The 72,089-nt window shown below is 31.8% G+C and overlaps 5 protein-coding genes across 5 annotated transcripts in view; 2 read left to right on the forward strand and 3 right to left on the reverse strand.

Annotated features, from left to right (window-relative positions):
• Positions 1-714: 714 nt before the first annotated feature.
• Positions 715-3,033, forward strand: LOTGIDRAFT_153114 (hypothetical protein; the record flags this gene model as incomplete). Its single annotated transcript, XM_009057051.1, has 3 exons — positions 715-1,658; positions 1,893-2,043; positions 2,272-3,033. 3 exons carry the CDS (start codon positions 715-717, stop codon positions 3,031-3,033), a joined length of 1,857 nt encoding a protein of 618 aa, XP_009055299.1.
• Positions 3,034-3,963: 930 nt separating this feature from the next.
• LOTGIDRAFT_209197 (hypothetical protein) lies at positions 3,964-40,049 on the reverse strand (the record flags this gene model as incomplete). The annotated part of the gene is made up of 76 exons (XM_009057052.1): positions 3,964-4,657; positions 5,407-5,605; positions 5,930-6,129; positions 6,347-6,562; positions 6,923-7,144; positions 7,450-7,643; positions 8,055-8,136; positions 8,300-8,455; positions 8,726-8,836; positions 9,027-9,152; positions 9,436-9,596; positions 9,777-9,981; positions 10,318-10,422; positions 10,560-10,715; positions 11,002-11,145; positions 11,403-11,537; positions 11,874-11,993; positions 12,285-12,448; positions 12,775-12,898; positions 13,130-13,228; positions 14,143-14,163; positions 14,376-14,627; positions 15,003-15,216; positions 15,433-15,554; positions 15,705-15,828; positions 16,025-16,299; positions 16,641-16,778; positions 17,020-17,259; positions 17,575-17,717; positions 17,908-18,130; positions 18,383-18,615; positions 18,877-19,026; positions 19,191-19,461; positions 19,707-19,851; positions 20,187-20,338; positions 20,802-21,048; positions 21,657-21,817; positions 22,931-23,029; positions 23,188-23,343; positions 23,704-23,833; positions 24,074-24,281; positions 24,516-24,603; positions 24,772-24,948; positions 25,231-25,439; positions 25,786-25,895; positions 26,236-26,459; positions 26,847-27,029; positions 27,236-27,354; positions 27,647-27,786; positions 28,086-28,360; positions 28,683-28,802; positions 29,077-29,307; positions 29,511-29,643; positions 29,811-30,034; positions 30,278-30,436; positions 30,634-30,804; positions 31,148-31,259; positions 31,432-31,587; positions 31,817-32,019; positions 32,244-32,393; positions 32,683-32,926; positions 33,243-33,370; positions 33,694-33,922; positions 34,272-34,411; positions 34,627-34,725; positions 34,969-35,113; positions 35,401-35,513; positions 35,692-35,887; positions 36,093-36,268; positions 36,669-36,825; positions 37,097-37,170; positions 37,340-37,588; positions 38,196-38,428; positions 38,694-38,957; positions 39,309-39,615; positions 39,855-40,049. The coding sequence occupies 76 exons, from the start codon at positions 40,047-40,049 to the stop codon at positions 4,499-4,501; spliced, it is 12,915 nt and encodes a 4,304-aa protein (XP_009055300.1). The 3' UTR covers positions 3,964-4,498.
• A 12,319-nt stretch (positions 40,050-52,368) lies between these two features.
• Positions 52,369-56,389, reverse strand: LOTGIDRAFT_182066 (hypothetical protein). Its single transcript, XM_009057053.1, has 6 exons — positions 56,184-56,389; positions 54,719-54,800; positions 53,655-53,748; positions 53,286-53,382; positions 53,049-53,134; positions 52,369-52,607 (listed from the first exon to the last, which is right to left on the reverse strand). The coding sequence occupies exons 1-6, from the start codon at positions 56,268-56,270 to the stop codon at positions 52,481-52,483; spliced, it is 573 nt and encodes a 190-aa protein (XP_009055301.1). The 5' UTR covers positions 56,271-56,389; the 3' UTR covers positions 52,369-52,480.
• A 5,064-nt stretch (positions 56,390-61,453) lies between these two features.
• On the reverse strand, positions 61,454-63,405 carry LOTGIDRAFT_104723 (hypothetical protein; the record flags this gene model as incomplete). The annotated part of the gene is made up of 6 exons (XM_009057054.1): positions 61,454-61,490; positions 61,789-61,899; positions 62,166-62,257; positions 62,540-62,644; positions 62,799-62,968; positions 63,219-63,405. 6 exons carry the CDS (start codon positions 63,403-63,405, stop codon positions 61,454-61,456), a joined length of 702 nt encoding a protein of 233 aa, XP_009055302.1.
• A 6,929-nt stretch (positions 63,406-70,334) lies between these two features.
• Positions 70,335-72,089, forward strand: part of LOTGIDRAFT_228487 (hypothetical protein) — a gene marked incomplete at both ends in the record, with an annotated part of 2,077 nt that continues 322 nt past the window's right edge. The window contains 2 exons of the mRNA XM_009057055.1: positions 70,335-70,427; positions 71,134-72,089. The exon at positions 71,134-72,089 is cut by the window's right edge and continues 322 nt beyond it. Of these exons, the coding sequence (XP_009055303.1) occupies positions 70,335-70,427; positions 71,134-72,089 (1,049 nt within the window). The remainder of the gene's footprint in view (positions 70,428-71,133) is intronic.

Raw genomic sequence — 72,089 nt, forward strand, 5'->3', positions numbered from 1 at the left:
TCAAAGGGAGCTAAATATTGATAAGAATAAAGGAAGTGATTGACTGAAACACAGGGCATTGTGGGACAGTTACTAATGTCAACAAAAGATGTAAGCAGGTATGAATGAAAAAATATTTTTTTGAAAGAATATTTACTTGGGAGTAGTTGAGCAATGATAATTTTGAATGTACAGCTTGGATTCAAAGTATCAATATTAGCAGATTATTTTGAGGTAGAGGAAATTGGAATTGCAATTATAGGCCTACAAAACAAAACAACTATATTTTACAAGGATACTTAAATTCACATTTATAAAGATCCTTTCTACCAGCAGGCTTAACCACTTGACAGTCATCTTCCCTAGAATAATGCAACTACAACTAGTCTTCCTTGAGATGAAGTTATTTTGGTGCAATAATATCTCTGTGTGACTATAATAAGTGCCTAAGTATAGAAACTTGGCAATGCTCAATTTAATGCACGATAAGAGTTACTTAGACCTAATTTATATGAATATGATAGTCCTTTGTCTTAAATGTACGTTTCTAGGGTAATCGTTATCAGATCCCAAAATCATAAGAAAGGATGAAATTTGAAATAAGCTTTGGCTGGTAGTTTCTATCAGTTTGTTACTGCATAAGCCTACCGGTATATTATATTATTTGAGTAGTTGTATCTAGGCTATACATATTTTTAAATACTTCAGATGCTTGAGTAAATTTGAATCACAAAGATGGAAGAAGGTGAAAGTTTACAAGATCATGGGAATGATACACAAGAAGAAATTTTGTCAAAATCAGAAGACAAAGTTACTACAGAAATTTCTAATGTGTCAGAAGAAGGTGTGGAAGCTATTGCTGAAAATGACAACCTAGAAAATAAAATAACAGCAAGAGATGCTGATCCTGAAATAGTTGAATCAAACAGACCAACTCAAGAAGCTGAAGACACTAGTGAAAGATCATGTGATTCAAGAGGTGACGTTGTTGAAAGACAAATCAGTTTATCATCCAGTGGTAACCAGTCACCACAGGAAACCAGATCAGAAACACAGGATCTTGAAACTTCAGCTGTGACAGATAGTGACCTTGTTAAATTAGGAGAAACAGAACAGAATTTAGAAACACAGAATTATGAAAACCTTGATAGTGACCTTGTTCAATCAGATAAAATCGAGCAGAATTTGGAAACCCAAAATAATGAAAATAGCCCAACAGTTGATGAGGTTGACCATGGCAGCATTCAGTTTGATGAAAACATACAAGATTCATCTGAGGTTCAAATTAGTGCTGAAGACATAGAAACTGTAGATCCCTCAAACAATCTAGAGCAGAACCATAATGAAAATGAGACTAAAAATGAAGATGTTATTTTACCAGCTAATGAAAGAAGTGACAATGTGGAGACTAATGAATTAAAAGATGAAGATTTAGGAGTATATATGGATGATGACATGGATTCAAATATCTCCGAAGAAAACTCTAAAAGACCTTTAAGCTCTATTAGAGGAAGACCTGTGTCTGCTAAAATTCAGAGTAGAACTTCTTCTAAGAGACCAGAGTCGAGAATTCAGTTTAAAGAACCAGAGAGAACAGAAATAGAAGATGTTGAGAATATTGCTGACCAGAGGGTTAAAGTTAACACTCCTGTTAGTCATGCTGCAGATTTAGACAACAGGTATGTTCAATGTCAATGAGCTTTCCCAGACTTCTTTTGACCAATGTACAGCTGGGTTCGAACACTAGTATAAATAGAATTAAGCCCCACTTCAATCTAAGACTTTTTCAAGATCATGTTAGGTTGGATTTCAAACAAATCTCAATTTGAAATATTCATATCTTGAAATAAAATATTCCTCCTCATGTTTTATTGTAAGACTTAATATTTGACATTTCTGTTGGAATATTTCAGACGTTTAGAATCAAGAGAAGCAACATATGAACAAGCTATGAACTTATTATCTAAGAGATGTACTAGTTCACAGCATGATATAAATAACCAATATTCACCAGAATATTTCTACATCCATCAAACTAAACCTACACCCATGCCTCCTTTAAAGGTGAGTTTTGGTTAGCTTTTACATGATTTTGCCATAATTTGACAGCAAGATTTTTAAGAATGTAAACGATACAGAATTTTTGCTGAGCAACAATACGCCATATGAAATCACACATGGAGCACCAGGTTAACAAGCTTTATCTAGAAGGGATTTTTGTTTAAAATTCCACAATGCATGGATTTTTGTAAGAAATTTTTAACTATTTGAAGGATTATGTACTTTTTCCAGGCATGGAGAGGTTACCATGGTAATGTATACTTTGAACCAATCACAATCAATAGTTTACAAAACCAACCTGTGTCCCCAACTTCACCAGTGGAAAGATGCCAGAATAAAAATCATCAATTACTGGTGTCCAGAAGTCGAATGGCATCACGCAATAGTTTGAAAAGCAGACTATCTAATAAAAGTATTGTTAAAAGTCGTCCAGTCACACAACAGGTGGTTATCTTGGACAAAAACACTGTTTTGAATAGACTGGATGAGATTTCACCACAAGAATTGGCGTGGTTGAATGGTCAAGACTCTACAGGGAGTTTATCATTACGACCTCAGACTGTTGGCAGTGTACGTAGACCAGCTTCATCAAGATATGACAGAATCTGTAAAGGCTCTGTATCAGGGAAGCTGAGACAATCAGCTCTTTTAAGAAATGAACCGCCAAAAATAAATGTTAATGGAGATAGATTTGTCCATCCAAGTGCCTTATCACCATTGCTCAGATCAACAACACAGTATTCATTAAGTAATCAACGAACATTAAACAGCAGTCCTGACCTCTATCACAGTCACCATGGTAACTTTGATCATCTACCTCCAATGGAACAAGTTCGTGTTAGTCTGCGTCATGTTGATAATTCATTAGACAATTATGGGAGAACATCGCCATATATAAGAGCAAGGAAATATACTGATGAACTGAAGCCATTCATTAAATACAGCCCAGAGATCAAGGCCAAATATAGTAGAAAATTAAATGGTGTTTTATAAAGCTTCTGAATGGGTAACTTTTTAATTTTTTAGCTCTTTTTAGTCTCATTTCCCCAATTTGCACTGATGGTACATGATAGATCTTTCGCTTTAGAATTGTTGTCTTAATGGAGGTATATACTCAGCACCTGTTTTAGTCCACTGTCACTTCCTATTTTTAACCATTATCGATAAAATTAGGTATGTGTAAAAATTAACATAAAATGTAGATACAATATATCTTTTAATAATTAAGGATTTCCATAAAACTTGCTAATAAGATATTGACTAATAAAACTAAGAACAAATGTTGTTTTCACAAACCACATTCTAAAGTGGGCTTTTTGGACAAGATCCATTATCTTTTGAATTTGTTTGCCAATATGAGTATTGTATAATCTGTGATATTTCTGCGCTTATTGAGGTTATCTTTATATGTCAAACTACCTCAAAAAGTGTTTGTTATATAGCCTCAAACGTGCATAATAATATAAATTTGACTCTAGATACATTTCATGTTTTGTTTTCAGAGAATTTAGTTTTTATTTATTGTTTATTTAGTGCTATGTTATTTATGTGCCTATCAATATATTTTTATTATATGTATTACCATGACATTGTGGTACAGAATGGCCTTTTTATTGAATAAATATTATATTTTACTCAAATCTTTCTTTTGTCATGTATTTTATATATTTCATTGATTACTCTTTCCAAAAAATTGAATGTGTCAGGAAGGAAAGGGCAATTACTCATTATAAACACGATAACCGGATTTGTAAAATTGGGGCCATACAATTATTTTCCAGCTCTCTGAGGTATTTATGATTGTTTTCAACATAACAATGGGGTTAATTGTAAAAGGCCACAGCCATACTATACACTTTTCACATATGGTGTAATAAACTACATGTACTTTAACATACAGAATAGATAAATCAACACAGTAGAAACAGCTAATAAATATTTTATCACAGAAATAAATAAATTATCAACATCAAAAATAATTTATAATAAAAGTATTGAAAAAAAATATTTCTTGGACGGATTAAATTCACAAGTTTGAAAAGTTGATTGGATTTCCAACATAGGATGGGACAAATGTGAGATATTGTATTTAAACTTAGCTAAAACTTCTAATTACAAAATTAGTTAGGGTTTTTGCCTAAAAGTGAAATTTATACTTGGCTTACAGTTGTATTTTAATTGATATGAGCAAGGGAATTCATATATATTACAGGCATAGACTCCTTGAGATTTGATTTAACCGAAGCATGAGCATATCCATATTACAATAGGTTTATTTATAACAAATAAGGGCATATGTGTATCCATAAGAATAGAAGTATATCCATTAGAGCATGGGTGTATCTATACAAATCAATGATAAAATAGTTAACATTTGAGAAAACATAAGAAAATTGAATAAACAAATCCACAATTACAAAAAAAGGATGAATCTAAACTAAACATTGAAGCTAATAAGTTATTGATTTTTAAGGAATAGAGCTGCTCCACACTGTAACCATGTTGATTGATTTCCACCACAAGGTAGATCTAATTTAGCTACTATATGATCTCTGGTACTACTGTAGTATATTGGTATTGACATGGTATCATCTACACTGTAGGGATCAGGTAATTCCTGCAAATAAAAACAGAGCCGGTTTGAAAGGATAATATCTCTAAAAATATATTGATATACTATTTCTAAGATTATTAATTCAATGTTTCACATGCACAGACAGAGAGAATATCACTGCAAGTTTAAATCATAAGCCTGGTTTTTTGTTGTTTATAAAAATGTTATGAAGAAAGATATTCATCAATTATTAGCATTCTGCATACACAATTGGAAGCAAATTTCTTTTTTAAGCAATTAATAGGGTTTAATCTAATTAAAATTTATGCACACAAAAATAAAATATGAATTTGAAGAAGTATTTTAATCAGATTTCAAGGGTTTAAAATATAAATTTCACAGCAAGATCCAAGATTCATTATAGATCACATCTTCATCACACATCAACCTATAACACTCTCACAACACACATCATCAAACTCTACAATTATTTCATAATAATTCAAGCATAAAGCGTTAAATTTTGCAAAAATTGGCTCTCTTAAATATTACCCGTTTTTTATCTGCTTCATGGTCATCCTTAATAAATATTATTAAAAAGGTATAAGATACTGTTTAAAATGTATATAAATATAGACTGGTTTCAAAACCTTTTTCTGATATTGATATGAATCAGATTCAACAGAAATATTATCCTATATGTCAAAATAGAATACTTTAATTCATTCATGAAATTCCAAGTATGACTGATCATTATTTGAACATGATTCATTAGCTTAGACAAAGATAAATTAAAAAAAAACTCTACTTACAGCTGGTATCCAAGCAACTTGACAAGATGGTATAGCTGATACACTAGGTGAATCACGTTGGTTCTCAGACATCCTTGATCCATCAAAACTACATCCCTCTAACTGTAATCCACCTAACTTGATAGAATAGTTAGCACCTTGTATACTTCCCTTCCAACTACAGGCAAACTTTAAACTATCCATAGAACATCCTATTTCTCTGTAATAAATATAATGACATTGAACTATAAGTCAATCTGCAATCTGTTTTCAAAACTTGTAAATAACTGTCAAGACCACAATAAGAAGAACTTATTGCACTGGCAATGTCAACCTTGCATTTAGTCCACAGTGTTAAAACCTTTTATGTTTCTGCAAGTAACGATTGAGAGGGAACTCCAAAATTTGATCCGTTGCATTAAATACAGGCTGGGTAAAAAAAATCCTAAAAAAAAAAATCTATATAAACTGAAAGCAGGGGAAATTTATTTGAATCATAATAGTTGTAATCTTAATTCAGAATCAACAAGTAAAAGATACTAACCGAGCTGTCTGTTGTCTTAGAGCATTAAGGAATGTATCAGGATGGAACAGTTCAGATAAATCTAAAGTATCACGTAATAATGAACCTCCCTCTGCACGCTCTACCCAGCTCTGCATGGACTGAGCTCGGTTTACCAGTCCTCTTAAATATTGTACAGGATCTTCAGGACCATCCCAACTCTTCAACCAACTTATTGGTGTCTATTAAAAAAAAACAGAAAAGACAAAATAATTCATTTATCCATCTGCTTTTCTGTTAATCCAAATGCCAGCCTTTAAGAAAAAAATCAGCAAGTTATTCTACAACAGAAACATCTAAGACTTAATCTTAGATGTCATTTGCAAGTAGAAGGCTTTGTGTGAACATAAACTTATACATATTCAATAAGCTTGTAGCTATATTTATAATATGATTTACCTCTTGATTAAGAAGAGCAGCAGCTAGATTCTGTGTGTCACTTGTTAGTAACTGAGAACCACGTATAACTTTACTCAATCCTGATAGTGAAGTATGAACAGTTTGTACTAGACGTATAGAATTATATCTTTCTAACAATATGAATGATACTATTGGTGACTGTTTACCAGTTTTATCACTAGGTGGCGTTAACTTCTGTTGAATTAAATTAGAACCCTGAAAATATTCAATAACATAGTTTAATAGTTCAAAAACAGGAGAAAATAGAAACAAAACAGCCTTTCATTCAACTGCATTTTTCAAACAAACAAATGAGATCTTTGCAAAACATGAGCTTAAATCACAAATCAGACACTTCCTAGTATAGATGTGATAATGCAGGTAGGATCACAAATCTAATGTCACTATTTATGAAATTGGACCCTACTTAACGCTATTTTTTAAAATTTTGTCACAAATTGGGTATTTTTTACATAGTTGACATTAAGACATCAGACAAGAGTTAAAGAACTCAATGTTGAAATGTTCCAAAACAAAAAGAATTCTTAGCAAAAAAAAAACTGATCACGGGAGTACCTGATTGAGTTTCTTCCACAGATTTAATATTGGTCCTAGTTCATTAGCCCAGACCTCTTTATCAAATTTACTAGCTTTAACATCAGCACGTTGTAATATACGTAGTTGTGAAATGACTGCTGAACTGATGATACGTTGAGCTGATCTTTCAATATTCTCAGGAAGTCCAAAATAAGATGGTTTATCAAATTCTGGTAGAGCTTCAATAGCTTCTATATAATCCTGTAATGGTAATTATTAATAATTTGAGAAAAGGATCCATAAAATATCAATTTCAAGAATATAAAATTCATGGTTACCAATTTTTCCAAGCCTCCTAACTTGTAACACTCTTGTACTGCTGATTTACATTGTGAAAAATCCAACAGAATACAACAGAATAACAAAACATTTTCAATCCTTGATATAAATGTTTCATCAATTTTTTCATGGGCTAGTGACATATTCATTTAGTATCCTTGAATCATTTCATAAAAAATGTCAGTCTGCATGACTACTCTCAATGAAATTTGAGAAGCTTGCCTTACCTTATAACTAGTAGAACTTGGAATCTTTAGTGGACCAACTCTCTTACTCTTTCCTTGTGAGGACAGAACTGAGGCATCAAAGAACTGTTTTAAATAAGATACCATAACTCTCATATCAAATGGATTATCAACACGACCACCATATATAGCAAACTCAAATAATCCATGAATAAACTGCCATTGGACATCGTGACCTGAAAGGGGAAACATGATTTATATGAATCACAGAAAATGGATAAAGAAGGCAAAACCAATAAATTCTTCTAAATATGAGCTTCTATCGCACAGTTGGTTAGAGCGTTGGTTCTGACGTCATTTCCTTGGTTACATTGAACAAATGGCAGTTGTAGGTTCCATTCTCCATTCTGCACTCAAACTTCTGTAAATGGGCACCGATAATCCAGAAAAGGTCAATACCAAGAGACTTGGTCAAGGACTAGATAGTAGAGAGGATCCTTAATCCTTTTAAACATAGTTGTTTGTTTCTTTGTTTCATCCAGTGTGTACCATAAAGGCATATTTGATCTTTCAGTCTAAAAATAAAATAACTAGATGGTGGCAATCTTTTTGCCATAATCAAAACATAATAATATTTTCTATCATACCTGCACCAGAACATAGTCTATCTATTATATTGGCACCAGCTCTCAAATCTGATAGAGAAAATTCATAAAACTTGGTCCAGCCCTAAAAATAATTAAATATATTGTTCAGGATCAAAAATGCACAGATCATTTAAAGCCAACTATTCTTGGAAATCTCTTTACATAGAATCAATGATATCAAAAATACAAAACTGAGAGGTACTTTTGGATGGACCCCACAAAGAAGAGATAAATTTCAAAATTACCTGTGGGATATACATTCTTCTCTCCTGTACCACAGCATGGAACCAAGTCAGAGCAAACAATGCCTGAGATCTAATGACACTACCTCCACGACTAATATATTCTGGTGTCCATGTTTCATAAGATCTCAATAGATTCTTCTTCACACCAGGTGGAGCCTACAAAATAATTTGACATCCTTTCAGTTACATAAAAATAATTTGTTTTTGACAAGCCAACTGATCGACACATCTCTCTAAGCCTACAAAACGCCATTTTATTTAACATATTTACAGACAGGATATAATTAACAGACAGAGTCTAATTGAAGCTCCAAGGCAGTCGTTTTTTGGATGATTTCTTCTTTGATTTGATAGTTTGTTGTTAATTCCCTGTTCCCCCTACTCTAAATCAGGTGACAACCCCATATTGGCATTTAATTTTCTTACCTCATAAGTTACTTTATGACTGGACTGTAGTAATATAGTAGGGAATCTAGGATGAACTTCTGTTGTTAACCACAATCGGAAATCATCATGTGGCTTCAGAGAGTTTAGTTCCTACAAAAAAAAAACAAATTTTGGTTAGTACTAACTAGTGGTTGTTTCCTTTTTTTGAGAGAGATATTACAGGAGAAAGTCAACAGAAGTGTAAACAAGTGTACAACTGAATCATGGTGGTTACTTCAATGTCTAACTCACTGAGCCACTGCAGCTTCTTTTTGAAATTCATGTATATGATATGACAAACCTTTTCCAGTGTTTGTAACCAGGCTGTTACAAGATGAATATTCTTCAAACACAGCCATTCCCCTTTTACAGCACATTCATGTAATAACTGCATAGCTACTTCACTCTGTCCTTGACCCATAGCAACCTATAATTATAGTAAATATAATCATCAACATCTTCTTTAATATCGATGAAAAAAATAATTTTACCAAAATTACCATGCAAAGTAAAATAATAAATAATTTTTTCAAAATATTAAATAGAATTTCTATCAAATTGAGTTCTTCTATTAATTCATAATTTTCACTATCAAAATTTACTATAGTCAGAAATCCAATCATTTCTTTCTCAAACAAAATGATTATGCTATCGGCATTGTGTATGACAAACAAATTGTTCCTGTACCATACTTAGTAAGGATTTATTACCTGATGATATCTATCCATACCAACTGTTTCTACTGCTAGTTCCTGTAATTCTTGTGAAGGATCTACACCAGGTGATATAATAACTAATATAGGTTCAGTTGATATTGATTCTTGATATAATTTCTTTAAATTAACTGTTGGTAGAGACAGTTCCTTCATTTCTACAAACACAAGCAATTTTTATTAATCATGTTTTTATCAGGACACTTGAGAAAAGTTTATAGTCAATGTCTAATATTATTATCTAATAAAAAAAAAAAATTCATTTAAAAAAAAGTTTATCTCTTAAAAATCTAATACAAATTCTTCCATTCTACCAGTTCTATGGTCTTCTAACTCACCCAATAAACTACAAGCAAAATGACTCATAGCTGTCTGTAATCTGTCAGGTCTTACTGCTTGTATTAATAAAACTTGTTGAAATGGTGTAATACGTTTCTCTATAGAGGATGGAAATTCTAATTCACATTGACTACTCCTAGCAAAATTAGACCATGTTGATCCGTCATCTAGATTCATCTGATTATATAACTGAGGGAAGTTAGTCTGAAATATAGCAAATTAATATCATTATATAAACATGAATTGCTTGAGTTTTTTTCAGAAAAAACATAATGTGGTTACAAAAAAAGACAAATTCAATAATGAACTACTTCTTTTTCAGATTTACAATGTCAAGGTACTTTAAACATGTATTTGTATTGAATGATATAGTATTGTTTACAGATTATTACTGACAAAAGATAGTCAGGAAGTCCTTAAAAACTTAATTGACAAAATTTACTGTGGCCATTCCTAACTCAACCACCTCAGCTACCAATTCAACAACAGCAATAAAATCAAGAACAAAATGCATTAATCCCATCTTTGTTCATTATTTACCTTAAAAGCTGCCACAGCCTGTCCTCTTTCTTCATCCACCCAATTAGGTCTACCTCCTTCGGCCTTCACATCTGCTACTAAAATTCCTGTAAATGCTTCCCATTCCTCAAATGCATAAACATAATATTAGAGGTCAAGCTGATACAAAATGGTGCAAGGAAAATCAAATCAATAGATGCCCCTAAAAATTCTTAATTAAATCATGACCAACCTAAACTATTTCAACAAAAACTTCAACTTACATTTTCAGCAAACATATTTGGTTTCATGCCATGTACCATGTGCATAGCAAACATCAATCTATCTGCTTTAAATAATGATTGACAAACATATTCATAGATCATAAGCTGTAGACGATAAGATAGATTCTTTATTCTCATTTCAGTTCCACTTCCATCCTGTAATAAACATATAATTAAACGGGTCAAACTAAAAATTGTAAGCGTCTTACAGAACAAGGGCATCAACTCATATAAAACTTTTTTTCGATTTTTGTTTTCAATAGAAAACATCCTTGGTGATAATAAACAATTTCACTATTAAATTTCATCCAAATCTGTCTACAATAGTGCTTTATAGTATTTACCAGCTAAAAATTAAACGTATTTTAAGGTGAGGTTTCTAAAAAGTGTGAACAAACTAAACAAATTTATCAAATATTTTTACCTGAGGAATATTACTTACATGTTGTGTATGTAGTGCTCTTTGAAAGATTCTAAGGAAAGAAGCTAGACTGAATCTATACATATTGTTTATCTTAGCTAAATCGGAAATAACAAAATACAAACAGCTACCATTCTCAGCTAGTGGCAGATACGTATTTCTTTCCTAAAATAACAAAACCATACTTATATATAAACAACTTACAAATGTAATGACTTGAAATCAAAAGTTCAAAGAATCAGAACCTAGTGAGCTGATGAAGACAGACTATAAGAACAATCTGTACAAGATAGATGTTCCCCTCTTTCAGATTAACTGGACACTTTTCTCCATATCAGCTGCTTTAACAGAAACAACTTCTCTAAGTGCAACATAAACACCCACCCCAAACCCCCTATCTTTTAGGGTCCAGGAAAGCTTACCTGATCTAATGAAGATTGAAGTCTGACTGATTCTGTTAAAGAGTCTGATATAGTGATACTACTAGCTTTAGTCATATTGAGAGAATCTAATAATTCTTTATTCTCTAGAATATTTCCTTTAGCATTGGCCAGTTCCTGAAAGTATAACAATGTCCATATTTTATAAAAATGACAGCCATCTAATATGTTGTGCTCAGGCAACTTGATCATGATCCAATATTACAGATATTCATAGTGACAGATATTCATAGTGACAGATATTCATAGTGACAGATATTCAAAGTGACAGATTTTCAAAGTGACAGATTTTCAAAGTGACACATCCTTATTCCATTCTTCTTATAATCATTATTTTGACTCTATGGGGCACTCATATTGGTATAAAAACAAATACAATTTCAATATGTGTATTTTAACACAGGGGTATAAATTTCAAAGTAAAATGAACCCAAAAAGTGTATGGAATCTTACCTCTAATAGAGAATCTTCAAGTTTGGCCAGTTTAATTTTCAAGTCCTCTTCTTGTTTCAATAAGTCTGTTTTCTTCACTTCTAATTCTGGTTTTTCATGTTGTATTGTTACAGCCAATAACTAAAATTTTCAAATATTCTATATAAATGAAAATGTATTTAGTTTAGAAGCCTTCAAAATCATTGGCAAATAGAGTTTAATCTATCACTATTCCAAACCTAAATGCAACATTAGTCTATTCTTTTTCTATTACCAACTGTTGAGGGATCTTTAACATGCATAGCCTATTACACGTCCATGCAGTTTTTTCAGTCAGCTTCACAAACCTGCATCACTGAAAGGGGGAAGGAACTCACTGAGGCATTACATTTTCAGCAGAAATAATAACAGAATATAAGAGAGAATGCTAACTTGACCAGTTAGACCAGCTCTAGTTGTAGTAAAATTAACTTCAGTTATAACAGATGCTGCATCTGGTGGGATTTCGGGACTTGGATTACGAGTTGTTAGAAATAATCGGAACTCTTCATTATAATCTATAGTCTTCTCTCCAATCTGTACAACAAATCTTGGACCTAGGAATAAATCATGAATTCAAACAATAGAGAAAAGATAGTATGAGATATTTCATTTCTATATATTATTTACTGTACATTACTAACTCATTATAGATCTGACAACCTTCTTCTTTAAATGAGGTTTATATGGTAAACTTGCCTTTTATCTAAATGTCTACACAATATTCACTAAAGTAAGCAAAGACAGCAATGCAAGACATCCATGCTGGACATGTTTAATTTTACAGCACATTCTACTTGTTGGGAAAGCTAAGGCTATTTCAGCATTTATATCTAATGAAGGTCTAAAATGTTTACCTAGTTCTTGTAAAATAGTTACCTACCTTGAGCAGTAAGATCACCTCTAAGTAAAGGATAAAGAACAGGTTCTATCTGATCTATTTCTTGTATTATCAATGTTTTACCAAATCTTACAGCTAATTCTAGAGCAGTGTTAAAATTAGCATCCTATAATATCAAATAACACATGCTCAACACATATTGAAATCTTTAATATCCTGTAATTGTACAGTAATTAGTAATAGTTTATTGTATAGTAATTCTTACAGAAATAGTTACAGCAAGATTCCAAATCTAAAACTGAAGATAATTCATGACATTATGCAAATGTTTGCGATAAAGATTCAAATCATAAACTTGAAACGTAAGTATAAGAACCATGCAGATCATTTATATTACCTGTTGATTGACAACTTCTAGTCGACTGTCTTTAAGATGATTTTTTAACCATTCTGTTGCTCTTGATGAAGGATCTACTAAAAATGGCCGTAATGAGCTCTAAAATATATCAAAAGAGGTTTCAACAAATTAATCATCATTCTTGAACTGGTCTATCTCAACTCAACACAAGTTTTCTTAGCTTTTGTATATATTCAAAATGTCTTGTTGTAACATTTATATTACATGAAAAGGAGTCCTAAATTTTCTGCACCTGTTTCAGCTAAAGAGGACTGGCCATGCTGTGTGCAATAAGAGAAGTTTTGACAAGACAATGGCCTACATCTACTCTTTTTCAATTTCCATCTTAGAGGGATCTTGCATATGCAAACTTTTTACCGGGTCAGTCATTTGCATCACTAGTAGTGGAAGACTAGGTTGAAATGTTTGAATGTTTTATCTTGACCTATGCCAAGATTAAACTTTGGGTCTTCAGGTTTAAGCTATAACTCACTGAGCCACTGTGGCTCCTCATATTTACATTTAAACACCTTTAATTGAAAAGGGCAATTTTGTGAAGTATAAAAAAATGTGTATGAATATTTTCAAAAATTAAAATTTCACATTATTGGCCTGCCCAGTGATAAGCTTCCATATTTTTACACTATTTGTGAAAAATAATAAAAGCTGAAAAATACAATATTGACATAAATAGTGAATAATCTGAGTGAGTACAGAGAGATGATAACAATAAAATAACAATATACAAAACAGATGACGACACAATCTGAAAAAAAATTCTCCTCAGTAAAACAAAACACTTCAAGTAACACCAAGGTGGGAGGTAAGGAGTTGGTAGGTGTTAAGAAATTGTGCTCTGTGGGTGGTCAGGAATGGTGGATTATAAAGGGTGGGTGGTAAGGAGTTGGTAGGTGGTTGGTTGAGTGTGGATTGTAGGAAAAGAGTCATTACAAATTAAAGGGTGATCAAACTGAAACTTGAGTTAAATTAACACCTGTAAAAAATGTTCTTACCCCAACTGGCAAATTATTAACCTGATATTTATAACAAAGTGTCTTTTTAATCTGGTATTAAAGCTATGGGGATGAGTATAAATATGTAAGTGAATCAAAAGATTTAATAATGATAAAAGGACTATTTCTATACAGGATTATGATAAGAGGTAGTCCTGGCTACATAATATATCATAAAAAATATAACAAGTTTTCTGATCTGAGATCGTATTTTGATAAAAGTATCACCATACCTGTAAGATGACTAGAGCATTCTCCATAGATAACTCATCTGATGGTAAGCCTTCACTCTTCCAGATCAACTGTTCACTTTCAGTACTCAAAAACCTTCTGATCTCAAATGATTCCACACCAATAGCATCCATCCATCCTTTTATAGTACTACGACGAACATCTTCTGGTGCAGAAGATAGGTAGGTTATAAAACCTGCAGCCAGTAAAGCTAGTTTTGGTAAAGCATTTAGTTCATTAGATAATTCTCCAACCTGAAACAAGAATTGAAGATTTAGATTGTAAATAATAAAATATTATTTGGCCACTGCTGGTGATCAATACATACAGAATACAATGAAGGATATTTATGTAAGTATTCAGCTCCATTCACAATTGGGATAGCATGTAGCCTTAAGCCTCTATTTTTCAACTAAACACTTTTTTCTATAATGACCATCATCAGTGACAAAAAAAAATAACATGAAAAATCTAGCATAACTCTTTCTATCACAAAAAAACAAATGGCCCCATTTCAAATAAAAATTTGGTGTGGCTTTGAGAAATAGCTCACTTTCAACAAGTAGGTAGTAAGATTTCTTGAGAAGGGGCAAGATCTCTCTGTTATTGAGCATGTGGCATAAACAAACCTGAGCATTCCATCTGTCATATTCTACATCTAATTTAGAAACCAGAGTTTCAGCTGCCTGTATAGTTTCATTTTCTTTATCTAATTTAATCTTCAATTCTGCAGCTTCTTTAGTAAAATTCTCAAATCTAGCTCGCAATTGAGCCACTTTATTATCAACTTCATCTAAATCTCTGCCTAATCTCTCCATTTTAGATTCAGCTTTCTCTAAATTCCTGATGGATAAAAGAAATCTTATCAGCAAAAATTATAGTCTAAGAATTCTTAAAATTGATTGGTCATTTCGGTAGGCACAGAAAGCTTATCTTTTCAAAGTTAATACAATTATTCATATAAATACAATCTTTAAGTCATTTTCAAATTATTACCAAGTATTACTATAAAAACTTACTATCATATCTTTGCTGGCTCGGTTTTAAAAACATACTTACTTTCGCAACATGGCTTGTTCTGATTCTAAGGGTTCTATTTTCTCCAAGACATAGGAATATTTAACATTAGCTCTAACCCAGGCTGCCAATGGTTCAGCTACCACTGATGCTCTTCTAGCATTCTGTAACACAATGTAATCAATTCAATTATAAAGCACTAAAGGTCAAGGTCATTTTTCAACTGTGAACTGTAAGTTAGGAGTCCATGACCAAAACCTAAAGCAGTTTCATACAATCATAGGTAGTTAATGATCTAAAATATCAAAACATACCTTGGGATCAAATGATGCACCATTTTTCCTCAGTAAATCTTCTACACTCTTTCTAATTTCAGAACTAATCTTCCTTGCATCAAAAGTCTGGATTTCTTCCTTTACTCCCCTCTTAGCCAAGAAACTGAAAAAATCAACAATTTTTGTTTCTTGATCTTGCCAATCTAAAAGCCAAAAGTATTTCAGACACAGTTTTGGAAATTTGAATGCTGAAAGTGTCCACAATGCACATAAAAGGCTTAATTTTCTCTACACATTCCCTTTTTAAAAAAAAGAGAATTGAATCCCCAAAGGCTAAGAAATAACAAGGAAAAACAAACCTTTTCATGCTGACCCACGATGTATCAAAGATGCCCATTAATCTTAAAACACCTTCTAGAATATCTCTAATAACATCAGGAGGAGCTCTTAGTGATCTGATTTCAGATAATGATTCTGTTTTAATATTTCCTACAGCTTTCCTAGTCTCCTGAACTAATGGTTCAATCTCTGATAGTTCTTGATCTATAGCCACTTTACGTTTTTCAAGTTTTTTATTCTCTTCTGCTGCTTGTTGTTTTAATACTTCCATTTCATTTTTCTGATCTCCAGCATTCTACAAAATTTGATAAGTTGTAATGGATACATAATGAATTGAAATGTGCTTTTGTCCACTTTTCTGTACCATAACATGTTAAATGAGAATAATTTTGCTAGGATAGTGCCGCCATCTTTTTATTTTCCATCTATTATTCATGCACAACCTGTGGTACATAGAGTTCTATCGTTTTCTCAGGTCCAACATGTAAAATCTGGTTGAAACTAACCACTAAGCTGACTAGCTACAGCATAAGGAGAAAGACTGAAGTTCCACATGATGACACTACAGAATCATTATTAACAGAACAAAATATAAAAGATGCATGCCCTGATTAACTATATATGTTAATCTCTTACCTGCATACTGACTGTTATCTCACTAAGAGCTTTATCAGCTTCACGTTGTTTCTCAGCTAGCTGTATACTTTGTTCTGCTGCTTTACTCTTTAACTCATCTACTAGATGTTTGGCATCATTTAATTTAGAGACACCAGCCTGTTAACCAAGAGAAATATGAGTCCAGAGCTTTTAAAATAGAGTATCTAAAATATTTATAGGAACTCAGCCTGCAGGTCATATGAAATTCTAGGAATAAAGGTTTGAAAGTGATTTTGAGTTTAAGAAATTCTATCCCTTAATTTGGTCCTAATAAAGTTTCAGTCCGATCTATGGGGTATGAGCAAATGACTTATTTCAATCATTCTTTTTTTTTGAACAATGGAAAAGAAAATGTTACCTGCAAATGATGTTGTCGTTTTTCGATACTAGATTTTTTCTCATTATATACTTGTTGATATGTATTTAAGAATACCATAAAGCGTCTGGGTGTTAAGTTGACAGGATCACATGATTCATGTACGTGAAGAAAAGATTTCAATAATTCTTCTCCACCAGAAAGTTTACGTTGACGTTGTTTCTGTTCACCAATTGAGCCACCTTCAATCTTAGGTGGTCGTGTCAACAGCATGTAAGGAACCTTTAAAAAAATCAAGGTATGGGGAACTTGCAAATAAAGTAAGAAAGTAAGGAAGAAATAAGATGTGAAATATTTATTTTATTTTCATAAAGTCTGATGTATAGTGACAGATTTTACGACTTTTCAGAACAAAAATAAAAATCTGAGAGGCAACAACCTTGACAGAATTCAAATTTGTTTTAATGGGAATGTTTCACGCCAGGAAAAGCTTTGTAACTATACCAGTATCTAAAGTATCTCACAGTTCAGAATTTAAAACAAGTGTATCATAATAATCTAATTTCATGTTCAAATTCAAGTTTAAAATTATCATACCTTCACCATACTCTCTCTACTCCATCCATCCATCCACTGTACAGAACATTGTTTATAGAAGGCAGGATTACTCTCACAGTTCAATGTAAACAATGTATTAGTATTATCCATTACTAGTACTATATGAAGATTGGACATGATTCCTAGAAAATACACCACATAAGAACAGATCTGGTTAACATTAAGATTTACAAGAAGTACAAGAAATATTAAGAAATAAATTGGACTACATTTCAGTTTTTCACATAACAAATAATATAAAAACTAACAGGCCATTGAGAAAGTGATTGGATGAGATTTGACCACAGAAACAGTAAAAAATTCAGGACTCACTTGAAGCAAAATAATTCACCATAGTTCCTCTGAATCCAACTTCGGAAGCCATGTCTCTCAATGGTGCTAATAATGGTTCTAATTCTTCAGGAGAATACAGTCCTGGAACTTCTCCTGCTGACAGTAGACTGTTTATCAACTCTAGAAACTGTGGTTCTACAAACTGATGATCTTCTAATACCATAACAACTTGATTCCCATCAATTCCACTGGACTGCATCACCTACACCAAAATGAAAGTAAGAAGTAATGTCAAGGAAAATACATCATCATTTATCACCCCAAAAAATTCTAAAGCAGTCAATGACACATCAGAAATCAACTTTCTTGCAACTTCATGACTACAAATAGAGAAACTTGCCTCAAAACCACTAGTCAAATGATCTGATATGTTATCTAATTACTGTGTTAGAACTAAATTGGGACCAAAAAACCTAGTTAATGCTAAAACTCAAACGTATATGAAGAGACTTACAGTTTTCAAATCATTTTTAAACTGTTTCAATCCATAACCTCTTGAAGTCTTAGGAGAGAAGAATTCCATCTGATGCATGTTGGCTACTACAGCTACAGCACTACGCCTACCAACACCACTACGTCCTGCCATTAATAATGATCCTCCTGGTTTCGTCAATACACGATCTACTCTAGCCATATTCTCTAACACTTCTTTAAATATCAACAGATCAAGTTCACGATTTTCACGACCTGAAATAAAGTAATAAATTAGATATAAATCTTCTCATGAAGTTAATTCTAAAAATTTAGAGACATTCAATTGAAGCATATGAAGATTTATACCAGTAATTGTTCACAAACAAGTTAATTTCATGATTTTCTTGATCATTGAAATATGTACTTATTGTGTTTCAATATAGGAGAATAAACGCAATCACCATGGTAACCTAATCATGGCCACCATTTATATCCTCCATTCAGCAAAACAAAAAAATGTCAACAATAACTCACCATATATCCTGATGCCTTTCTCAATGACTTGTTTCAGATCATCACTAGACAGTAGTCCTAATGGTTTACCAAATATAGGTAATGGTGCTCCAGCAGCCACAGCAGGTGCTCCACTGTCAGTTCTAGCTCCCCATGTCACATAGAAGGTACCTAAACAAGATATATTAAAGATACATAGTACTCTTTTTCCACAGATGGTAGAAATTCTGAACTTAAATCATGATAAATTGCCCATGGATATCAAAAAGCCATCAGTGCAAAAGTGTACCAAACCAGAATAGTCAATGAATAAGTGATATGAAACAAAGACTTACTTGCTAATTCATCAAAGATATTAGTTGACCAATCAGCTCTTACTGCTGACATTAACATATTATCAAACCTATTTCTTCCTTCTAGTCCCACAATTTTATCACGGAATAATCGCTGTGCTTCATAAGCCCAGATTCGTAACACTGTATCACATGTATTTTCATTGGCTCCTGAACTTAGATCATATCTCAAAAGATTTAACACCCAACTTGTTAAATCTCGAGGTGCAAATAAATAATGACCATAATCATCAACTGTAAATTTACTTCGGAGCTGAAAAAAAATAACATTTTGGAAGATTAATTATACAATTGGGGCAGAAAAATAAAAGAGTCAAGTGAAATACAACTCTTTAATCCCAAACAAGGCCTTTCAACTCCATTCATTATTCATATATAGATACAAAATATGATGGGAGTATGATGTCATAGCTGACTGTACAGTGTACAAAAGGAGATAAGTCAAACCTTTCCCCTCTACTGAATTCTAATTATAAAATATAAATAGAGATAGTATACCTGTTCATAAAATTGTACCATTGTACCAGCTAGTGTATTAATTTTAGAAGAACTACCCCATACAGGATGGTGTGCTAACTGTTTATGTAGAATAGGTTTTAAATAAGATGAATAGATAGTCTGTAACTGTTCATGATCTGGATAGCTGAAAACAGGAGTGATTGAAAACATTAATTTAATATTTCTGACATGCATGTTCCTGAACTGAGAATAGAAAAAGACAAAAAGACACAACCATTTTTTTACAAGGATAAGATTGGTTCACAAGGATCCTTTATACAAGCTGGTCCTTGGCCTAACCTCTTGGCATTAATCTTTCCTAGATAATCCATATCCATTACCAACTTGGTCAATGGAGTCATAAAAATAAAACACTCAAATCAACATGTTTGTCATCTTGCTGAACACCTAATGCCAGTCTGCTACTTGGTTTATCAACCTATTAGTAAATATATTTTGATATCTGTATAAATGACTTACCCTACAACACAGATTCTGACTATGGAAGTAAATCTAGTAGTTAATTTATGTCGACCTAGAGTAGTAACAGCATTCATACTAGCTACTATCTGTATATTCTCTAAACCAACCCATTCTAATGTAGAACTGTAGAATCCATTATAGATGATTACCTACAACATTAGATAATTTTGTTCAAAACTGAACGTTCAATAGTTCAAGAGGAAACTTTGTAGAAAATCAATTTATCAAATGTGACCTGTTCTTACTATTTAACATTCAATATACTAAGGAAATTTAAAAGACCTTGAGGTGGCAAAATTAAAACTTCAGCCTTTTACCAGAACAGCATTTCTTTTTTCTATTTGCATCTGCGAGAGGTCTTACACAACCAGTAGCACATACGTTTTTGGTTTATTGTACCACCAAAACATAAGATGTTTTTTTTTTCCATGGTTGTCTCTTTCGACCTGCATCAATGACAGTGAAGAGCTTGGCTGAATATTTAACTGAATCTCAACCTATGCTCAGATCAATCCGAAGCCTCACAAGCCTAACAAGCGTGTTAACAGCCTGTACCTCACTACATCAATGTGGCCTAATATATGAAAATTACATTACAAAGCAAATCCTTACCTGTTGCAAGAATGAAATCATCTGACAAGTTCCCCATTTATCAGGTTTTGGCAGATTAATATCTTTCAGATATAGAACTAAACGTTCACAGTCTTTAGGACGTAGTAAACGACCAGTATTAGAACTGATCTCCATACAAGTCTGACTAAGTTTCTGTAGAATATGGCTGGGGTTGGTTTGAGCACTACAATGTACAACTGCTATCTGTGTTGATCTTAGATGTTCAAAACTGTGACGTAATAATAATCTGTAAAAAAAATCCTAAAGTAAGAATCTAACGTTCATCTTAATGTATCAAATTTGAAATAATAACCCATACAACGTGAAAAACTGCCAAAGTCTGAAAAAAGATCTTACATAATAGTTAAGGCTCTGTCAGCAATTACCAAACTCAATAAGTAGAGCACCATCATGAAATACACACATATTTTGGTACATTTTGCATTGTGCAATACAAACAACTTTTGGTATCTATCTTATTACAGACAGCTGACACTACTAACCTCAATTTTTAAAAGATAGCTTGCCAGGCAAAGTAACATACGCCCACTGGCAGTCTTTAGTGACTACAAGGTTGCACAATATAGCTAATAGAGTGAAACGTCAAGTCAGACACGATATTTCGGTGAAATATTATCCGATCATCTCGAAAATCGATAGGGATCATCTTCATAATGACTTTGACATACAAAATAAAAATCAAAAGAATCTGTAAAGAACTGTAGCCTGTAGAGTGAGCACGAGCCAAATGTGAACGGACGGACGGACGGACGGACCGACGGGGTGATTACAATATACGCCCATCTTACGTGTGGGCGTATAATAACACATGGCTGAAAAATTAAAACCTCTTACCCTTTTCCACAGCCTTCAGGACCAACAAGTATAAAGGGTTGTTTATTATCAGGATCTAACCAGGGTGTAAAATAATCTAAACTTCTCTGGACATCTGATGTACGAATAACAGGTAGGTTTGAAGATATAGTGAAATGATCTGCTGTAAGGTTTTCAGGTACCTAAAAATGGTACATAGAGATTATTCACTTTTCAAATCAAATCTGAACAAATGCCCTTTTCATAACAACGCTCTATTTCAATTGTATGGAAAGCACTATTACTTACCAATATATAAACAAAACTAATGCCTATTACAAGATAGCCTGTTTATTGAGTTCAAGTCACAAATGTATATGTCCTACTAAAATTTTCTCTTTGTGCAAAAATAGCAGTTGAAGATAAAATTATGACTTCAATTTGCAACTAGATCTCACTGGTGCTTCATTAATAATTAACTTGTTTCATATCAACAAAACAGAATATTTTCAAAAGTTAAGCAGAAAAAATCATGGTCAAGATTGAGAAAATTTGCATCAAATCACTCAAAATCATGTGCAATTACATTTAAAACCATTCATCATTATCATAAACATTAAATATGATCAACAATCACACAATATTTTAAATTAGAAATAATCATAAAAATATCAGAACAATAAGTATGAATGACGTCTGTTTAAATATTAAAACAATGACTTATAAATGAAACATCTAATATCAAGCATTTTGAATATCAAACATTTATTATAACAAACATATTGAAATATCAACACAAAACACATTGACTTTACCCCTTTTACAAAAGCCATTTCCTTAAAATAAAAAGATAGAAAACAGTGCAAAAAGGGTGTTCAGGTTTAAAAGCTGAAAATGTAGAAATTGCACATAAGAAGAAAAGGTTGGATTGGAAGATAAATAGTACTTGAAATTTTAAAAGCAGGACAAAATTTGTATAAAGCAAATAATTTGAATAGAATTCCAAGTTTACATTGTAGAAATTTGCATTGAAATTTGAAATGAAATCATATCTATTGCAAAAACTTGAGGAATTGGAATTAAATGAATATTTACATTATTGAAAATTACATTGAAATAAAATTGTTGATAAATTGGAATAAAAATTTCACATCTGCAGCAAGTAAAATCAAGATAGAAGATCCTAAAGAGAAGAGAAAATGCACTTAGCCAGTAATAGAAAGCATATCACTAGGAAGGGCAATTCTATTACAGGGGATAAGAAGAAATCTTATGCAATCCAGATTTTTTAAAAGGAGAGGGAATTCAGAACCTACCTCTGTACTGTAAGTCATTAGGCGACCAACTGATTCATCATAATAAGCATCTAGTGGTCGCCTACTCTCTGGTGGTGCTTCACCTACCCAAGAAAATACCTTTAAAAACAAAGATTTTCTGATTAAATTAAAGATTGAAACTGAAGTAATACTTTCATCAAGAGGATATTAAAATAATATTACTTTGAACTGCACCTTAGTTTGGATTTACGTGGATAATTCTTTGTAAATGGTTTAATATTATAAAAATATGTCACCTCTTGAGCAAATTTCTCCCTGTGATGTTCTGATATATTAGATCCCAATCCATGTATTAAACAGATAGCAAAGTGGGCTTTATTTTTAATATTATGTAAGTGGGATAACCCATTTAATACACATCCAACCAGACTAGTTTCTACTACAAAATCATTCTGAAATAACAAAAAACGTCTTATTTTCATTTAGTTATGAAATAGCAAGAAATAGATGATTATGTCATACCAACATAACAACTGAAAATGCCCAATGGATCAGGTGTCAACTCTTTTGGTTATATTTCAAAGGGATCTTATTCTCATCAAAATACAATTAATTATTAATTCCCAGATAATGACAGTTGTAACAATATATGAGAAGCCAACTTAAACAGTTTCATTATGTTCATACGTCTAGACTTAAATTGACTTTCAAATTCTGTGATACTGAGATGAGAACTAGTTAAGCTATACCTCTACTAAGAAATACGGCTCATTTCATATTCATGGTTGAATAGAATTATCTAACAAAAATACCTGTTTTAAAACCCAATCTAGAGCTCTATAGAAATAGTCTTCAATCCATCCTGATATTAAATGTTGTTCTGATTCTGGCTGAGTACTTAACCAAGATTTAACTAGAGCTTTAACATCTACATCTTCATCACTACAAAATATCATATTCATAAATTACAAATTGCAAGACTTATGTTAATAGCTGTCATATTTCACAGAAATTTCACAGTCTCAATTTGGTATGTGCTATTAAATTTCTAAAGAAAAATCAATGACTGGGGTTAATATATAAATTTGACAAAATTAACAATAATGATTTCTGTCAAACTATGGACCTGCTAGTGTGCTTCTAAAAAATTGCTGGAGTAGCATGTATTTAACACTAACAAACCTCAAGAATATCATTCCCATTCTAGAAATAGTAGCTGGTGATGCACAACTTAAATCATGTGTTTCAAACAGGAAGTTAACATTGGGTCCAAACTGTATTCTTTCTCCAGATGGCATGGTTAATAATCTATTATCATCTAATACAGAGTTTAATGATTCAATCCATTCAGGGTCTATATCACCATCACATACAATCCATGACTGTACTTCTACAATATACATATATCACATGATGAAGGGATGGAGTACATTGGAGGTTCAAGTACATTTTCTCAAATGCGGGAAAATCTTTCTAAAAGATATTGGATATTGAATTTATAGAACCTATCTATGACTATATTAAGTTGTGGGTACTCATTAACATGTTTAATATTTCGAGTTCGTCAATTTCGAATCCATGTACTTGATAACCAAACAAGGATTGTGTCAGGCACATTCATTACCTTGTGGCTCTTTAATAACTTGTCTAGCACTGTATGTCAATACACCATCAGTCCATTCTCTAGTATCCATATCAATATGACCCAATAACTACAATAAATTTGATGAATTATTAAATTCCCAAACATTACAGGTGGAAAATTATCTTATTGAAGCATGTCAAAAGAATCCATAATCTATATAATCTCTGAAACAAACATATCATCATATGGTACTTCTTAGATTCTCTATAGTCTAATCAGAATTTCAAAGATATACCTGAGTTCTTGGCATAGCTTTAGGATTCATTACATATTGTTTAACAACTTGACCTCTCTTATTCAAAGCCTGACGTAACATTCTCCATAGAGTTGTCTTTCCTGATCCTGATGGTCCAACTACCACGACACCCATTCTCTGTCGTAACTGTTCATATAACTCTAGAGCTTTCTTTATCTATCATGGAAAGATCAAATTATTTCAACTTAAACAATTTATCAAGCATTATGATTTGTTTCTGTATGGTTCATTCATAGCGTTTTATTTATTGCTTTTCAAATCAATTAAATGGACAACTAACTATACACCTCTTTAAGAAATGTTGATACCCTTTTGATAGTATTACTTTGGAGAATTCTATTCAAAGAATTGACTCTAGAATTAAACAAGACTAATGTGTTAAGACAGGACAGAATAGCTATCTTTGAAAGTCTCTATCAAGAATATAAACATAAATACCTGTTTCTCATTGATACTAAGATTGGTCTCTTTACAAACTTCTCTCATAGCTTCTGCTAGATCTTCATATTCTATATCTTTAAATTCAATACCAGGAAACACATCACGTAATAATGAGTCAAACCTGATACCATCAGAGAATGTTAGTTTAGATAGTGTATTAATACGTAAAGCTTGTACCACTAACTTGGCTTCTGTCTTACCATCAACTTTACCTGAGAAAATATAAACATCAAAATAAATCAATTCAATGGTAAAATTATGTTTATTATATAATCATTTGACTATCAGAGAATTTGGATAATGTAATTCAGAGAACAATTTACTACAGATGTCATAAAACCAACTTTCATCTTTTCCCACAGAAATCAGTCACTATTTAACCTAGTGGCATTGTTATTGGACACATTTTTTCTGCCTGAATGGAACATTTCATTGCAGACTGGTGTAATATGGATGTATGATACAGATAAAGCCAATATATATAATTTGAGATATTCTGAAATGCAAATTACTCTCTTAATAATCTATAAAGCAATAATCCTAAATACTGACCTCCATTCAAAGCTTTCTTTGTAGTCTGTAAGAGATTACCACAGCCTCGAAGTACTGTTTTTAAAGCTCTCAAACCCCAATCATAATGTTGTTGAGGGGTCAGTAACTCTCTATATTAAAGTAAAAAAAAATCAAAAGACTGAATTTCCATAAAAATTCATAAAACTGCAGCAAATATAAATTAACTAGTCAAACCATAAGAAGCTTTAAAACAATGAGAGCATAGACAATAGACAGAGATAAACATGAACTAGAAAGAGATCTAATGACAGTAGTCTACTGGACTGTGGCTAAGAATAACATTTTCAAAAGAAAAAGGATACTCAGGAATTTCAATAAATATTAGACTATGATTGTGTCAAAAATAGATGATAAATCCATTATTGTTACAGCCATTTTCAAAATTAGAGCAAATGAACAAGATTGTTTATTATTGAATTTGAAACATACCTTGACAAGTTAAAGATAGCAACCAGTTTACTGCCAACACTTTTAGCTTGTTTAAAACCTTCTGAGAAGAGAATAACTTCAGCAATTTGTTCATTATCTGGTTTTGACATGGCCACAGGTCTAAATAGTTGTTTTAAATTATCAGGTAACTTCTGTCTTCCTCCATAGCCTTTACCAGCTGGATTCATTGTTATAAATATACCAGAGTTATGGTTGATATCAATCTAAAAATAGTACAGGTTCATTGAACAATTTATTCTTGCTATCAGAAAAAAGAGATACATTATTTCACAAAATCAGCCATGTAATTCGTAAATTAGACCTACCAAGTCTCACAGATTTATGGATTCAAGGCTTAGTTTCGATTTTAGATCAGTTTTAATCTGCATTTGTATATAACAGTTTCAAAGGAATAAGCTTGTCTTAAGACTACCAAAACATTCATACATTACTTATTTACAAGCAATAAACCTTAAAGTGATTCGCAAACTATTGTTCATTATTTCTTTCTTTAGTGTTTTTGTTTTGATAGTTCAAAAATGTTATGTTAAATGTGTTTTTTCTTCATTTTTTTATATGAGGTATCATGGTGTGAGAAATACATGACATACATTTTTTCCAAGGAGATCAATTCTGCTGACTTTATTTTTAATAGCATCTTGTATGACTTGAATCTGCATAGAAACAGCTGATAATACAGCTTCTTCAAGCCGATTAAATTCATCAAAACATCCCCAGGCTCCACATTTTACTAAACCAATAAATATTCGACCCATTGACTTCACATCAATTCCCTATAGATATCAAAAATTTTAATTGTTAGTAACATAGCAAGAAGATATAAACAAAATATTTTCTTCAAATATGGTGCCAATTCCATTTAAATCAAATATATGAATATTAATAACTAAAAGCATGAATCTTTTTTTATTTGTGATATATTCATGGCATCAACTGGTTTTAAATTGTAAAATATCTTGAGAAATCGTCAAACTCTTACCTCATCACAGTTAAAAACCAAAACTTGTCTTCCAAATAAACCACCCATAGCTTTAACTGATTCTGTTTTACCAGTACCAGCTGGTCCATAAGGATTACCTCCTAATCCCATATGCATACCTGGAAACAGACATGTAGTAAGATAATAGAGTTCCTTGAAAACCGTTTTCAACCAAAATTGAGTCGGTAACCTAATATACAGTCATACTCTGTTAGTGACAACACTGAGTTCATTCAGTTCTACCAAGGTATGGATTTTGACATATCTATCCATCCTTTGCTTGATGTTCGAAAGATCCTTGCCAGAAACAGACATTTGACTACCAGCAAAGTAAATAAATAGCCCTTATGGCCAGTGGTCTTGACTCATTTTCTATAACCAAAGATTAACCAAAGATTTCTATATGATTACCTTGAGTGAGTGTAAGGTAACATTTGTCTGTAAGTGGGGTGTGAACTAATTTCTGAGCATTGCCTTGATATTCATAGGTATACTCAAACTCAGCATCTACCATTCTTAATACACATACACCATCTTTTCTCATGTTAACTCTAAATAATTAAAAAATAATGATTATTTTCATAATTGGACAAAAGAATTTCTTAGCATACATATGTTTTATTTATATATAATTTGGTCAAAACCAGAGTAGACAAGCACTCATACAGCATCAATAGCCCGTATAGTGTCTAATATCAGAGCCTCAAATTTCAATTCAAAAATTTCAAATTTGCAGATAAAATCAAAAATTAATTGTTGTCAGACCTAAAATCCACAAATGAAGATAATAAACCCAAGACATCCAAGATAAAATAATCAGTAAAGTAAATCCTTCCTAGTTTAGACTTACCTCAATTGTTTCATCCACAGCCATTCTGAAGTTTTACGAATATTAGCTGTCATTAATTCTCTTACAACATCAATAGAATGTATAGTATCTAATATCAGAGCCTTGAGTTTTAATTCTAAAACTTTAGCCTCCACATCTTGTCCTGCAGACATGTCTACACTGGTATAGGATTCAAGTTGACCTTCTAGTTCTTGTAGATAAACACGTAGATTATTACTCTGTATGGCTTCTTCACAATTCTGGGTAAATCGGATTGCTTCAGCCAGACACAGAATCTGTAAGAGAAAGTTATTTTCTGAAATATCCAGAGTAAAGACTAACATTATATGAAAGAACCTGGCATAAACAGGAGAAATAAGTTCATGGTAATAATCCTTAGACAGTGAAATTTAAATAATATCATAAAATAAATATATATAGTTTGCCCATTGGATGGAATTTCTAGCCATCATTACCTCACAGAGATCAAACACTTCAGATCTTTCTTAACATTGAAAATTTCTTTCTCATGTTTCTCTATTTCTCCAAGTTTAAATTAGTATCAGTATCAGAAACAGATATTCTATGTCCGCTGGTATAGTAAGACAAGAACAATACCTGTGATGGATATTTGTTGGGATCCAGACCACCACGACTTGACTTGGCATCTTTCAGACAGTTCAAAAGTAATTCTTTTAATGTATCCTTCATCTCATCTGCAAGCTTGCTAAGCCAACTCTGTAATAAAAATTATCAAATGACATTCAATGAAAATCCTGTTAAATACTTAGCATAATTCTAACTAGTTTCCTCCTGTCAGTCATTGAAGGGGACAAAATGCCAAGGCAAACTAAAAATGATGCAATTGCTTATTTACTGTTTACTAGGGACTTCAACTCCACTTCCTGTCCTAACAGACTGAAGCATTTACCTATATTTCTATCAAACTTGTGTATTTTGTAGCTATTATTGATTTCAAAACACAGGAAACCTGAAAATGTTCCAAACTAACCTCGACTTCTGGCACAATTTTAATTTTTCTGATCAATGGTACAACCTCACCATCTAAGGATTTCATAGCTAGTATATGTTCAGAAGCTTCATCAAACTCTACACTATGTATCCCAGCAAATAATTTCTTCAGATGTGTTTGTATAACATTGGGGTTTGTTGACTGACCCAAAATCTCCAGTAAATCATCATCACCAATAAAATAAAATCGTGGAAATAATGATCGCTTTTCCTGAAATATGTTAAAGGTAAATTCATGACCCAATAATTGTAGAGTACAGTTACTTTATATGTGGAGGATAAAATTCCTCTGAAACATGTTGACACATGTTTGACCTCTATGATTTTTGCAATCAAACCATGTTTTTTCATGAACCAGCTTCTCTTATCCTGTTAGAAAAGTAGTTATTAGAGTATCAATTCAACATTGCTTACCTCTAAGAATTCATTAAGTGATTTTTGACATCTCTGTAGCTGATCTAACATGGTAGATAATAAATTACGTAGCCCTGACTGATTAACTAGAGATAGAACTCTAGTATCACGTCGGACATCTTGCATAATAGATCTAAAAAGATAACAAAATATGTTTAAACAAGTAAGATTTTTAGATCTAGCTAATTATTCAGAGATTCAATCAATTATTACTGACAAATAAGTCAAATAAAAATCTATGATAGACTTCAAAGTTCCTAAAGCAGACAACAGAATAAATCACCTTGAACCAAGACTTACCTAAAGTCATCATCAACACGTTTAAATCTTCCCTGTTCTTTAGGTAGAGCTCCACGTCCAAATATAGGTTCTAAATAAACCCATTTACGTTGAATTTGATTCAGGTTGTGAAGATATTCATCTAAATCAGCCAAACGTTGTTCCCAAACTGAGGCCTTATCTTCAAAACTTTTAAAATATGGTGAATCTTTCAATGACTGTAACAAACTTTGATTGTCTCCAACCTACAACACCAAATTATTCTGATGGCATAAAACATTCCAGCATGAAGGATGTCTTGTCTAACTTTCATTCAAAACCTAAGACATGTCCAGGCTACCTCTATTCAAAGCTGGAAAATAATGTTTAGTTCATATGGACTGTCCACTGTGAAACTAGGTTTGTTGGATACACAGACCTTTTTGTCAAACAAGTGGAAACACAATGCTTCAAATTGAAGATTCTATTGAAGATTCAATCATACACACCTGATTTACAAGGTCCTTCCAATCTTTAATCAACATGATGTTATTTTTATTGCTGTCTTCATATTCAGTGAGAGAGAATGTGGCGTCTGCTCCCCACAACTCCAATTCTCTTATAGCTTCTCTGATAGTTACTTCCCCTTGTGCTCTTTGATTCAATTCCTGAAACAAGAGTAGTAATAGTGTGTAGGGTATCGAACATCTTAAAACTTTTTTGTATCTAAAAGTACCCAAAAATGTTTGGCCACCTTGATTGCTTTGCTTCCAGATGAACTGTTCAGACGATAAATTTTATAATCAAAACATAGACGAAATCTGAATATAATTTAACCTTAGTACAAAAAAAACTTAAATGTTACCTTTAAAGCATCAGCATTAATAATAATTTGGTCACTGACTGCTATGATCTGTCCGAAATTCAATTTCTCTAACGTTGTACCTTTAGGCATGTGTAACAGACGGAACAATTCTAACCAATGATCTTGTGATAAAGGTTCACCTCGTACCCATTTTAATACTGGTAACACAGTCTACAATAATATACAATGGCAATAATTAAAAATAAGCTTGAAAAAAATGGTCTTACAAAAAATTACTTCAAAAGTTCTTAATGTGTAATATTGTATATTTGTGGTCTTTAAAATCAATTACATAGAAAGAGCTATTTCCCTTGGAAGAATAGACAAAGGCCTGGGAAATTCAACAGATAAAGATTTAAAACCATTTTAACGTTGTTCTTTATAAAATAAGTGAACAGCCACAATGAAAGTAAAAAGTTACAAAGCAAAAAATGTGAATTGCAACCTCTTAAATATATTTGCTGATTTGAAAGACCATCATTAAAAATCACAATTCAAAAACCACGATTCAGACCTTATATTTTTCAATATCTTTATGAAGTTTAACAGTCATTGTTGTTGTTTCTTCATTCTTCAATTTTTCATACCAGCCTCCTAGAAATTCTTCAAATAGATAGGCTTTAGATCTGAAAATAAATATCAAAATTCAAGTGGAATTACACCATATTTTCTGAAAGTTGGAAACTTCATCCTGACTCTTTATCTTTTATCATCTTCACCAAACATTGCAAATTAGCGGAAGTGAATGTACCCTTGTTAATACTGAGAATGCTAATATAAATTTAAAATATATCAAACCTAAAGGAGATCCAGTCTTCCTTTGCTAATTCTTGTAATCCATTATTGAAGTTTTCATACAGTCCCCACATAGATTCATAATTCTTAATATCATTTCTTAATTCTTCTACAGCACCAAAATCAGGCTCTTCTAGTCCAAAATGTTGACAGTCAGAACTAAAAAAAACAAGACATGAAATTAAACTTTCAACTATGCAATATTTGATCACAACAACATTTCTGGGACACCCTTCTTGGCAGTGATGTCTACTGAGAGGTTCACTCATTTACAGGTGAAATGAGAGAGAAAGGTGAATCATACAAGGTTTTAAAAACATTTAAAAAAATCTAGAAAATGACATAGCCAAGCGGTTTGTAACATAGGATTCACAAGACTTTTACTTACAGAAGTGTAGCTCTGGTTGCTTCCAATTCAGCAAATTCTTCACGTTTTTCTTTAATAACATTCATAGCATGATCACATTTAGCTTTGTCTCCATCTAGAGCATCATCTCCAGGTTTTAACTGATGCCAGCGAGCTGAAAACTTCTCTATGTCTTGATGATAAGTTTTAACTCTAGAGTCAACATTCTTCTTCATCACCTCAACCTACAGACAGCAGATCAAAACAAGTATTAGGTTTATTATCAATGAGATGATCATTTTGCAGATGTGAACAGAACCAAAGTTTTACAAAGTAACAAATGAAAATCGCAACTTTGTCTGATCAAGGTCAGCGTGTTTTCAGGCAGATTTTGTCAGCCACCCAAAAATAATTTGAAACCCAAATGTCATGTTTGAATATTTACTGAAAAAGTACAAAAGGATCAAACCTGTTCTTTCACCATAAGTTGATGTGATTCCATCATTAATTCAAATTTATCCCAGCGGCCCTGTAACTGACTGATAGTTTCAACACCTCCACCAGCTACAGATCGTAATAACTTATTCTTAGCTTCTGCTTTTTGAAATAATGGTTGGATCTACAACAAAAATGCACCAAATGAAGTAATAAATGTACAATAGTAGTACATTGAAAAAAAAAGAGCAATGGGCTGTCGAAAATTTCAAATTTGAGATAGAGATATGTAACCCACAACTTTGGACGTTTGCACTAAATGACTATATGCACCTTTCATTTCATTCACTCTCTAAATATGAAGCAAAAGACAATCATTTCAATTAAAAAACAGAAATAAATGTAAAACTTGATAACTCTGAAGAAATAATGAACAAAGAGGTAATGTATCATGACTCATGAGAAAAAGCTACCTCTTTTTTAGTGGCATTAAATTCAGCATGTTTAGCATTAGCTTCACCAATTTCTTCAACTGTCTGTGGTCGTTTAGACAGAGTTTCCATGGCTGTATTGAGGAAAGTATCAATACTACCAACTTCTGATACAATAGAACGACGTAGAGAGTTTAACAGAGCATCAAATAATCTCTGTATATGGTCATCAATAACAGCTTTAACTGGTGTTGTATTTACTGTTATACAATCTACTTTGATTTGACTGGAAAAAAGAAATTTCTAAATAAATTTAAGCACTTAGTATAATCAAATTACATTAAAATTTTCTTCTGTTAGAAAATACTATGTCTAAATATACAATATTTTTCTTGTTTTAATCTGGCAGTGCAGCAGGAATAGGACATGCATTACAACAACAAATCATGGATGACAACTGGAGTTAACTGCAGAAAAAAAAAAAAACAAAACACTGAGATCTGCATTTCAATCAGATTGTATGATGTCAAAATATATTGCACAATTTTCAGCCATTGATTTTAAAGGCAAGAACCCAAAAGAATGCAATCAATGCAATTTACCTTGGTAGTTTTTCAGCATCTCTTCCTCGTACTTTGAGAGCTTTAAAATTCTTTTCCCACTGATGGATATCAGTCAAATTATCTTCAACAAACTTATCTAGATCTAAAGATCCTAATATAATCCAGTCCTGAAAAAAATAATCAGTTTTATAAGAAAACATAACCTAAAGATTCTATGGTTCAATGCAATTGAATTCAAAACAGTATGATAGAACTATACAATATTTTTGAATGACAACAATGTAACAGTAACCACAACCTTGAACAATGCCAATCTAACTTTTTTTTTATTTTTAAGATATCATTTTCTCCAGGAGAAGGTCTATTATATCATATGACAGACTAAAATTACAGTTGAGTGCATCATACTGAATATTTCATAAATTATTGTTATAAAGACAATGTCATGAGGATATCCTGTATATCTGTGTACCAATAATATTCAACAAACCTTGAATTGATGTATAACAGAACCAAGTCTATCAAATAGTTGATTTCCCTTCTTATAACAAGTAATAAAACCTTCAGCATTCCTATCTATAATAGCTGTGTAGATCACACTACCTGTGGTTTCTGTTACACCACGAAAATTATTAGGTATAGATATAAACTTCTTCATTTCACGATAATATTTAGCTTTAATTTCTTCAAATGGTGGACGGAATTGTAGTCTCTGTTGTCTGTCAATGAAAGAGAATGAATTCATCAAGTTGAAATGAGGTAAGCTCAAATGCATACATCATTATACTTATTACATCAAAGAAGATGTTATAACGGAAAATTATGTTGACAGCATGAGATGATTTCTTATCAAAGAGGTAAATCTCATTTATCATCAATTACACATTAAATGCCATTATTAGACAATGTAAAAACATTCTTAATTTTAGCCTGAACAATTCTTCGGTCTATCCTGTCAAAAATAAATATTGTTTAAACTAGTGATCAAAAATTCTTGTTGAACAATGTTTCAATTATAAATACCACTATCAAGATTCCTGTAAGTGATCATGAATTATTAATGTTTACCTGTATGTAAGTTCCACTCTGATCTCAGGTAGATTTTCATTAAGAGCTTCTAATCCCATCTGATATTGATGTTCTAGGGCTTTATACAACTGATGATCCCAATGTAGTTTCCATGGTCTCATATTATCAGCTGAAAATCCCTATAAACAAATCATCAAGTTAAATGAACCGTTTCGAAAGGAAAAAAATGTTCTGAAATGTAAAGCAATTGTAGAGAGATTTTTGTTGTTCATTTTCAGGACCATTAAATACAAAATTTATATACATTTTAATGGATTTATTCCTTTTGCAATTATGTCTTTTGTACTAGATTTTCATACACAGCAAAACCAAAACAAAACCCAGAAAATCTTACTTGTTGAACAAGATTAGCCATCAGTTGTCTGATTTCCATTAAACCATCTTTCCATTTAGACTGATGTCTCAGTAGATCAATACCCATCAGTTGTTGAACCTACAAAATAAATAAATACCAGCCTGTCAAGTGTGATTGGTGTGCGTTGCTTCGGAATCAACACTTGACAATAGCTCTCTTTAAATCAACCAACTTGACCAGTCTATTTGAGAATAGAAATCAAACATCTTGAACAGATTTTCGATCAAACACATCAAAACTGTACATTGTATTAGATTTTAATATATGTTTAACTTAAACTAAATCTTTCAGATCTTTCTATTTAAAAATTTCAGATCAAACCTTATCAGAAACAACAAAATGAGATTTTCTAAGACGTCTGTTTTCAGTTGTAAGTCTGTCGGCTGCAGCTTGTAACTTTTTAATATAACTTTCTAATTCTTCTGGATTATCCCATGTAACTTGTACATCATCACCTTTGGCTTTACTTCCTACAACATAGATTTCATATTTCAAAAATAACAAATTATGAGATGGTCAAACTCAGAAATCAATACCTCTCAAATTGTCATGTATCATCCACCAATCATCTCAGCCATACTAGTATCATGCAACAAAAGCAAATGATTTCAATAATAATGAGATAAAACAATCAAAAAAGTCCAGTTAAGCCGCTACGGTTTCTCAAATAAAAAAATTGAATTGATGTACCAACAGATAATGATTTGATTATAGCAATGTGACCTTTCTTTAATACAGTTTTAAAATCTGCACTTACCAGATTTTGGATTTTTCACCAGTTTTTCAAAAGCCATGGCTGAATCCAGCATCATAGCTTGTTGGCTAGCTATCATCTGATTATCTATAGTGTTATAGAAATGGGCCACCTATCAATATATAAAACAGCATAATGTAGGAATGAGAGAATAGAATTCAACTTTATCAAGAAAGTTAGAGATATATACAACATGAACCATCAAAACTAAAGTAAAATATGCCACTTTGTTTCATGAGTTCACCAATCTCAGCTATTCCAGCAAAACAAATATTAAAACAAATTTTTACCTGTTTAAGAACCACCCCATGTCGATAAAATTTCTGACCGACATTAGCTACATGTTGTATTTTAGCTGAAACAGCAAATCCTATAGCTGAGAGTTGTCTAACTTCCCTTAACAACGTAACTAGTCTTTCACTATAGTTGACTCGTAGTTTACCATCTTTATGATTTAGTTCCATTAGTCTACCATTTGTCTCTAAGCTACAATAACAAATAACATGTTTAGGGGAAAATCATTAGCTTGGACAAAGTTTTTTAATGTAACAAGGCTTGTTTTCCTATCATGCTGTAAGATAGTTGATCTGATCTTATCAGACTCCATATCTAATCTTTTCCTTCCTTGTTTGAGTTTGATATAATTTCTAATTTTTTTTTTCACAGATGCAGGCACGAAAAGTTAAATTACCTGATAGGTTGTTTAGGGTCATCAATCATGGATTGCATATCACGGGACCATTCATCAAACTGATCACGTCTCCAGGATTGTAACTCTTCTGACAGGTCTGAGGCACTCTTTCTAAACTTCTGGAATCCTGTTAAATCTCCTAATAACATTTCAGCTACTAAGTTAGTTTCTTCAATCTATCAAAAGACAGACAAAATTTCAATAATTCTAAAAGGGCAACAGTTAGTATTTTAGAGAGTGGATTTGGACCTAGAACATGTGTTAATAATCTCCAGGAGTACAGGAAAACTCAACAAAAAGGAAATAATCCCTTCAAATAAACCTCAAAGTAGAAATTTCACTTTCCACTGGATTATACCCTGCCTTAATATTGCATGTCCAGGAAATAAGAAATATGGTGCAAAAATGCTCTAATAGAAGTTTTCAAAAAAATCAATGTGGTGTGAGGTACATCCAACCCTAACCTCCAGATAAGACAACAAAATGTAATACAAAAAATTTGTTGATGAACTTAATTGCTTAGAAAATGGCAGAGTCAGAGAAAAGACAATTTGTCAATGTAATTTTCAAATTAACCTTGGCTTCAAGTTGTCTAACATATATTATGTTATTAACAATATCTGGCAGATTTTTGCCTTTTGGTATAGATTTCCCACCACGTCCTCCAATACGAGCATTAAAATCCTCACTAATCTGTCTAACATAGACTGTCAGTTGTCCTAACAGAGTTTCTCTGAAAAGATAAATAACTTTTTTACAAATCATGTCAAAACATAGGAAAATAGCATGACATACATGTATATGCAAAAAATAGAACAAATAAGATATCATTTGTTGAATTGAAATCAGAATCTCAAACAAACTTGACTAGGTTTATAGTTCTATGGATAGCTAAATTGAGCTTTTATATCATTTAGGAAAACAAAATATCCATTTACAAAAAACATAAATATACACCACATTGAATCTTTAAATATTCTCACAGGAAAACATTAACTCCTTACCTCTCTGAAGCCATCTCTCTTCTAATTGTGGGTCTTTTAATCAAAGCTTTATATCTCTGGAACTCTCTCAGTAGCTGAAAATGAGAACATAAATATTCAATATTTGCGAAACTAAAGACATCTGCACAATACAGAAAAGTCACTTCTAAATCTTTGCAAGAATTCATTTAAATTTATGTGAATCAAAAGTATAAAAACTGTAAAAGATTAACCAAAACTCTTAAGTTGTTTAGATAAGATTACCTGTTGAGGATAACCATCTAGTCCTCTAAACTGTCCTCTTAATTTAGCTGCTATTTTCTGTTCGGCAGGACCCATGGCTCTTTCATATTGAGCTACAGCAGCATCCCATAATGGTTTGGTATATGGATTGTACTGTAAGGGATTTAGACCCAGGAAGGGTGTAAAAGCATCAGTTACTTGAAGATCTTTCTGTTCAGATGATGATAATAATCTTAGAATATGCTCATGAACAGTCCTCAATGATAGTATCTAGAAAATATAAATTTCATACATTAATTTGGATTAACTGAGAAATTTTACATTTGACCCCAAGTAGCCATTACATTATAATCATTATAAATAGTTATAATCTTACTTTATGACAACTTATGTCTTTAAAGATTTTATCTACAAGCTAGTCCTTATCCAAATCCATTCAATACTGGATTGACTGGAAAACATATTCAAGGTTTTCAGATTGACTAGGATTTAAACCAATTAAACAACAATTATATCATTATATGCTTTAAAGAACTGGGGTTAAAGACCATCCTCAAAAAATCAAACCATTACTGATTCACCAATAAATAAAGTCTAGTATGTAACAAAAGATCATCCATTATGAACAACACAGGTATTTTTAATATCTTTTGTCTCCATTGTAATCTATTATGTTCTCTATGTTTCTCATTCTAATGACATTATTTTCAACCAATCATGTCATGAAGGACCACTTAATAACAACGACCAATTTTTGGATGGTGAAACCCAAAGTGGACAAATATGACAGCCTATTTGGTTTTGCTATCTCATAATTCCTCTTAAAATCATAATCTAATTCTAATTATATTGACTTGTAACCATAATCAATTCTTACCTCTTCCAATCTCTCACCAAGTTTTTTGATATTTTCAGGCACAAACTTCTCGCCCTTCCATGAATGAGGAGCATAACGCCTCCAGAACTGAAGAGTAAGAGTCTCACAAACTGATACCCAACGTTCACAGATAGTTAAACCAGATCTCAAGGCTTCTCTTATTGGACTAAATACTCCATTCCATAAATCTTCTTCTGACAGTTTCTTCTGACAATATCTAGCCAATGAACCACCTGAAGTAAAAACCATGCAGGTCAGAACTATTACTCACCAATGATTTTAGAGTTTTTAAAGATAAAAAGCAAGACAGTTCCACTGTTCTGATTTTAATTTCATTACAAGAACAGCTAGAAATGGAGAGAAAAATTCTAAATAATTGATGTTACAAAACTGACTACAAGGATTTTTCAAGTATCAATTTATAGCAATCATTCTGCTGAGTTACATATAATATATAATTTCATGGATTGTTAAAATAAATCCATAAATGATACAAACCTATAACATCCATCAAATGTTTCATTCTATTTTCAGGGTAGGATGGGTCATAATCTCCCTGCTTCCAGATATCATCTAATGTATCTTGAGTTATCTCCACCAATTCCATCACATCTTGAAATGGCATGGTCTCCAATCCACCATAATCTTTAGAGATTGGTTTAAAGAGATCCAGAAAACACTGAGCTCTATCTTTACTTTCACCTCTTCCACTGTGAGCCACATCAGACCAATAGTTGAACTCATCCATAGGAGATAGAATATCTAAAAGAAAATGTTAAATATATCATTTCTAAAAAATCTTTTAATTCCTAAATTCCTTCACAGACATTGTCAAATTAGATATCAAAAGTTGGATTGCAAGATGTTATAAAAACATGCACCTACACTGACTACCCTACTTCTTGGAACAACATTCAAACTACTTCTCCAAATCTGGGCTTCATTTCTCGCAAATAAATTGCAATCAGTTTAATTTTTTTCAAATATTTCATTGAAAGAATTTTGATGTATAGGAAACCAAATGTTCTGATGAATAGTTATCTGAACTGCATGCACTTTTTGATGATTGGGTCAAGTAATACTCTGAAAGCAATATCAAAAGTGAGTACTCACTTCCAAGATTGTCTTCGGATCCATCTTTTCCACGGAATGAAGGATCAGTTCTTCGGATAGTACTTCCTAATCCTGCTTCCAATTCACTTAACAAACTCTGTAATTTTGGGTCTAGTCCTCGACTCCATCTACCATCTTCTAATAAAATAGGAGCGTAGACTTTCTGAACCGCATGGTAGAGGGTACTCAAAGGACTGTCTACCATGGATGATACAATGACATTTTTATGAATATTGTCAGGATTCAGTACGTCTGGTTTAGTTTTAAAGAAAACTATCACATTATCTTTACTTTCTCCTGATTCAACCTGTAACAAAAGAATCATCATTTAAACAGAAATATGATCAAAAAATTGTAACCCATAATCAATGATCTAATAGCTGATTTGAATCAAAATTTCCCTTTTAGTCCAAGGCTATTGTGAAAAATCAACACGAATAAGAAATATTGGTCTTGTATCAGCTTTGAGCTAATTAATATAATTAGCAAACAACACTAGTCTCAATCATTTTCAAAATACGTCATTTTAATTTAAACACATTATACCTTGTTAGAAAGTTGGAAACTCTGTCCAGATTTATTATCTTTAGAAGCCGATAAAACCGAACAGTTGCCATCATCAAGGAAGCTATTGAGTGCTGATGAATTCTGTAGACTTCCTAATACATTATCATTTATTGGCAAACTGAAATAATTTGCAGCAGTTGCAAGGAGAAATTGTTTTCTCGAATCACCAGGCATCTTGTTCAATGACCAAATGTCTACTTCATATCATCTGAAAGTGAAAGGAAATATAAAGAATGAAGCAAGTTATGCACCTTACAAACATTTGTAGGGCTGTTGGTCAGTGGCAGTGAGTTGCCTATTTAGGCTAAATTTTAGCTATTAGATTAGTATCCTGTCATGATTTTATTAACTATCCATTGACATTTGCACAATTACATTTACCACTTCAAAGATGACTATTAGGGCATATTAAGCATCGTTTTTCACAAGATCAATTCAAAGGCCTTTAATGTTAGTTATGTTGATTAGCCTAAGTCCTTACTAAGTTACTGATCATTTTCTTAATCTTCCTGTCTCAGGAATTTGCCTGCAACTACAACAACTTTGTGTCATGGTATTTGATTAGCTGAAATAAAAACCAATCAGGTAGGTCAATATCAGTAGCACTGTTTTACAGGACTGCTCATGCAAGAATCAATATCTGTGTAGTATTCTTCAGTCAACTTAAAGTCATTGTATAAAGAGTACCAATCTTGAATGATATTTGATATAAACCACATTTAATTCACAAATTCGTCACTTTCTGTGAAAATGTAGTGATATTCAATTTCATTACAATTGATATCATGATGATCGAGACTTTAGAAGCAGACCAATGGGAAAGGCTGATATATCGAGAAATAACATCCGGTTGTCTAATTTTCTACTTTCAATTTAACTTGTTTTAACGTTGATGAAAATGTTCCTAACATGTATGTCTGATATTTATAATAAATTAAACCTATTTAAAGGCTGCTCATTGCTCAGGGCGTGGTATTATTGTGAAATGTGAAGTAAATTATCTCGTAATCTTTTAAGATTTATTTTCGGATTAATGAATATGAACTGTTCAAAAGTAGAATGTTTCGGACTATGTGTCAAAGGTAGGTGCGCAAGGGCGACATCCGGTTCTTCACGTTTCTAAGGTTTGCTGACAATGAATTCAATAATCTTTTCTTCGTAATTATCTGGTCATTCATTCGAAATTCATCATATATACAATAACGTAACGAGAATGTCCTTTTATAATTACCAAACCATTTAAGAAGGTCATTTGCTCAACCTGTTATGATTAAATTTCAATACTGTTGACAACTTCTTGAACCTGCCATTTTTTGTCTATTCGACTATTGACTCAATCATTGAATCAGTCAAAGTTATCGGCATGGCTTCGGTTTCATTTTTTCATTATTGTGATGTCTCATTCCATGTATTTTGAAGGATTTTTGTATTTTTTTTCTGATTGATAAAGTAGCATCTGTAATGGGGGACTTTTTTTAAATATCTGTGCTTTGAAATGTTCTTCAACTTCATCGTTGTCTTGTCAGAGTCAGGACTCATAGTCACTGACAGTAGTGACAGTTTCCAGGGCAATTAGTTGCTACTTTCTCAACTCTCATATGATAATTCAATGCACTATTATTATTGACGAAGAACTTACTGAAATGACAAAGTCTTCATATGTTTTCAATTTTCAATAGTTCTATAATAATTTACAGTTGAATGGTAACATTAACTTTTCCTGGTTCTGTACAAAATACTGCTTAGTACTTCTTAGCAAGTGATATTATTTTTCACATGTGATGTTATCAATTGGCACCATTACTTTATAGAGTTGCTCAATTTTATGCAATTATAATATATTAATGGAAGTTTTTTTTCTCAATTCATTTTTATACGCACACAATATAATTTGCCTATGAACTCAATAGAGGCTACAGTTTTAAACTGATTTTATTGAAATTTCATGTGAACATTTGTATTGGAGAGGATTTGGTCAAGTTTGAATTTGACGATTTTTCAGTGAATGTTTTTTTGAGTCATTGCCCTTGACGTAGTAAAAACACATCAAACTTTTGTGGCTTGAGAAGGCGACAGGAGTGACAGCTATGTCAAAATTTTATTAAATTTTGTGTGTTTGATTAAATCAACAATATCTTTGACGAATTAGATTTTTGGTATGATTTGACATAGACTGGTGACTGCTCTTGATACACTAAAAATACATGATGGAAGTGGTTGTATGCTAGGCAACCACTTGTTCTGGATACAATACAAAGTATCAAGACAATACAATATGAATATTGTGTCATGTCATATAGCAATGTATAGACTTTATTTGTACCTGAACCCTTTTAAATGTATTTTCATTTCCCTTTAGACTTGACATTGACTTTTATCATTTGGCTGATTGGCAATGAAGAAGTAAAGGCTGTACACTGGATCAAGAAAAGTTATCTGGTTTTCTGCATGATAGGTTCAATACATTGGTAAGTTTCCTTCACATGCAATGTAACATAGCAATGAGCAAAAACATTTAATAGATCCAAAAAATAATTTATTTTCCCCAATGTCATCTATGAAACAGAGCTTCAGACTTCTCAATGTGTGGTGTTTTGTACAATATAATGAAACATTTAGTTGCTTTTCATTTAGTTGCTATAATGTTCATTTCAAAAACATTTTAATATTTGTAAGCAAATATTAATAAGCATTCGTTTTCTCTTTCAGACCTTAGGTGAAGGTCATTTTGACTCAAGTTATAGAGCGGATGAAAATTATTGTGTAACCATGCCAACCAGACGACGACCAAGATCCCCTTCAACAGATGATACCAGAGCAAAAAGAGCCAGAGTAACAAATTGGTCAGTAAATATTTATTAACCATTGAGTATTAGTTCATTGAAGCTTCTAGTTAGTTTGATATAGGTGTTATTTATTTTGGAGAAATGACATATAGATGTAGGACTGTACAAATGACAAACTACTATCTACTCATGCAGGTAGACGACATGTTAACCTTTGCTTTTAGCAGATGCTGATATCACAAATGAGGTATTAGTTGGTAGTTGGATTGGTTCAGATTAAATGATTCTGTGTTGTTGGTTTGGTAGTTGATAATTCTGGATAGAGATCCTGTGTGGTTAAATAACATGGCAGACTAGATCAGATCTCATGATTTATTAACTACCAAACTAACAGTACAGTTTGAATTAATCCTTGACTATTAAGTGAATGAGATATGTCTATTCACTCTATTGTAAACATAGTTGATACTTTTGGTTACATTTGAAACTTTTTCAACAATTAATTATGAATGGATATAACATCATACTCCACATATTTTGGGGCCAAATGTTCAGTCACGATTTTCTGTATGTACGGGGTGAATGACGTCAATTTCAGTTGTTGATCACCTCACTCTTCAACAAACCACGTTTCTTAGTGAGTACATAATAAACCTTGTTGAACACACACTCCACCAAATGTGTGGTGCACTAGTCTAATAGCTTTCATCAAAATTAGATAAAATTTACATGCATTATCATAATGATAATATAAACATACTAAACATAGAGTTCTTATTTGAATGATTTTGCCCATCTTAAACAGTTATTACCAGTTAAAAGTTGTATCTATTCATCATAAAAATGAAGGTGGGATATTAATGACATATGATGTGGTCATCTGTCTTGAAAAAAATATCCAAAATTATTAGCCTTATCGAAACTAGAAAAATAAGATTTAAATCACCATTTCGTTTCTCATTTATAATGATCAATGTATGGTTGTGTAACCTGTAAATTTCTTACTGCAAGAACTATGATCATAATTCATACACTTACTAGGTTATATTTAATTAACCAACATATTTAATCATGAGTTTCATGAGAATCAAGATTATGTTGGTTTATGCACTTATTTGACCTTGATCTCTTAGCTGATATTCTTGATGCTTAAGGCTCACAAAGACACGATTCTTACAAACTTGGTACCAGCGTTTTTTGTTTTTTTTCTCTATTTGAACTATTTGAATTAGTGCTCACACGAATAGTGATTTATACCATTCAACTATTTGACAGTATCATTCGATTTCCCTTCGAATAATCGACGATATTTTCAATTGTAAAATTGCTTGAAAAATCAGCCATTTATTTACTGGTTTGAAACGTCTCAATTATCCAGCTCTGGTAAATGAAACAAGTAGCATGGTAAAACCCGATTCGAATATTCTCAAAAATGGATTCGGATTTAACTATTCAACTATCTGTGTGAGCACTAATTTGAACCCTTTTGAATACCAGAAAAACCAAAAATATTTAATTCCACTACTCTAGAAGACACAATTCTTGATGGAATTAAACAAAATTTAGTGAAATTGTTTATTATCATATAAGGTAAAAAACCCAAATATCGTAAAATAATTCACATTGCCCTTGTTCTTCAAAACCAGATCAATTTTTAGTCCATAAACACCTTATAAGGCGCAATTTTAGCTGCATATTGATTAAAATATTGTTCATTATCACAGAAACAAGTTCAAAAGAATTGTATCACGTATATCATTAAAGGTGTAATATTTTATTCTAGTGATTGTTTCCGCACTGCCAAATATTCTTCAAAACTGCCAGTGGGTGTTTATTACCTTGCCAGTCAAGCTATCTTTTATTCATTTCGGCATGAGGCCGGGGAGCCGCGCTGGCTCAGTGAGTAAGACGCTTGGTTGCTAACCCGAAGGTCTACGGTTAAATCCTGGCATAAGTCAAGATTTTTCAACTGATTTTTTCAATTTTTCAGTGATGTAGGTAAGATGAGTTGACTTGAAAAAAGCGTCAAGTCATTGGGATGGGACAATAAACTGAGGCGTTGTGTGTTGGAAATTGAGAAAGAGCAGGCTAATGCCTTTGTCCTGGCAAAATTTTCCTCATTGTACCCTGCATGGCTGTCTTTATTAGCCCACATTGTGCAGAAAAGTAGATTGTTCATTTCATTTTCAATTTGGCATGAGGCATTTGCCTCATTTGTATGTAAGGTTTTGTTGTTACTGCACTGGTAATCTCTTTAAAGTTAACAGTTTGCTGTATTAACACCTGTACCATTTGACCTCTTAACCTTCTACTTTCACTTCCACATTTATTAAGATAACATATTTATATCTGCTCTCTAGCTTCCATTTGACATAGAATGCCAAAATATCTAGATGTAGGTCAAAGAGATTTCACTGAGTATTCTGTAAATGTGTTCCATTTTTCTTGGTTCTTGTATTTCTTAAGCACTTGTATGTGCAGAAAATGTCATGTTGTCTTTGAAAGTTTTTTTGAAAAGTGTTTACCTTTGAAAGTTGTGAAAGTAATAGGTTTCTTCCATGGATTTTGTGAGGTAATTGAGACAACAAAGGAATCTATTTCTGTATATTGTGATATACCTGTAACATTGTAATCAGTATTCCAACATTACAGGCAGAACTTTGCATCAAGAGGGTCTGTCGATATAGTGACTAATGTAAGTAAATAAAATTTTGTGAAATAAAGACTTATAAATTTTTTTATCAGGCTTTATTTCATTTATCCTTTCTATAATATAAAATTATATTATAAAATATAATTGCATGTAATTGATCTTACCAGTTTTTACATTTCTGTGGATAACACAGGTCTCACTTGACCAGAGAGTTGTCTTCAGATAAATTTCATTCTGCATTGCCAATTAGGTCATATAAGATATTAGTGTAAATTGCTGAAGGGGATGATAATGGTTTTATCTATACTTCCATACCATAATTTATTACCTTATTTGTTTTTTTTTTTCATTTATATATGAAATATTTGTCCAATGTTTGAACTGAAGTGAACTGTTCAATTACTAGTGTTTAAGCCTTAGGGGATATTATTAAATTATTTACAGAAATATAATCGTTAAAGGGATATACCTAAATTTCGTTTAATGACAAGATTGGTCACTTTCAGGGTAAACAAATCTGTAGATAGGTGTATTTTGAGAAGATTTTGGGAGTAAAACTGAGATCCATGAATGTTAAACCACAATACTAAAAGGACCTCTTAAAGCTACAACCTGTTTGATTCTATGTGTCTTTGGCATAAAATGTGCAAGGGTAAACAAGTTATTGTGTACCAGTTATAAATGTGAGGAAGTGTGTTTTGATGCCATGTTTATTGTATACTATTGGCATAATTCCATATGATAGAGCTTGATACCTTTATAGATATGTTCTTACTTTGTACTTGATATACTCTAATAATAGTAGTTAATAGTTTAGTATTCCACTTGTGTAACACTTTAATGGTCTTCAATTGGTAACGTTATGCTTATAATAACTGGTGGGTATCTCTGACTAACAAGATAAGCAATATGATTGATGGAGGCTTTGTAGATTTTCCCTTTTTGGCTTTCAAATTTTTTTTGGAAAATATTGTAAATGTAAAGTTATTGAAGTTCACTAATAGCTCAGAGTCACAGGGGCAGAACAAAAATTTTTCCCTTTTAAAGGGACAGATGCGCCATTTTCACCAATCATGCCTTAGACTTAGCCAATCTGTAATAGTGTTCACAGCTTACCATTGGAATTTGAGCCTTCAAATCCATGTGTTTCCAGAATTATCTAGTTCGATAGTTAACGATACAAGTCGTCTTTTTATGAGGCACTGCCATATACAGAAAAGACATCTATAGAAATTCCTAGTTTGATATGTTTGAAGGAATTTTGCGATTTTCATACATTTCTAGTACATCTGAAGACTATTTATATATATTCAAGACTCAAACCAACTCCCCATAATGGTGCAAGTGTCCCTTTACTTTGCTGTTCCCACAATAGAAATTTACTGCTGATGCCCTACTTGCCATTTGCTTGGTTACAGCAAACAAATTGTGGTTGCAGGTTCTAATCAAGGTGAGTGACTGTGAATAAATCATCTTCACTCATCTTCCACCCAACTAAAAGGTTTGGCCAAGGATCAGCTTGTAGAAAGGATCCTTTGTGAACTTAAGTTGTTTTACTTGTAAAATGTATTTTCTTGTTTCTTTCTTTCATATTATTTGAATATTTCCCTTTAATTTAAGTTGATATAATACTTTGACCTGGTCTAGAAGAAATGAATGATGTCACAATAGTTGGTAGTATTATGATGTCATAAACAATTTTTCCTGCTGTCATAAAGACTAGTGAAGTGCTATATAGCTATCTGGAATATTTTGATATACTATACTGTTGATGTAATATATGAATAAAAAACGAAGTAGTTTATCATTAACCTCATGGTTTTCCACTTTATGGATTAATGTAAACCAGATTATTATGTAAGAATTATTGTAATAAATTTTAGATGGTTTGAAACATTATACTGGTTTAAGAAGATTTTGTTAAGTTATTTTGATGATGGCATGGCCATCAGTGAGTGAGACACTAGCTCGTTGGCCTGATGGTCCAGGGTTCAATTTGAGCATAGGTTGAAATGATACCAGTGGATTCTTTATCAGGGGGCTGACATAGAAAAAGCCTCCAGTCATTTGGAATGGACAATAAACTGATTCTGAGGCTGAGCACATGAAATATTCTTTGGCGTAAATTTAAAAAAGAGTAGCCTTATAATGCTGTCTCGTAAAAAATTCCATCATTGCACACTGGTGTTGTCTGTCTGTTGTAGTAAAACTTTTAACACTATTTCATTTCTGATCCATATAGGATTTATGTCTCCAAATATTAAAGATGGGTTTCCTAATGTTTTTAGTTTCAAATTAAGCACACTGTTTGATTAATTGGTGTTTCGAATGAATTATCATGTATTCTTAATCATATCATTTAGTTCTTATTGCATATAATGATCTTAATCAGTCACTCCTTGGAATTCTGCTGGTAAATCTCTTCTAATTTAGGTAATTATGAGCTAATAATGGACATGTGAGACAAACAGGTATTTTCCTGTACTTTCTATTCATATAAGTATTAGTATTTTCATTTTCATAAATAAAAATTAAAGGGACCCATCTTTAACATGGCCAGACATTTAATGTCAATTTTTATGGAAGTTTATCCCGACCTAGAATGTGGATGACATGATTGCGGTCACAGTGGTCATGTGTTACCACAGATGTTGATGTTGTTGTTATTATTTGTAGATAGGTGAGTCAGGTTAAACTCCCATGAAAATCAATATTATAAGGTAAAAACAATTTTGAGAGTGAAATGAATCTTTCTTAAGAAGTAAAGTATACATGTATATATTCTGTACTTATTTATATGGAATATATTTCAGGTCTAACAAGAAAGATTCTTCCAGTTCCTTTAGTACCAAAAGATGTGAAGCCTGGTTTCGAGAATACACATGTAAGTATTTTATCATGGATGTAGTTATCGCTTCAGTTCATATGGTGAAACCATCTCTGAAATCACCTAAAATGCGACCACAATAATGTCCCTTTTAATGTAGAAACCATATCTAAATTTTGCTGTCACACCATTGGCCTTTTAAGTCTGGGCTTATGCTGGAATAGTATTGAATGCCTTTGATATATAAAATCTTAATCTAAAAGTACATGATTTAATAATATGTTTTTAAGATATGTTTTTTTTTTTTTGTATTCTAGGTCCAGATGAAGAAGAAATCAGTCCAGAAGGAATGGAGAAATTCTGTGAAGATATTGGTGTAGAACCGGAAAATGTAAGTAGTTTTTTAAAACTCTGTTCATACCATGTATATTCATAAAAGAAACTTTATCTGAATCACCACAATGGACTGTGATGTTTGGGTTTTAGCCATGTCAACTCAACTTTGTTGTTTGTTTCAGATTGTTATGTTGTCATTGGCATGGAAATTAAAAGCTAATAGAATGGGGTATTTTACAGCAGATGAATGGGCTGCTGGTATGAAAGACATTCAGTAAGTTTTAAAATGAAAATTAGATATATAATCATAATGCATAATCAAATGAATTGAGTTCTAATTGAAACCCAATTATCTAATATTTATTTCATGTATGATGCTATATTTGATCACATTCCAAGCTATTTAGTTCTATTATATTGATTTGTAAATTTGTACAATATTTTATTTCAGATGTGATAGTACAGAGAAATTAATACAAAAATTAGACTACCTCAAATCTTTATTAGATAATCCTGTTCATTTTAAAAATATTTACAGATTTGCTTTTGACTTTGCTCGGGTAAGTAACTTTAAAATACTAGTAAGCTTAGTAATAAGTAATAATTATAAGTAAACAACAGAGTAATTAAGCAAGGAAGCTTGGAGAGAAAATGTTATAGTAATAAATATGAATTAAATGTCAACATTTTCACCAATTTAAACGGAAACTTTAACTATGATCATTTCAGGAAAAAGATCAACGTAGTATGGATATAGATACAGCTAAAGCTATGTTATCTTTAGCATTGGGTAAACATTGGTCTTTATATCCTTCATTTCACCAGTTTTTAGAGGTAATTTCATGTTGTTATTTTGTTATATTGCATTATGTTTTGTTTGTTGAATCAGTGGTTGATCTACCATAGCATTCTTATCCTCTTATACATTTTACTTGCAAATAGTACCTTTATGACATCAGTTCTTCAATGATAACTTGATTTTACTTGAATTGCTTAGGTTTGAATTTGCATTATTTTTTAACCAGATGGATAAATATAGAAATATCATTTTTTCTGCACCATTTTTAGAGAATTTGAAGTCGTATGAGGATATATGATTCGTATATATTGACATGTGTAATTTTATGTTTTGTTTCTTGCAGCAATCTAAATATAAAGTGATCAATAAAGATCAATGGTGTAATATTTTAGAATTTAGTCGTTCTGTATCAAATGATCTTTCCAATTATGATGAGGATGGTGCTTGTAAGTTGCTTATTTACTAAATATCAAAATGTAAAGAAAATCTTATAAATTCAAAATCCTTTTTTTAAGGGTTCAGTGCAAAAACAAAAAACATTAGCTGATAAATAACATTTCTAGAAAGTTCAAATAATGGTTCTACCAATATTAAAAGTATATTGCTTTCAGAAAATCTTAAAAATTATTTTAAAATATGTTTGTAGGGCCTGTTATATTAGATGAATTTGTTGATTGGTTAAAAGAACAGAATAAAATGACCAGCTGAATTCTTATGAAGTTGATTCTGTTTCCATACTTTATGTTGATAATTTTATTAGTTCTCTGTTAATAGTTAATTCAGGTATTTTAACATAGGGCGGTAGAGTTATTGCCCTTGGGTACAGACAGTCCCTTTCTATTCTAAGTGAAAACTAACACTTAACATCATGCTAGTAATAGGGAACTATTGATGTCTAAATTTCTTTAAAATCCCTTTCTAAATTCCTTATTTTCAACTAAGAGGTAACTTATTTTGATAAAAAAAAAATGGCAGAAATTTATTTAAAATGCCTTTTATACCATATTTTTAACTTGATATTTTACCTCTCCAGCCAGACATGACTGGCAATTATATTTAAATCAACAGTCCCTTATGTGAGGGGTAACATTCTTTATAATAACAAATTGAATAATAATTACAAATATAGTACGTTCTTTATTTTAAATGGCCAGTGAATTGAGTACTGTACAACCTAAGAAATGCTCTGTTTTTAGAAAACATTAGTACCTTCTACTTTGCTCAGTGTATTTAGAAATGGCAATACAAATAAAATACTAACTCTGAAATGAGCAAGCTTAGTTCCTTAAGGTCTCAATAATGTCAAGTGTAGTTATATTATAATTTATGTTAAATTTTAATGAATTGAAAGATAAAGGTGTATTATAAAAAGGAGATGTAATATTTATGTATATAAGCTGTATTAAATGTGTAAGAGTGGAGAAGACTGAAATATTTTAAGGTTTGTAAATATTATTACATCATGGCCTGTTTACCTTGATCTTCCAGCCTTTAACCTTTTGAACATACTGATTTCTGGAACACCATGATAATGGATCCCTCCCTCATATTATAAGGAAGGAAGTAGCTTATCTCTACAAAATGATCTCCAAGACCAACATTTTTGGTAGACATTTCAGCATCAAATCAATTACAGTCCAATCAACTCTGTGCAAAATGGCTTTCTGGGTAGACTTGTTCAAAGGGTTAAAGACATGTACTCCTGTAAACCTTAAAATTTCTGAAATTAGCCAAAGCATTGTTCTGTTAGCCATAATGTGTATTATGATGTTTGAGTTATTTACAAATAGCTATCGATCTTTTTCAAACAGTATTCCAGTAATTTGTAAATGGGTTTAGGTTGATGGCTTAACAAATATTGTGTCTAAAATCCTTGTATAAGCATTTGTTCATTCACTTATGTAAAAATTATAACAAAATGAAATTACATGTACACCAAAGTTGTTTTGTTTAGATGATGTTTTACTATGTATAAAATGTATAACCTAAAACTTCTTGTGCTAAATTGTGAGTGTACTTTGTTCAATGTCAGTTGTCATGATTGAGAACAGTTGAAGAAGAATCTTTCATTATGGTGTTGATAAAAAATATATTCAGGGTGGGCTCTTAGACCCTTGTTATGTTGTCAGAAAACTGTACCTCTTTATACTACTATACACATTACTTGTTTATTTTAATTTTCTTGTTATTGTTTATCATTTAAGCTTTTGTTTTGTATCCAATAGTCTATTTACCTGGTATAAAATGATAGAGATCAACCCATTACAAGCAAATGTTATTCCAAAAGAGGAATTTATGGAAATTCTCACTGAAATTACTGGAAATTGATTATTTGTGTCTAAGGGGGTTTAAATTTACGGTCTAATGTATAAATATTAATATTTGTCATTATTTGTTGTTAAACAATTAGGGAGATTCAACAAAATCTTTCATTCCAAATAGAATTACTTGTATGGCAAATTCTGTGGACATGACACGTAGTTTCAATTATAATTTGAAAGAAGTAAAAGAAAAAGAATAGTGCAAATTAATTTGTAAATGCTAGCCATTGTAATCCATCATGAAAGAACGTCTAGTTGTTAATATTGCTAATATTGCATTCTTGTGTTAGTGGACTCATTTGCTTTTTATTTCCAACTGCCTTGGTTTAAATGTTATGATTGCAGTAACCACTTATACTCTAAATAAGACAGATTTCTTGATATCCCAAACCAAGTTGTCTGTTTATTTTAATTAGTTGTTAGCATACTTAAAGTTTGCTTTATCAGATGATGAAGTACCTAATCCATGTAAAATTAAAATCTGCAGTCTGTATTTGTTAAGAATTGACTGATGTAAATTAATGTATATTCTATAGTAAGTATGTGTTTTTAGGATGATTGCTAACTAAAACTATGCAGAAAGAGATATTGTTTTATGTGGTTAAATGTCAATAAAGTGTCATAATATTGCCCGAAGATTCATTTTTTGAAGCTCGTCAGATTGGATGAAATATTCTGTAACAAACCAGTAAAAGAATGTGATTTGTCCCAGATTCAGCTTGTAGATGTATTAAACAGTAATGTTTTGATCTTTCACATAAATACATTTGAGACATTTATAACTTTTAATGATGATGACCATGAAGTGATTACAAAAAATGTTGATTGAATTCACAATAACTAAAATATTTTGTGTAGTCTTCGGATGCATTTCACATCACAATTACATATTCACAAAATCATATTCTCTCTTCATTGTTAAAGTCACTTTTAAAATTTCCAACTTTTTATCCCACTCTGCCTTGCCAGATTTATCATCTACAGGATGGGGAAGATGTAATCCTAATTTACTGAAATATACAACATTGATATAAGTTTATTGTATACTTAAAGTGTGGCATTTCTTTTATGGCACCCAATACAAAAAAAAAACAAATGTAAGGTAACTTACTAGAAACATGATTGCCTTGACAGAAGGAAATTATTACAGATGATGAATTTATCTCAACATATGACTAACAAGAAATCAATCTTATTTGTGTATCAGAAGTGGTTTTGAAAAACTCTAGGCCTATTCTAGAAACAATCTTGGCGGTAGGCATCCTAAAAACATTGTTAGATCTGCCCTAGGACGTCCTAGCACTAAGATCGTTTCGAGAATACGGGGCCTTGATCTCAAAAACACAATATTATTGCAACTTAATATATATCACAACCATAGCAGACCATGGATTATTAAGTGTACCAAGAGAAAAGTGTAAGAACATATGAACATTAAATGTAAGACTTACTATTTGGGAGATCTACAGTCTAAATATTTAGGTTTGACGTCTAAATCTACATCTGCCATTTTAGTACCAGGAAGTTGAATTTTTATCTGGAAAATAAATTACCCATATATTATTCAACTTATATAACTTTATGTTTTTAACATGGGAATATAAAAAACAAAGTGAAAAATATAAGAAAAGTAAAATATTTTTACTTGTGAATTACAGATACATAAAAAATGAATGTAGCCTACTTACTACCATTGCTTCACAAGATGATGTAGCATTCGTTTTATTTCCCATTTGTAAAAATATATCTTCAGATGTCACTGCTTGTTTATACATAATATCAAATCTGAAAATTCCCCCAAAAATGTGCAACAGTTTAGTATAAGGTTATATGATTTTATTTGTTACATCAAAGGTACATGATGATAAATTGAAATTATTTAATTATTGAATTGAACATAGATACTATTTACTTAAAGATTTCAAACATTAACACAGTTTACTCGATTATTGGCACATGACAAACCATTCCAATGTTAAGAGCAACTCAACGGATAGCACAGATACTATTGCACCGATGTCTATGTGGTATATGAAATGGTTTGAAAAGAGACATACTCTGGCTGTGGGCAAGGATCAAAAGTTGATTCAAACTCCGAACCTTCTGGAATTTCTTCTTCATCCCAAATATTTTTACTGTCAGGATTTGTTGCTTTTAGAAAAGAAATAATAAGTTAGATATATGATTAAGATCTATAAATTTTCTCAATTGAACATCACATAAGAAGATATTTATTTTTCTCTGTATGTCAAACCTAAACAGCAGAGTTAATAAAGATAGCTTGCCAGGCAAAGTAACATACGCCCCCTGGCAGCTGTCAGAGATGATAACTAAATCTTTATGGACCAAAAATATATTAAAGATCTTCATAATTATTGAATAATCACACTCCTCTTGTGTGTGAAATTTTCAAAGATATATAATGAGGTATCATCAAAAAACGTCAAATTCGAACTTGACCGCTGTCTTATCAATCCCAATGCTCACACCAAGTTTCATCAAAATCCATTGAAAATTGTAGCTTCTATTGTGCCCACAACAAAATTTTGACGCGATTTTACTTAGTCAAAGGCAATAACTCAAAAATGTTCTTCGAACTTGAATGCTGTCTTATCAATCCCAATGCTCACATCAAGTTTCATTACAATCAAATGAAAACCTAATGCTCACATCAAGTTTCATTACAATCAACTGTAGTCTATATTGTGCCCACAAGAAATGTTGACGGACAGACAAGGGCAACTACAATATATGACCACATATTCATGTGGGCGTATAAAAATTGTCTTGTAACAGGAAGCAAATAGATTGTTCTATATTGTCGAGTCCAATGGCTGATATAAATACAACACATCAAGTCAGCAACATCAATGACTACGCTATCTGCACTGGAGTGTTGTTTTCCATCTTTTCCATACCACTATTGTGAGCAACCAGGGGAGAGCTTCATTCATGTTGAACATGGGCAATGGATTGTTTCTCTGTGTCTGCACTGGTTATTTTCTAGAGAGTGAAGCCATTTCAATTGTCTTAAGTGAATTTTAAGGTTTAGTTAGGGATGGTCATATGATGTCCCATTACAGTGTGAATAGCCATGGCCTAAATATTAATACAAAAATACCTTTTTTTTTGTCTGTAGTTGAAGGTGGTTTTGTTAATTCACCAATGTGACCTGGTCCTAATTTTCCTAAAGTTGTTGATGGCTTGAAAAAGAATAGATCAGTAATTATTTTGTGGTCAATCTTCAACCAATTTCAAACACTACAAATTTATAAATATGTATTTTTCTAATCTAAGACTAAAACTTAAAGGCCATTGTTGCATTTTGCGGGGTTGATTTGGGTCTTGAATATATATGTTAATAGTCTTCAGATTTCTAGAACTGCACAAAAATTACATAATCCTTTAAAATAAGCTTATACTTCAAACAAGAAAGATTATACGAGGATAATTCTATACACACTTGCAATTGAGGTTCAAGTTTAGCTGATAAGGCTTAGCTGAACAATTCCCTTTTCTGAGACTAAGGCCACATAAAAAAGATAGCTTGCCAGGCAAGGTAACATACACACACTACCAGATGTCAGAAATGATAACAAAGTCTGTAGTGCTTTAATATGTGAAACCTGTCATCCAATTTTAACTAATTTCAAGCTTTACTGAGATCTCATCCAAATCGTAAAAAAATGTAGTCTCTATCAGGCCTACAAGCCAAATTAGATGCATTGAATTAATTCAAGGGCAATAACTCCAAAACCTTTCACCTGATTGTTACCAATTTCAACTTGACTGAGATCTTGTCCATATATACATGCATACCAAGTTTCATCAATATCGGATAAAAACTGTAGTCTAAAGCATGCCTACAAGCCAAATTTGACGTGTTTTTACTAAGTCAAGGTCAAGATGGGATAAAAATTGCAGCCTTTATCGTGCATACTAGCAAAATTTAACACGTCTTTACTAAGTCAAGGGCAATAACTATAACTAGTTTGTTATAATAACTATGCAACCTTTCATCCGAAACTACCAATTTCAAACATGACCAAAATCTCATCAATATATACAGATTCCTAGGTTTCATCTAGATCGGATAAAAATTGCAGCCTTTATCGTGCACAAACACCAACTCTTACACATTTTTAGTAAAACAAGGGCAATAACTCTGAAACCATTAGTCCGATTACTATCATTTTCGAACTTGACCGAGATTTCATCAATATATATGCATAATAAGTTTCATCAAGATAGGATAAAAATTGCAGCCTTTATTGTGCATACAAGCCAAATTCAACGCATGTTTACTAAGTCAAGGGCAATAACTCTGAAACTGTTCTATTACCAATTTCTAATTTGATCGAGATCTCATCAATATATACATGCATACTAAGTTTCATCAAAATCAGATAAAAACTGTAGCCTCTATCCGCATACAACAAATATGGATGGCCGGATGGGGCGACGGCAATATGTCCACATTTCCATTTGTTTGGCCTAAGGTATGATCGGTCAAACAGGTGGCAAACCTGTCCCACTGTACATATAAAAGCATGTTAATGAATAACAATCTCCTCAATCAAACTTACCTGATCTTCATCGCTGTCTGAATCTTCATTTTCTGGTTTTAATAAATTACATAGAGCATTTAATGATGAAGCTGAACTTAAATCCATGATGTATAAGTAACGTTGAAATCCTAACAAATGAATGGAAAACAATCAAAAAGATCCAAACCAACACAAAAATGAAAATTCTTGTTCTGATTTTTCGTAGAAGTTTTTGATGGGGAGACAAGTTATCACACGAGGTTGTTTTGTTTACGTTGGATTTGTTTACTTCCGGTTAATTATTGCCATGCGCACTGACATCGCAATGTAGAAGTCATTTGCAGGCATAGAGTTATAAATATTTAATAGTGGTTGTTTTTCCAGGCGAAATTAAAGTCATTCATTTTGAAATCTTTAATCTGAAGAATCCAAGAAATTAATTCATTTTACAGAATCAATCAATGTACGTTCATCGTTATAAAAACACAATAAATGTTCTTGAAAGAGAGTAATTAAGGGAAACAACTCCAATGAATCATTAATAATAATATTCAGACAACAGTTACTTTACGGCTTAAATAGTCTAATGCTATAGAAATTTTAGTTACTTGAACTAAATATTATGTTCATTTATGGAAAAAGTGAATCGTCTGTAAGCCTTTTTTGGCAACCTGGCCTTGTTATACAAGTGGTTGCCTAACAAGATACGCCCACTTTCCTGATAAATTTTCAGTACATCACGGGCAGTCACAAATCTGTGTCAAATCAAACCAAAAATCTAAATCGTGTAAGATATAGTTGATTTAATCAAACTTACAAAATTTAATAAAATTCTGACATAAACTGTTGCCTCTATTGCATTAATACGCCAACAAATTTTGATACGTCAAGGGCAATAACTCAAATTTCTTTAATCGAAAAATCGTCAAACTCAAAATTACAGTCTCTATTGTGTTCACAAACAGATTTTAACACGTTTTTATATGCCAACATGGAAATGTGGACGTATATTGCCTTTGGCCCTGCCATCCATCCATTCACATTTCTTTTTTATCCGATCTTGATTAAACTTGGTATGCATGTATATATTTATGAAATCTCGGTCAAGTTCGAAATTGATATTAATTGGATGACCAGTTTCAGAGTTATTGCCCTTGACTTAGTAAATACACGTAAAAATTTTGCTTGTAGGCACACTAGAGACAGTTTTTATCTGATCTTGATGAAACTTGGTATGTATGTATATATTGATGAGATCTCTGTCAAGTTCGAAATTCGTAATAATCGGATGAGTGGTTTCTCAGTTATTGCCCTTGACTTAGAAAAACGCCTCAAATTTGGCTTGTAGGCGCGATAGAAGCTACAGTTTTTATCCGATCTTCATGAAACTTGGTATGCATGTATGTATTGATGAGATCTCGGTCAAGTTCGAAATTAGTAATAATCGGGTGAACAGTTTCAGAGTCCTTGCCCTTGATTTAGTAAAAATTTGTCAAATTCAGCTCGCAGGCACAATAGAAACTACAGATTTTATCCCATCTTGATAAAACTGGATTTGCATGTATATATTAATGAAATCTCAGTCAAGTTAGAAATTGGTAATAATCGGATGAACAGTTTCAGAGTTATTGCCCTTGTGTGTACAGCGATGAGACATTGTTCATGTTTGAATTTGCTGATAACTTGATGAACTGTTTCAGGTTTTTGCCCTGAATTATAGATGACTTTAAGATTTGAAAATTCATTATTAAGCCACTAAAGATTTTGTTATCATTACTGACAGCTGGTAGTGGGCGTATGTTACCTTGCCTGGCAAGCTATCTTTCCCTAAGTCAAGGGCAATAACTGAAAAAGGTTCATCGATAGATAGCCAACTTCGAACTTGTCCAAGATGTCATCACTATAAATTATCATTCATTATCAAATCGAATGAAAACTGTAGTAGTCTCTATTGTGTTCACAAACAAATTTTGACGCGTTTTTCAAGGGCAATAACTCAAATTTCTTTGATCGAAAAATCATCAAACTAAATCTTGATTAAGATCTCATCATTATAAATGATCACACCAAATTTCATTAAAATCAGATGAAAACTGTTGTCTTACACTAGATTTAGTCAAAAACATTCGATAAATTTAATCTTACGATTTTTAGAGAAACACCATTAACAATAAAATTAGCACTAATGACCTAAGATTGATCGTAAGATTTTTAGGGCACTAATATCCCTTTGGCACTGCAAAATTAATTTTGTTCTATCCAGATAGAAAGATAAGATCCAGACAAGTGGCAGTGCAAAACCAAACAAGAAGTTAATAACTGGATAAGTATATATACCATGCGAGGTATCACTAAATGAACAATTTAAATGTCGTCTCCTGTTGTCAGGGACGTTATGATAAATGGAAATACATGTACTTGAAAATCACAAGAAAGAGATAAACAAAGAGGAGGAAAAGGAAAATTATATTGCCATTATGTTCTTGGCAGTGTGAAATAGGCTATTCAGGTAGGATTGCAGTGCGAAAGCAAACCAAACTAAATCGAATTGAGCTGAATCAAATTTTTTTTTTTGGTCATAACTGAATTCAATATTTGTGCAATGCGAAAGGGTTAATATACAGCTCTGCATTAGTTACACAGGCATTCCGAGTTCACTTAGACCAATATTAATTATTAAATAAGAAGTACAAAAATTAGGGCATATAAATTTTAAAAAATTATTCCAATATATTTCAAATAGATTAAGAATTTAAAAAAAAAAGGAAATGTGTCAGAAGACTGTCAAAATATATCTACAGAAAAACAAGACATATTTAAAAAACCAAAAACTTTTTATGTTGAGGAATGACTGCGATATCATGTACAGATATATAAATATATAAATTTTGAAAATTGTAAGATTTTTAACAGAGGAAAGTAAAAACATTCTTACAGTAAGCTGTATTATAGAAGAGTAATACAGAAATTGTAAGATGTTTCATTGAGGATGGTCAATGTCAATATACAGAACAGTGACAGTAAAATATTCTTACCTTAAGCTGTATTGAAGAGGAATATAGACATTGTAAGATGTTTAATTGAGGAAGGTCAATGTCAATATACAGAACAGTGGCAGTAAAACATCCTTACATTAAGCTGTATGGAAGAGTAATATAGACATAGTAAGATGTATAATGAGAAAGGGCTGTAATGTCAATATTCAGAACAGTTACAGTCAAATATCCTTAAATTATGCTGTATGGAAGAGTAATATAGACATAGTAAGATGTATAATGAGAAAGGGTTGTAATGTCAATATACAGAACAGTCACAGTCAAATATCCTTACATTATGCTGTATGGAAGAGTAATATAGACATAGTAAGATGTATAATGAGAAAGGGCTGTAATGTCAATATTCAGAACAGTCAGAGTAAAAAATCCTTAAATTAAGCTGTATGGAAGAGTAATATAGACATTGTAAGATGTTTAATTGAGGAAGGTAACTGTAATGTCAATGTACAGAACAGTCACAGCAAAACATCCTTACATTAAGCTGTATTGAAGAGGAATATAGACATCGTAAGATGTTTAATTGCGGAAGGTCACTTTGATGTCAAGATAAAGAGCAGAGACAGTTACAAGAGGAATACTTAATTTATAATTAACTGTGGCATCTATGTATACAGTAAAAGAAGAAGCATTAAAAAATACTATTTTTTATGAAGAGGAATAATTGTGATGTCATACACAGAGATGCATTACAATGCCTTTTTTTTTTTTTTGGATATTGTCAGATTTTCAATTGAGGAAGGTCAATGTCAATATACAGAACAGTGGCAGTAAAACATCCTTACATTAAGCAGTATTGAAGAGTAATATAGACATTGTAAGATGTTTAATTGAGGAAGGTAACTGTAATGTCAATATTCAGAACAGTCAGAGTAAAACATCCTTACATTAAGCAGTATTGAAGAGTAATATAGACATTGTAAGATGTTTAATTGAGGAAGGTCAATGTCAATATACAGAACAGTGGCAGTAAAACATCCTTACATTAAGCTATATTGAAGAGTAATATAGATATTGTAGGATGTTTCATTGAGGAGGGTAACTGTAATGTCAATATACATAACTATTTTTTTAAGTAGGACATTGGACAAGGTGACAACAGACTGTGACATCTCCCAATACAGAGGATTACATTAAGCTGTATGGAAGAGTAATATAGACATAGTAAGATTTATAATGAGAAAGGGCTGTAATATCAATATACAGAACAGTCACAGCAAAACATCCTTACATTAAGCTGTTTGGAAGAGAAATATAGACATTGTAAGATGTATAATGAGAAAGGGCTGTAATATCAATATACAGAACAGTCACAGCAAAACATCCTTACATTAAGCTGTTTGGAAGAGAAATATAGACATTGTAAGATGTATAATGAGAAAGGGCTGTAATATCAATATACAGAACAGTCAGAGTAAAACATCCTTTCATGGAGCTGTATGGAAGAATAAAAATACAAATTGTGTAAGCACCAGCAATGGTTTACAAAGATAATAAAGAAAGTATAAATGAAATATATTTCAAAATGTTCACAATAAAATTTTTTTTGGAAATGTAAATTTTTTCAAAAATTTTACAGTATGGAGGAATACCTTTTTTGGGGGGGAAAATATGAAAGCAAATACATAAAGCAAAAACCTTTCTCCAGTCATCAAATTTTGCAAAAGCACACAATTTTGACATGCACTTTATTTTTGGATAAAAATATATGCATACATACCAAGTTTATTTAAAATCATACAGATTTTCAATATTACAGGTCAAGAGAAATTTGTGCATTTATTCAAAGTTTTAAGAAATTCGTTCATCCAAATACGATGAAAACTAGATTCTCATGCATTTTCAGAAAATATGATGGAATGACTGACATAAATGTTATTCATTAACAGACGGACATGGGTGCTGACACGACATCACCTCTACATACAGAGATATCAGCCTATCAAAATCCAAGAGCTATAAGATGATCTTCTCTCATTGATCACAAATCTGTAAAATTTTTATGACACTGTGGAAAGTTTTTTTCATTTATATCAATAACTGGAATAATATTTTTGCTTTTAACTTCGACAAAAACAATCCTTCTTCCAAATTTGTTCACCATCAGCTTTATTTATATTAACTGTTTTTTCAGAATATGATATAAACATTTTAAAACATAACCTATAAATAGGCCAACACACACAGTTTAAAGCACTACGGTATTTGATATAAACTGTAGGATTTTGTAATAAAAGAAATATTTTGATACAGTCATTATTTACAATATCTATCTGCCTTCATCTTCTCCCTCCTGCAAGATAAAGATACACAAAATTTTAAATATGCTGACGAACAGCCCTTGTTAAGGAAATTACTAAACATATAGCACTGGAAAAGAAATAAGATTATCTTGGAAGAAATCTTTTCAAAATAAATTAAAAGTTTAGTGTCTCTATTTTTGCATAAAAGCATTGAATTATTTCATTTCAACTCAAATTATTGTTTTGTTTATTATCTGTGGGCAACTTCAATCATGTAAGAATGTTAAAAAGAACAAACTCTTAAAAGCCTTCTTGTTAACAACTTGATTTGACATATATATGTATTACCTGTCTAACAGAGATTCATGAAGTTTTCCCGTTTGTCTTGCTTTAATCAATTCACCTACTGAATTCTCATTGATTCTTAACTTGTTGTTCTTATAACTCTGAAACTTTTTCCTGGAAATATGAAATAATAGCCCCTATGATAAGAATTGAGTAAATTGTATTCAAGACACATCTATTCCATTCAAAACCTTAAATGGCTAGTTTTTTTTTAAGCTTTAGGTACGGAACAACTTTCCACATCAAATTTCATGTACCTTTATTTTAGGATAAGTGTTGTGTGAAACTTGACTATTAACAAAATTCCATGACATCAATGAACCAGATATGGCTTTTGGATGATGGAGTGTTTATTGTAAATATTTATCTATAAAACTTACACATATTTGATTTCTGATTCTTTTAAAGTTCCCCTTTCTTCTTTAGGTATATCTTCCAGTGGATCACGTTCAAGACTTATACTAGACCTAATCTAAAGAAATAGCAGACCTGTGAGAATAAATCTCTAGTGGTGTGGTGAACACAGCGCTGGAGAAGGGTAAAATGACGTACCGGTAGTAACTTTTTTTTCATTTTGTATTTTTCATAGTGTGCTCTACAAAAGCTTCCATATGAGAATTGTATTCTTGATGGATGACAGTCCAGAAATTTCAAGCGTAAAAACTTCAGAAATACATCTCATTCCAACATGCTAAAATATCAGCGAAAATATTTGCAAACAATATAGGAAAATTTCATGTTCTTCAAGTCCTACCTTGATCATTTCTGTATCTCCTGCTGTTTTAGAACTACAAATAATATCACCATCTTTAGTCACAGATACAAATCTTCCATTACATCCATTTATTGCCATTTTACCCTGAAACATCAGAGATCAACTTATAATATTCTCCATGGCACATACAGATAGTTCAAGGTTATATATCTATGTGCATCGCTATCCATTGGCATCACTTTCATTCCTACTTATTAACCTGCAAAAAACAATCCCTTGAAGAGAAAAATACACCTACATCCTGAAAGACTGGTTCAAATTGTTCTCGACTTCCAACAGCTTCAGCTTTACCAATAAGTTTCCCATCTGTGTCTACACCAAGATATTTACCATAACCGGATTTTAAGGCTATCTTGGTATCGTTTATTTTTATAGCCGTTAATATTTCAACTGGATCTGGACCTTCACCTTTAAAAGATATCATGTAAAATATTAACACCTGTGTCAACATACAAATTTTCAAAGAATATGTAGGCTAATGTAGAGTATATTTGCTTGTAAAATGCAACCGTAAGAAAGGGTTGCCAATATAGGGGTGGGCCAAAAATTATTACATATTTCATCAAGGGTTCTCCAATCAAGATTGACAGTCTGCCATTTTGTACATGAGTGAAAATGCTCAAAGATGCTGTGCAGAAAACATTGAAATATTAGTTACCTTTAGATATCTTATCACCCAATGTAAATCCACCATTATCCATAGCACTTACATATCTCATATCACTCATTTCTATAGCCACATTTCCAACTATACTTTCAAATTCTTTTACTTCCCACCACCCACCTACAAATAGAGTTAATAATAATAAATCTTTATTATCCCAGTAAGGACAATTATAATTCATTGTACAACAAGGATTTACAGTTAGGATTTAAATGAACTATAAATTGTACAACAGATAATTCAGGAAAGTCATTACAAAGAAGTTTGGGCAGGTTAGCAAACAGGTTATAAATAAGTCCATGCAGCCAATATAAATTAAGTAAATTATAGCACTCAAAATTCAATTTTGAATATTCAATGGTCTTTGGGCCCATCAGTCCCATACTTGGCCCATAAAAAAGGCAATGCAAGCAACATAAAAAGACGTGTCTTTTAATTTCCACATGGTCTTAGAGCGAAGTAGTCCAATATTTGTTGCAAGAAGCTCTATGTCTGGCACAAAAACTGAAACATTTACCATGAACATGAGTATCATCATTATTGTCAGAGTTACTTCCCCCTGGACCATCATCATCATCACGTTTTCTTTTCTTATGTTTCTTGTGCCTTAATACAAAATAATTATTAAGTTACATGTATTTGTTGTCTAGTGTAGTAAAACTGATTCCAAATTTTAATGGGCTAGAGAACTCAACAGAAGATTGTCTCAGGTTCTGATGTGGGAAAGTATTGGCTATAATACATTCACTATGCTTTCATAATACATTGGGTGAAACTTAAGTGGTAAATATCTAATTAGAGGTGGAATTTAAAATAAGTGGTATAATCAAAATGTCTCTAGAAGAGTAAGCTTGACCTGCCTGGCGCTACACCCACTTGCATTCTTTGACATTGGCCCTGCCTAAGGTCATATTGGTAAGGGCAGACCCATCATAGCTAAGTACCTCTCTGCCAAGTTTCAAATCGATAGCTCTACTACGGGAAGGGGAGGGGGCGAAACAGCAACAGTGCCGATAGTGGGCTTATTATACAGTCAAGTAACCTAATTTTGTGCTAACCTATTTTTCGTGCATTTCCAGAAAGGATTAATAATTTACATGTGCGACATTGCGTGACCTCGGCATTTGCTTGTTTTGATAAACATGGGTTTTTTGTACAATATCAGCTACGGTAGTATAATGAATCCAGTATTTTCAAGCAAGGTAAAATGTATTAATGTATACTTTGACAAATACAAAATGGCGGATTTCAGTTATTACCAAACGTCACAAGTTTTTATCAGCCGAATTTCCTTATAATCCCAAGCTGTAATCGGAATTCCAAGTGTCGTCTGCTAGAATGTAGTCCAACGAATGAGGTCGCGTGATCAACTAGCAGATTCCGTGTCAGCAGAAAATTTCTATGGAACACAAAGTGGGCCAAATTCTTATGTTGTTTCAGTGACTTTTAGCAATAAATCTTGCTACGTATCTTATTTTGTCAGTCACTATTTTTTTTATAAATCACGGTTCTTTGAAGGAATTGTCACTAGTTATAATGAATTGATATTAAAGATAAATACTAAGAGAAGTTAATTATACAACCCGGTATCCATACAACGTGTTTTTCTAGACTTATTTATAGATCAAACATTATACACGAAAATAGGTGACGCATTCTGCCGCCGTTGCCGAGTTGGTTGCTCATGAAATATGGGTCAAAATGAAGGATTCATAAAGAAAATCGAAATAAACCAATTTTAATTATTTTGTAGAATATCAGAGGAAACATCTAAGACATAAATTTCTTTTTTCGTTTTATTAAATTTGACGAAATTTGGTGTTGAATCCTTATATCCACGAAAATAGGTTACACCACTGTACAGGTTGCAATGGCAGTAGAGTAAGAATCTAGAGTTCCTTAGAAAATAACAAGTACACTTACTTCTTTTCCTTATGACCTTTAAGTTTTAATTTGCCACCTTTAACCAATGAATATGAATCAGCCATTTTAAGAATAATTTACTTCATTTGAAAAAAATTCAAGAAACGTTTGTAAAACCTTTCTTCTGAATGGAAGCGGACATCTTTGTTTTTTTCATTATCATGTCTTTTTCTGTCGAAGGCTAACCGAGGAGCATTCTATTTTGGGAAAAGACTGGATAACAACAGCTGAACTTGTCACATGATCGATATTTTACGAGATGTAAATAAAGATGTCACGTGGTCTTACTAAGGGCACATGTGAAATTTATCAAATGACGGTTTAAAAGGAAACAAAGAGCCAAAATGCGCAACTTTATACAAAGGATTCGGTCGTGCCACATCCTTTGGGATGAAAGTCAGTTACTAAAGACTCAAATTCTTGTTATTGGCCATGTAAGTAAGAGGAACTTTGATTTTTACATTTTGTAATTAAATGTCATTATTTGTCTGTTAACTCTACTTTTGATTTGTTTTGATTGTCAAAATGTATTAAGAAAATATTGTTTATGTTTTAACTTATTTTTCTGCATAATGTAAATTTCATGTAATTATGTGTATGCCACTGTGACATCTTCTTCAATCAAAAACTTTAAAAATGAAAAGTGGAATAGGCTGAAAAGTAAGTATTAGTTGCTAAGGCCTAATTATCAATTATGATTTTATTATTAAAGTCAAAGCAAAATCCTGGAAATATGCCATGCCATGTCATCATTTACATATACTAAATTGGAATAATTGACATAAATGTATGCATTCCTAATTCGCATCCTGTATAATTTTAATTTTTAAAAGTCAATATTAAAATAAGCCTACTTTCAGTTGTTACTATATTAAATTATTACCAAAATTATTGATCAAAATTAAAAAGCTGGAAGAAACGGCAGAATCTGCATTCTTGCTATCATTGATATATTATTAAAGATTGATTAAGTACAGTTTTGTTTAGATAGGCATACACAAACTGACAAGTAATCTTTTGGCTAAGATAGGGTGCTAATTGTTGATTGTTAATAATCATACCCTTAACACTACACCTCACATTATATATGGTGACAAATTATTAAGTCATAGAAGTGAAATTGTTATTGCTGTATATCTGTTAAGCTGTTAAGAGGTGTAAAACCCTTAAAATTTCTATTGTTTTAATTATGTTCAATTTGATAATGGTTTAGTTTTACATATATTTTTTAGTTTTTTAGTTTTTTTTCCATGCACTCACAGTTTAGTTTAGCCCCCTGGGTAGGAAACAGATCTTACTACTAAAATTATTATTTTCTGGAAGTTGTACTTGGCTACACAGTAAACATGTTTGGTTTTATAACACATCAGATTAATATTATTATTATTCTTATGTTGTTTCAGTATGTATTATATAAGTCACAACTCATACAGACCATATAGTTACCACCAGCGTAGTAACAGATTTCTTTATCAGGTATGTACGCATTAATTTCTACCTAGATCTAGATATTGCATATTCCAGGTCCCAGTTTCTATTGTTATCTTGTAACTAATATCAAAACGACTATGACTATCAAAATTTATTTAGAATAATCTTAAACATGTAACATTTTTTTTACAAATATTTTGTCATTATTCTGTCATACATCACATAATTCTGTTTGATGAAGACAAATCTACAGGACTTCCAAATGTTGCATGAAAGATCACATGTGGCCCACATTTGTTGCATATTTGATATTTAAATGGATTGAATTTTTTCAGTTTTTTCTACTTTGTTCTTTAAAACACGATATTGAAACTGCTGTTAAAGATTCTTAGTTTATGATTGCATAAGGTCACCAATTATTATGCAACATCTGTATTTTGTTGATTATGTGCATATTAATGATAACATACAGCAGCTGTTTTAATAGAAAGATATATTGATTATTGCTTGGTGTAAAAAATTCAAAACATGAGTTGAAAATGAGGAAATATTAATGTGTCCAAGCTTTTGTTTGATCAAGTTATGATATAACTAAATTGAAAACAGTTAGCGTGATTGTACAATAAATATTGATTATTAATCTATGGTTGGTTAAAAATTTAGGTTTGATAGTTTTGTAACTTTGGAATAAGGTAAGGTTCAATTGGAAAATGACGTGACTAGAATATAAGAAAATGAAAGACATTACTCTGATAGATGGAAGATATTAGGTATTAATGAGTGAAAGCTGACACTCGGCTGCAGATTTTCAGAATCACTGGCTGTGGTATCAGACTTTTTATTACCTAGAAGAAGGTTCAAACCCGAGGCACATAATCATCTAGTATATGATATAATATAATGTATTTTGATTGAGCTTTATATTCAAGTTATCTGCTATGTAAATTATTTATGCTTATCATTATATTAAAGACATCAAACTGTTAATTAGACAGTTGACTTTCATTAACTTAGTTTTGGTGAGAAATTCAACAAGTTGTTAGTAGGTTATTGGGGCATAAAAACAGCAGGGATTAAATGTAATGACTATTTTGTCCTTTGTACTAGGTCATGTTTTGGTTGTCAAAAAACATGATGTAGAAACTATGTTACTTTAAGTGGTAGAAGAAGGATTTATATGTCAGTACATTCTTTGTTTCTAAATTAGGTTAGAAAAAGTGTTGAAACAGTGTAATTGGACTGAAAATTGAATAGCAAATCACTGTTTTTTGACATAAGGTTTTCCTAAGCCTTCTATCAGATTAGGATATAAATATTACCAAATATACCCTAGAATAGCATTTAGCCTAAGCTAGACTACCACTTTGCTACCACACAAACCACAAAAGTTAATGGGTATTCAGTGACAATTTTGTATTTAAGGATCAATATCTGTCTGAATTTTTCTTTGTCCCTACTTTGTTATTTCAAGTGTTCTTAGTTACCTTACATACTTTTAATTTGGTTTGATTCGCCAATTAAATTAAGTTCATTAAGTGGAGTAATTATGTAAATTGAGTAAAAACTTTTAAGTCTTGATTTTTAATTCACCAATGATTTATGGTTATAATTAAAGAGGTAAATTTAGTAGATGTACTTTATATGCTAATTTTTTACCTTGTACCTTACCTGTTAAACTTGAAACTTGGGAAAACCGATAGTTAGCTTAGAAAAAAGATAAACAATAAGTCATGTGGTGTGATATCATCATTTAATTTAAATTTAGATTACCTCACATCTTTTGACGTGTTTGATTTTTGCAAACATTCTATTTTTAAACTGAGCATGCAGTTAGCAAGCAGTATTTTTAACTTTTAACAAAAATGACACATCCGTCACATAAGACAGTTTGATGGTGATAGTAGGATAGGGTTGAATATTAACATTCAGTATGAATTGAAATATCTATCACAGCAATTCAGATATTCAAAATATTCTTTATCATAGGAGGAACATATTGAATAAAACAGAACTGACTGACTTTTGTTTTCTAAGACATTTCACTGAAATTTGAAACATCTGGATGCTGAAAATGCTTCTCTGTCATACAAACCACCATTTTATTTGCTTTTGCATCTATGCCAAAATTAGTTATAGAGACCTATTACTTGCATTTTGAATAAAAAAAAGTAAAGGAAAACATCGTAATAAAAACTACTGTAGTTTATGGAAATTTTTCGAAAATGACTAATTGAGTGTTAATTGAACACTAGTCAGGGCAGATATTCTACTGAGAGAAGCTATTTTTTATATTTAAATAAATTTAGTAAAAGAGAGTCCAATATTTCTTACTACTGATAAATCAGGAGTAAATCAAGATCTTGGAAATTTATATAGTCATCTTCAACTTATTGTCAACTATCAGAGTAATTACCTTGGATAATTTTTCAGTTATAAAGGTCAAAACGTAGTTTATTCAAGTCGTAATAAACAAAACTATATTTGATTTATAAGTTTATATAGAAATAGTATTTTAATAGGTTACCTATTTATTTCTATCCAATTATGTTTTGCTCTAGTTAACATAAAATTATATTTTAATTCTTTTAGTTAAATTAAAATTGATATGTTTACATTACCTGAACAATATGAGGAAGGAAGGGGGGAATTTTACTTATGTGCAAACTATAATGAAAATAGATATTTCTTATGTAACTTTTGTTCTAGCCCGAAATATCTGGCCGACCCATTTCATGGACTTGGGGGGGTATCGGCTCATTTGGGCCAGACATAAAATGTTACTTTTTATCTGAGTTGTTGAGCATATTCATTGTGATAAAAGCCAAATTTGGCATAGCTTTTAGAATAAAGAAAGGTCATATAACTTTTTACAAACCAAGATAAATGTGGTAGTCTGAAAGTTGTTGTGGAAATGGTAAACAGGATGTCATATTATTTTAAGGCACAACCCTTCATTCTTACACAAAAAAATATCATATTTACAGGTGACAAAAGGGGTGAGAAGCCACACCCAAAACCCAAATCGATCCTAGGAGTTCCAATTTGACTATTATGATTTATGTGATTATGTGTTAAGGTCTAATGATTCTAAATGATTATATAAGTTAATTGGTTGGTTAGTATAAAGATTGTGTTGGTCAACCTCTTGGCCTGTTTGATGGAAATATTTACATATTCTTACTTGTTTGTTCATATATTAAGTTATAGGAAAGGCAATATTTGATTAGTTTATTGCCCATTATTGTGACCTTTATTCTTGGAATACATGTGAGTTTTCAACATATATTTTTACATTACATATAGGTAGACATGTCAAGGGGGAGTATGGCAATATTACTTAATGGGAAGAAAAAATTCAAAAGATTCAAAATGTGACCCCCCCCCCCCCCCCATGACTTATAATTTGTTCCATTTTGGACATAATATGACTGTCTACACATATTTTTCTGATCTCCTTGACAGATCTTTCTAGTGTGGGGTTTATTTCCTTATCCAATGTAAAGTCAACCATGACCTCTTGATGTTATTGTTTTTGAATAAAATACATGTATCTAAGAATAGCTATTATCATGTTATCATGATATCAGCTGGGTTTTTTTTTTTGGAAACGCCTATCTTTAAAATTTACCATTTAAATGTCTTATATACGACACCCTTTCACAAAAAATTATTTTATTGAACTAAATGAATGGATGAGTCATGTTTTATAAATATTGAGCTTGTTGAAAAAATAAAAGTTGACAGAACAAATATAATATGGCTTTAAGAGACAGGACATCTCATGTCATTAGACCAAGACAGTATATACATGAGAGGAAATTTAAACATGTTGTCACTCGCTTTAAAAAGGTAAAAAAAATAATCTGAGACTTTACGAAAGAATCAACTTAATAAATGATTCTCATAATTTTCAGGGCATTAGAAATATTGAAGTAATGACTGCATTAGAATTATTAAGATGTGTTTTTTTTACAAATTTACAGTTGATCCATGGGTGTCTTCACATGAAACTTTGTATATTTGCTAATTTATGTCTGTTGCATCAAGTTGACTTTTCTTGGTTTTCCAGTATAAGGTTATTGAATGATTTCATGGTGTTAACTTTTTGCACAAGTTTTAATTTAGTTGATCATACAAAGAAAGTATATTAGTCAACTTTTGAACTTTGACTGTAAAAGATACAGGTTGAAGAAGGCAACATCTGATAAAAACTTATCGTATTGCTTTTATCTCAATAAATCCAGTTTTATTCACATTGTGTGACTAGTATTGTATGGTATTATGTATCAGTGGAGAAGATATTCTCAATTTGAATCTAATTATATCCATTCACTGTCACAGAAAGTATGTACCGTACTCTTATGGAAAACCTTTTGATAAGTGCTTATACTCTTAAAATGAATCTCTGTGTTTTATGATAGATACAAAGAAATTACATAAATGTCACCTATTGTGTGATGTTTTCTAGATCTATCTTTCTCCGAACTTTTTCGAAAAATTTAAAAAAATTAAAACCTACAACCTATAAATTGTTCCTTATTATGTGTCATTTCAGACAATGGATGAAGCAGAAGCTGATCAAGCCCCACCCCCGCAGCCAGAAATTGATGGTGACAATATTTTACGTGATGAAGACAATTTCATACTGAACGTTTCCCAGTTTTTTAACCAGGAGGCTCTGAGTGATATTTTGTTAAAAATAGCAGACAATACTTACTTTGCACATAAATTTGTGTTAGCGAAGTCGAGTGAAGTGTTCCGTACCATGTTATATGATCAGAGATATACTCAAGCCAGCTCCCCAGAAATTGAACTCAATGAAAGTATTGAATGCCAACAGTATTTCGACAGATTTTTGAAGTTTCTGTACACTGCAGAGATTAACATCAATGTGGACTCTGCTGTAGGTATTTTGTGTCTAGCAGACAAATATAATGTAACTTCATTAAAACTTTTATGTACTAAATACATGGTGAAGAATACCAGATCACCTAAAGTCAAAAATGCATTAAATTGGTATTCATGGGCTAAAGCATTAAATCTAGGAGACTTGATTGATCAATGTTCTAAGACAATAGCCTGGAATACAGATCTAATTCTCAAAATGCCTGAATGGTTGGATATGGATTTCGACTTTCTGAAAGACTTACTGTCAAATTCTCAACTAGTAGTGCAAGAAGAAAATTGTCTTTTTCTAGCTTTGACGAGTTGGTTGTTTTGCGATCAACATAAAACAAATATGGAGGATCATTCTAAACAGTTGCTTCCCTTGATTAGATACCCACAGATGCAGGTTTCACAGTTGTATGAAATCGAAAAACTTGCTAAAGAGGATGAAAATTATGCCACATTTCGAGAGCTATTGTTGGAGTTGATAAGTAAAGCATATCGTTTTAGATCACTATGTCCTTCACAAGCAGAATTAGAAGTTAGCTTCAATCAGCCATTTTATTTACCAAGGAATTACATGTCTTTAACAGTGGATAATGTACGGATGCAGAATACTCTTAG

Source organism: Lottia gigantea (genome assembly GCF_000327385.1).
Source record: "Lottia gigantea unplaced genomic scaffold LOTGIsca_3, whole genome shotgun sequence".
In the NCBI taxonomy this organism is placed as follows: domain Eukaryota; kingdom Metazoa; phylum Mollusca; class Gastropoda; family Lottiidae; genus Lottia; species Lottia gigantea.

Excerpts from the sequence above, each read along its gene's own strand:
- LOTGIDRAFT_182066 (XM_009057053.1), bottom strand. The coding sequence starts at position 56,270 with ATGGATTTAAGTTCAGCTTCATCATTAAATGCTCTATGTAATTTATTA. Across the intron at positions 53,383-53,654 it reads GATCCTTGCCCACAGCCAGA|ATTTGATATTATGTATAAAC; the intron begins GTATGTCTCTTT and ends GGGAATTTTCAG. Across the intron at positions 53,135-53,285 it reads CATCTTGTGAAGCAATGGTA|ATAAAAATTCAACTTCCTGG; the intron begins GTAAGTAGGCTA and ends TTTATTTTCCAG.